This window comes from Armigeres subalbatus, chromosome 2 (assembly GCF_024139115.2).
Source record: "Armigeres subalbatus isolate Guangzhou_Male chromosome 2, GZ_Asu_2, whole genome shotgun sequence".
Taxonomy (NCBI): domain Eukaryota; kingdom Metazoa; phylum Arthropoda; class Insecta; order Diptera; family Culicidae; genus Armigeres; species Armigeres subalbatus.
The window spans coordinates 417426363-417498451 of record NC_085140.1 but is presented as its reverse complement, the minus strand read 5'-3'; the positions used below and the strand labels follow the sequence as shown (position 1 = coordinate 417498451).

Here is a 72089-nt window from a genome sequence, read left to right as displayed (position 1 = left end):
TTTCCGGCGAAACTGATACGGCTGATTCGTATAACGTTGGACGGATCGAAATCAAGTGTAAGGGTTGTGGATGAAATATCGACGTCATTTGTTACCTTAGATGGATTAAAGCAGGATGATGCACTCTCGAACCTACTGTTCAATATAGCGCTCGAGGGAGCGATTAGGAGAGCTGGTGTGCAAAGAAGCGGTACCATTATCACAAAATCGCATATGCTCCTGGGATTTGCGGACGATATCGATATTATCGGAATTGATCGCCGTGCCGTGGAAGAGGCTTTTGCGCCTTTTAAGAGGGAGACAGCGAGGATTGGACTCACGATCAATACCAGCAAAACGAAGTACATGGTCGCTGGCAATCAACGTGGGTTCATTAGTGGTGGTGGTAGCGAAATAGTGCTGGATGGTGAAAAATTTGAAGTGGTAGAAGAATTTGAGTATCTTGGAACATTAGTGACGTGTGATAATGATGTTACCCGCGAGGTGAAAAGGCGTATTGCAGCTGCAAATAGGGCTTATTACGGACTTCGTAACCAGCTTAAGTCCCGTAGTCTGCAAACGAAAACAAAACTCGCGCTGTATACTACTCTGATTCTTCCGGTGGCTTTATACGGCCATGAGACATGGACGTTAAAGGAGGCTGATCGGAGAGCTCTCGGAGTGTTTGAGCGTAAGGTGCTGCGGACAATACTCGGCGGTAAACAGGAGAACGGTATCTGGCGGCGTCGCATGAATCACGAATTGCACCAGGTGTATAAAGGGCTGGATATTATTAAGCTTATACAACACGGCAGACTACGGTGGGCTGGTCACGTTGTTCGTATGCCGGAAGAACGACAAGCAAAGATAATATTTAGTAGAGAACCCGGAAGAGGCCGCAGGCTTCGTGGAAGGCCGCGTACACGATGGCTCTTTGCAGTTGAAGAGGACCTGAGGGCGCTCAATATTCAGGGCGACTGGAAGCGATTGGCCAAGGATCGAGTCCAGCGGAGAAGGATACTCCATTCGGCGTAGGTTCATCGAAGAGCTGTAGCCCATCAAGTATCAAGTAAGTATATCATCTCGATCTGACTGTATCCGGCTTCAGCTTGATTGAGTGTGCCAGAAGCGTGAGCGATTGCTTTAAAATTACCGTCGGGAAATCGATGCATAGCAACTGCACCAATACCAGATTTTGAGGCATCCGCAGCGATAATGATTTCCAAATGAGGGTCATAATGAGTAAGTAGTAGATCGATGGGATTGCAGGATTTCTTTAATCTTGTTGAAAGAGTGTTGACACGTCGAATACCAATTGAACTGGATCCTTTTTCAGAAGCACATCGAAAGGTTTTCGTAGTTGATGCATTTGTTTCACAAACTTTGAATAGAAATTAACAGCACCCAAGAAAGACCGTAGACTTGTGACATCGGTTGGTGCTGGCATCTTGACAATAGCTTCAATCTTCGATGGGTCTGGACTTAGACCTTTTTCATCAACGATATGGCTCAGATACTTTATTTCACGCTGTAATATGCTGCATTTGTCTTCTCGAAGATGGAAGCCGTATTCTTCCAAACGCTTGAAAAGAGCTTCAAGTCGCTTATGATGCTCGATCTCAGTTCCACTAAAAACTATGATGTCGTCCAGGAACGATTCAACTCCTTCGAGGTCCGCTATCATGCTATTCATCAACTGTTGGAAAGCTCCTGGAGCTGACTTCACTCCTGGTGCCAATCTATTGAAACGATAAAGTCCTCGATGCGTATTGATTGTGAGGAGTTCCTTTGATTCGTCATCAACATCAACTTGAAGATAGGCATCAGATAAATCGATGATGCTGAAAAATTGGCATCCGTTCAACTTTGTAAATATATCGTCCGGAACAGGCAAAGGGTAATTATTTGTTTCTAGTGCAGCGTTTAAACCTGTCGAATAATCGGCACAAATGCCAACTTTGCCATTGGGTTTCGTTACTGTAACGATAGGCGCCGCCCACTGCGAAAACTCGACGGGTGTAATAATTCCTGACTGCTCCAAACGATCCAACTCGGTATTGACTTTTGCTATCGACGTGAATGGAACTGGACGCTTCGGCTTAAAAACAGGACGTAATTCTTGCTTGAGGTACAACTTAACTTTTGTCTTGCAATGACCGAGTGTGTCCTTAAATACGTTCGGAAAAGCTGTTTTATTGGGGTGGATTGCGGACAATGTGGAACGAACTTGATTGCAGATCACAGAGAGGGGCTTTGAGCAAAGGTTGAATAGTTCAATCCAATCGAGACCAAACAAATTGAGATTAGGATGAACGGTCACGAAACAGGTGCCATCTTTAACAACACCTCCAAAATCGATTGGACAGGAAAGTTCTCCAATTATATTCAAACGCTTTCCGGATGCCGTTTTAGCTTCACTGCTTGTAGGCTTCAGTTCCGGGGATCCTAGTTTCTTCCATGTCTGCTTTGAAAGGATTGTAATATCGGACGCTATGTCAAATTGGAGACTCATTTTCACACCGTAAATGACGACATTCAAAACCTCTTTCTTGCTTCACTCTTTACTAGATTGACCGTAAAAACACCATTGATGATCAACTTCTTCTTTCTGAATTTCTTACCTTCTTGATTGGATTTTACAGGTATGCAGCTGCAATATCCCTCTTTGTGTCCAATTTTATTGCAAGTCTTGCAAGTGTGATTGGTGTAAGAGCATTTACGAACATAGTGCATGCTACCGCACTGCCAGCTCGGTGTCTTCGGACCGCTTGGAAGCTTGGTTTCCTTGAATGAATAGCGAGATAAATTTGATTGTTGCTTGATGCCGTTTTTCTTGACCGCACAGACCGAGGCTGCTAGCAATGGCTTTTGTTCGATCAGAGCGGTGTCGTGCTTCAAATTTTGCAATCGCTTGCATTCGGTGATGAGAGTTCCCAATTTACATTCGCCATCTCCATCCGATTATAGACTTGAATTGATCGGCTGTGATACGGTTCAACTTGAAATCTTCGCAAGGTTTGTTGATTGTAGCTGCATAAGTTACGTAATCTTCCTCGGATCGCTTTGAACTTTGGAATAGAGATGAGCAAAACGGATCACTTCGTTGAGCGGATCAGATCTGGATCATTCAGTCTAATGATCCGAATCTTTCATAGGGAACGGATCTTTGGATCAAAACTTAGGGAGAATGCAAAATGGTGAAACGGTTGTCATTCAGGACCACAGTCTGACCCGTACAGACAATCATTTCACCCCTCTCTCACGCACGAGCATATATAACTTGTCTAGAGATCCTACAATAAACTTTTTATTCCGCCATTTTCTTACAAAAGGTTAGATAATTTGTTGATCTGGTGAACCGGATCTTTCAAAAAGTGAACTTCGAATCATTCACTCACTTCAAAGATCCGGATCATTTTGACGGTTCCGGATCTGAACGCCCATTTCTGCTTTGGAAACATTGGTAGCGTTTACTGAATAAGGTTGTAGTCACTCCGAAAAGCTGCTTCAACTTTAACACGGTATCCGTGAACGAAAACTCACGGAAATGTTTCGGCAATAGGAAATTTACGTACTTATCGTGTACACTAACGCTGAGGCTTCTGAGAAGTAGACGGACCTTCGTTGAATCGTCCAGATTAACACCATCCTTCAGGAAAAGATCTTCATACTTCTGGTACCACCGGTCAAATACTAGACCATTCTCCGGATCGTAACTCTTTTCGTCTTCTCTTTTCGCCTTACTCACTTCCGCCAAATGTTCCTTGAACCTTATATAATAATGATCTTTTTGTTTGGCCTACATAGATTTTTTTCACATTGGGAACAACTTATTTTGTACACGCCTGCCTTATTTAACAATTCTACTTTATCCTTCGTTGAACCCAATAGAGACTTGAGTTGGTTGCGAAAGTCCTATGAGAAGCTGAACCGTTCACGTAACGGCCTCGTGCCACAGCCTGATATGTGTAAGGACATAAACGGGAACCTTCTTACGAACGAGCTTTAGGTGATCCAAAGGTGGCGGCAGCAGCGCTACGAAGAACACCTAAATGGCGATGCGGCAGACGAAGATGGCAGTATGGTGATGAACTTTTTACCGGCACCGGATCGTCAGGAAACCTAGGAGGAGATTGGCCGGCTGAAGAACAATAAAGCCCTTGGGGTTGACCAACTACCAGGAGAGCTATTTAAACATGGTGATGAGCCTCTGACTAGAGCGCTGGACTGGGTCATTACCAAGATTTGAGAGGAGGAAGTTTTGCCGCAGGAGCGGATGGAAGGTGTCGTGTGTCCCATCTACAAAAAGTTCGATAAGCTGGATTGTAGCAACTACCGCCCAATCATATTGCTGAACGCCGCCTACAAGGTACTCTCCCAAATTTTATGCCGCCGACTAGCGCCAATTGCAAAAGAGTTCGTGGGGGAGTACCAGGCGGCTTTTATGGGCGAACGCTCCACCACGGACCAGGTGTTCGCCAATCGCCAAGTATTGCAAAAATGTCGCGAATACAACTTGCCCACACATGATCTATTCATCGACTTCAAAGCCGCATATGATACAATCGAAAGGGACCAGCTATGGCACGTATTTCCGGATAAAATGATACGGTTGATCAAAGCGACGATGGATCGGGTGATGTGCGTAGTTCGAGTTTCAGGGGCATTCTCGAGTCGCTTTGAAATGCGCAAAGTGTTACGGCAAGGTGATGGTCTTTCGTGTCTGCTATTCAACATCGCTTTAGAAGAGGTAATACGAAGAGCAAAGATTAACACGAGTGGGAAAATTTTCAATAGGTCAGTCCAGCTATTTGCTTTGCCGATGACATAGATAGTATGGTACGTAACTTTTAGAAGATCCTCCATCTAGCCTACATCAGATTGAAGAGGGAAGCCAAGCGGATCGGATAAGTCATCAACACGTTGAAGACGAAGTACATGATTGGAAGAGGTTTGAGAAAAGACAATGTGAGCCACCCACCGCGAGTTTGCATCGGTGGTGACGAAATCGAGGTGGTAGAAGAATTTGTGTACTTGGGTTCACTAATGACTGCCAAAAATGATACCAGCAGAGAAATTCGGAGACGCATTAGTGGCTGGAAATCGTACATACTTTGCACTCCGCAAGACGCTCCGATCGAAAAGATTTCGCCGCCAATCTACAAAACGCTCATTAGACCGGTAGTCATCTGCGGACACGACCCTCCGTAGTCTGTGTGGTTGGCGACGTGTAGCCATGGACCGAGCCGAATGGATAAGACTATTATATACCGCACAGGCCCTTAGTCTGAATGAATAATAATACATAGTAGTACTGCTTATGATTGCATATCAGTCCTATCTTTGCTAGATGTCCTATCTATATGAAACAAATATGTACGATTGTGGGCAGTATAGGTTTAAAATTACCTGAAAAACAATATGGTGCCCAAAGCAGTGTTTGATGCATGATACAGTATATTCCGTCTCGCTTTCCGTAAGCTGTACCGGGGCCGATGATTTGTGTAGAGCTCCAAGTCGGTGGATGCCGGGTATTTGGAGCAATTTCTCGGTGTTGGCTTCTTCGCGCGTAATACGAGGAATCTTCGGTAGTGCTAAAAATGAGAAAAATGTGATTACATATTGCCGAATTACCAACAAAAAATATCCCATTACCATTGTTCATGATCATCACTTCGTCGGTAACCTCGGGTTGAACGGTTTGCGATTTTGGTACAATCGAAATGTCGAACTTTTCGGTCAGTGGGCCATTCAAGTGTTCCTTCAGGGATTTCTCCAGCAACGGCAGTGAAACCATTCCGTTGTCGGTTATGTACGATTTGTTTAACTCGGGGTTATTTTTGTTCAGGATCGTGTAATAGTAGGTGGCGCGATCGCGAACCTCGTCGTCTGAATCCATTTGGCACCGATTCAGTAGCACCAACACATTCGGCAGCAAATCCGGACAAGAAGCACCGAACTGGGCGATGGCAGCTACTGCTGCGGCTCTGACCGTTGCGTTCTCCAAAATGACTCGATTATAGATGAATCGAATGTATCGTGAAGGTAGCTTTGAGTATGGGCCTTCTTTGCCCAGAAGATGAAGAATCCGGACAGCCAGCGAAGTGTGCTCGCAATCTTCTATGAACTCACAAAGGTGCGATAGGCCTGATTCTTTAGCTTCTGGATTTTCTTCAATGATAAGGATGATCGTATCGACAATCGATGTCTTGTACTCGAGACCTCCTTCTTCCCGGAGCATTCCACTGAGGAAGTTCATCATGACACCATGTTTGCGAGGGAATTTCGAGCAGAGCGCCCGAATAGCTTGGACGACAACCACTTTGAACTCGTCGGAAATTTCTGCTACAAAGGTGGCGATTTGCTTCATAAGCCGTTCAACAGAGCTTTCTGCACCAGTTTTAAGTAAAGTTGTTATGGCCAATGTAGCTACTGAACGATTTGAATCAGCAATCAGGCCTTCCAAGTCAAGGTTGCAGACGTTTACAGCTGGTGGGTGAAGCATGGCAACCTTATTCATCGTTCTTACTGCAGCAAATCTCAGAGTTGCCTTTGAAGATCCGCAGAATAGCTGTAAAATGCTGACAGCCGTTGACAGTTCTCGCGGATTGGTTCTCTTCAAGTTGACGAAAGCATGAGCTGCCTCGTAAACAACCATTTCACTTTTATTTCTCAAACAGGATTCAACGAACTCAAATAATGGAGATTCGGCATTGGTGTTACCCGCAGCATCTTCTTCCTCGATGATTTTGCACGCAATCCTAATCAAAAAACAAACGGCGTACGGGCTTTTAAGATTCTGCTTTGTCAACTTGTTCACCAACTTAGTCACGGCCAAACGATCCGCCTTACGTATGTGGTAGAGCAAACCCAATCCATGATATTGCACCATAATATTGTCGCTGTTCAGAGCTTCTTGCGCTTCATTAGCCCATCGTTTAACAACTTCCCCGGCCGTGCTGGCCAAATGAAGTGCACTGACCAATGCTCCACTGGAAACCGGAGCGTTCCTATCGACGATACACTGTTTCATGTACCGCTCCACAGCCTGCAGCATCGTGTTATCCGTAATGCTGCACAACGCACGAATGGCCGGAGCTCGGTACAAATCTTCCTTGCCCGTCATGTCCTTGGTCAGTGAGCTGGTCACGATGATCACGTCATCGGCAATAGGACTCAGCTCTTTGATGAACAGATAAACCATCCGACGCATTATGACGTCCTTTGATTGGAACAGCTTGGTCATGGCAAAGAAACATTCGGTGGCTTCGTGCGATCCCAGCTGTTCTCCCTGTTGAGACAAAATGAAGGTTTGATAAGTTCAGTAAACAATGTTGAAGTTTAAAGATATAAAATAGAACTCATATGTAAATTGCGCAAATCCAATGAAGGGTAAATGCGAGTAGCAAAGCAATCAGTATTACTCTAAATATTGAAATTCGTGTATTTTAATGCCGAAGAGCTTACAAGGAAGTAGGACGTGAATGTTTTTGTACAATTTGAAAAAAAAAACTAAGGTGGGGTTTTATAGATATAAATGCTACTCTGCAACTTCAGTTTCCATGACCAATAAAAATAACATTTAGAAGATCATTCCCAGTTTTAGTCCATCCAGGAGTTTTCAAATTGTTTGTCATATTAGTTTTCTTGACTCGAAGTGATGTGAAGCCCTATCTAAATAGGTCAATCTTAAAAAAATGTCAAGCTTTTCTTAATTTTGTATTCTGAAATACTTTTTTAGACTGCTACTTGAGTAATTCTGTATGTCAAGGACATTATTTCCTAATTATTTAGCAATAATTATAATTTTGACATATCTCACCTGATTGATCAAATACAGAATCTTTGTCAAAATGTGGGTGCATCTTCGTGCATTAACCGGGGTTTCATTGAACATTCGCGTCTCCTGCAGCACCGAGGTTTTCTCCAAATTTGAAAAGGGGTTGCTGCCGCCTGAAAGTGAACATTTTAAAATTATTAAGAAGCAAATATTTCCCCCAAGAAGACGAAAACATCATTCTTTCTCACCGACATCGATACCCCGATTCGAGAGGTGTTATCATTGGCAGCTCGCAAGTCGCACTTACCTTCCTCCTCTTCCTTTTTGTCTCTCTTAAAAGAGCTCATTTTCACCGATTTTCGTGCGAAATTTTTCCGTCCAGCGTCCGCGGCGATCGTTGGGAACCGAGTTTGACCAAATTTGCGACAAACAGAAACTCCAAAGTTGTCCTAAACTCCACTTGAATTGACTAAAATCAGATCCGGCCAAAAATTTTCACCACGTCACACGGATTGATGTATCTGCGTTCGCGAGCGAAGAAAGATGAAGGCGTTTTTGACAGTGTTTTTGTTGCGAACTGACAGCAGGGTGGCCAGAACGTTTTCCGAGTAGCGTTAATCAATCTGAAAAGGCCTTTTTACGAGTCGTTTTTACAAAAAAGCCTTTATGTTACACCCAAAAAAAACTGCGCGGTTTCCACCTGAAAAAAACACGTAGATTTTTTCTACCTGAAATTCACGTAACTTTTACCTGAATTTCCGGTAGAAATCTAATTCTACGTGATAATCAGGTAAGTTCTGTAGTCGGAGATCCGGAAAAACAAACTATTTTTATTCATTTTCACTTTTCCTAAACGCACAGCTGAAAGTATACTCTTTTGGGCAGAAATACACTCTTTTGCGGGAGAATGGGACTACCCACAAAAGGAGTAAAATTTGATGCATAAAAAGGATAAGTTTTACACACTTTTTCTGTTATTATGCATAAATGTTAATCACTTGTGAATAAAAGATAGTCATAATTGTGCATATTGCAAATTTCTTCCAAAACGCGAAATGCAAAGATCTTGCAAGAAGTTTCCAACCAAAATGCAAGCAGCGTGACAGCTTTTTATGTCAAAACCTATCCTTCCTATGGGCTTGAAAGAGAAGGACGATTAGACGTCAGCTGAAAGCTATCCGTTTATTTTCGTCGAGCTTTTTTTTTTGAAGCGCGCCAAAAACAGTGAACCCGGATAAAAAATCTCGGGTTCGATACGGGCGGAAATGACACCATTTCAAAAATGAAAGTCTTATTTATGAGATAGAAATTAGAAACGGGATTCAGTTATTGATAAACCAGTGATATTGCCATTTTCTGAAATAAAAATATTCTTCGTTTTGGACAGTGCAACATGTTTTGGACCCCTAAATGTACACATTTTGGACAACCTCAATTTAGTCCCTTCAAAGTGGAATTTCTAATTTACCCTGGTCAATTGAGCCGAAGCAAAGTCTTATCTTTCGATTGGCATGCATCAATGGGAAGATTCCTGCGTTTTAAATCCACAATTTCGACAAAAACTTATTGTGTACATTCTGAGATTTTCAGTGATGAATACTTTTAAGCGTAACGCATTGTAACGCTCGCCTTCTTGAACAATCTAGTTTCTTCGAAATTTCATCTAAATATAGCTAATTTCGCACAGGAAACCAGTGGGACAGATGCTGACCAATATTATTTTTCTGGAGCCAATGAGGGAATTGATTTTAGTTCAGAAATCAAGAAAATGTAACCAGGTGGGTCCAAATCAAGTTGGTTAACCTACTCCTATTTAGACTCACCCTAAATCGACATTGTTGTTTCAAAAGGGCGAATGTCGCAAACGTAAACATTGACTTCTTCTGCTGATTTCAGGAAGATTAGAGACTTCTGGCGGTATTTTCCACTTCCGTTTGATAGAAGGCGCGGAGCGCCACCAGTTCCAAGTGGTTGTTAGCTGGAAGCGGTCCTAGTTGTTGAGGAATTTTCAGGAAAAGGCATTGTTTACGTTTGCGACATTGGCCCTTATGAAACAACCGTGTCGAAATAAATGATTATCAGATTATGAAAACTCATATGTGAATATGTACGTTATGTGGAAGATATTGATTTGGAAAATGTATTGGAGGTGACCACTTTCCCTTTGATGGGACTCGAACCCATGATCCTACAGTACGCTAGACTGGTACTTTAACCAACTAAGCTACGAACACACTTAAAATATTTCACAGATTTCGGTGAAATTTCACCGAAACAGCAGAAGTTTCGGTAAAAAGTTCGGTGATTTTTCAAATCACCGAACAATCTGTAAAATTCAAGAAAAGTCACCTGTCAAATGTACCGAAATGTTCTGTATTTTTTTTACAGATTTTCTGTGATTTTGTTCTTGTTTTGTGACAGATATCACCGAACGTTTCGGTACTTTTTCGCAAATTTTCTGTAAATTTCTCGTTGTTCCGCCGTATGGTTCGGTGATTTTACAGAACAACTTGACGTTGTTTCATTATGACAAAAGTAATAAACTTTTCAGCTGATTTCAAAAAGATTGGGACCTGTTTTCTATTTCTATTCGATAGAAGGCGCGGTGCTTTATCAGGTATAAGTAAGAATTAGCTCAGAGCGGTCCTAATTAAGGAGAAACTTAAAAAAAGTCAATGTTGCGACTTTCGCCCCTATAAAACACTAATATTGAATTGTTTTCTGCTTTGGTGCTATCCAGCTTTCCACGCTCGGTAATGGCGGCTTGTTGGTGTGTGAAAATCAATCGGTCACTGTACTTTTTGACACTAGCTGGAGGAAAGCTCACCGGTGTTTCTGGGTGAGGGGAAGGGGAAAAGGCCTTTTCATCAGTGAGTTTTCCTCCAGCTAGTGTCAAAAAGTACAGTGACCGATTGATTTTTACACACCGACAAGCCGCCATTACCGAGCGTGGAAAGCTGGATAAAAATCAGATATGAAAAAATATGTATGTTATTCGGATGATTTTAAATGAAAATGCAGTATTGAAGCAGATGAGAATTAATTTAAATTTTCTGCAGGCACTTGTTCTTCGGGCACTTTAATTGCATGCGGGTCGATACATGGTGATTAATTGTTGATGATATAACCTGACCCGGCATAAAAAGAATTAGAAAAACGATTGAAAAGAAAAAAGTTTTTGATTGGTTTTCGTCGTACTTACGGAAAATGCCTATCATCGATATCTTGGATTTTTACGTCCATTTTTCGACTGATTGAATTTTTCGTTATCTACACCGTGTGATGTTTCTTGATGGTTTCAATATGAATGACAAGTGTTTGACAGCAACGGTTTTACAGAAGTACCGGTAAAATCATAGAAATCCATAACAATATTCATTTTCACCGAACTTTCTGTGATAATTTCGCAGATTTTCGTAAACCTGCCTATGTTACCGAACATTCGGTGTATTTTGATCTGTCACTTTTGAATTCTTCAAATATTACAGAGATATCTGTAAAATTTCCGTTCACAGATAGCTTTCGGTAAAAAAAATCACAGAAATCTGCGATCTATTTTAAGTGTGAATAAGGACCTCCATCGGCCTTCGCAACCTAGCGGCTACTGAACAAGCTCGAGATTCCCAAATTGAACGCATAGTCAAATCACTCGCAATCCATTTCTCAAGCCAATACTTCCACATGTGTATAGTACACGTCCACATTAGAGGAGTGTGAGTATTTAGAATGTCTGGCGGCTATACACATTCTTCATTAGCAACTGTACTGATCAAGTGAGATTGTGTAAGCTACTTGCTAGTCGGTCGTCAAGCACAGACCCGACCGCATTGCGTAGGCAAGAGCACGCAACTCAAGTTCAGTTCAATCAAAGTTAATTGCCTATTTCCGGAGATTAAACCACCCGACTTGGACTCATATGTGAATATGTACGTTATGTGGAAGATATTGATTTGGAAAATGTATTGGAGGTAACCATTTTCCCTTCGATGGGACTCGAACCCATGACCCTACAGTACGCTAGACTGGTGCTTTACCCAACTAATGTCGTTTTCGTTTTTGCGGTGTAGCTACACTCGTGCTACACTTTTGCACCGAAAATGTTCGTTTTTGATTTTCGTGCTACACCAGTGTGGCATTTTTCTTGCACTGAAACAAGCAGTGTTGCACCAGAAAAAATCAGAGTGTGCCGTGTAGTGTAGTTTGTTGTCAAGTTTCTCACGTTGTTATTGTTTTCTTTTTATGGTATCCATAACAAACAAACCGAACTGCACTCAAAACGTTCGTTTTTGCCGTGCAAAATGCTGCACTAAACGGTGTCGCTACACCTCAAAAACGAAAACGACATAAGCTACAACAACTCTTGAATTTCGTCGAGCGAATCTAATCATTCGTGAAAAATACAATAAATTAAATGAAATAAATTTTTTTCAATCCCAACTTTTTGCCGTTGTGTGTACCTTTTGTTTTTCTTACTGTGCATTATAGGCTTTTTCGACAGCTTGCATCAAAAGCTTTTGGTGAGCTTTTTGCTGCCCTGAAAGTTTGGCCGACCACTCCTGCTTTCACTCGATGATGGCGGCCGAACGATCCCTCGTACAGTTAATCCGAAACACACGAACACTAACGAGAATTCCCGTTTCTCTTTCTATCCATACACGGCCCGACACCAAGGTGTTCGTGTCATGCTAGCAGGCGCTTGTACGGTTCGCCATTTTTGTTAAACTCGCACACACAGCATTCGTCTATCGTCTTCGTCGTCGTCGCGATTTTGAAACTCTCTCGCTAGCGGACGGAGTGAAATTCGGAAAATTTGTGAATTTCCCGCTGGGAAAGTGATTGAACCGTGCGAAACAGGAAGCGTCAAACGTGTGGCTACCGCGAGAAAGTGAATTCGCGTTCGTTTGCCATGTTTCCGCCGTGAAATCCGGTCGAAAACGGTGACGAAAGAGTTGGGTGATTTTCCTCCGTCGTCGGATTGGATCGCAGCAACCTCTTTTTTCGTTCGTTTCTTTTCTTTTCTGCTCTTCGTCGCGTCGCGCTCTGTACCCTACTTTTCAGCTAGTCGGTCGTGGAATGAGCCTACAAACGACTGGCCTGCTGGGATCTGCAGAAACACGACGAAAAACAGCAGCAAAGGAGGCTGTGCGAATGAAGAAAACCATCGGAAATCGAGAGAAAAATGTTTGAAAATTTACTATTGGTGTTTATGTGTCAAATCGGTTTCCCTTCCAGCGATATTCTGGACGCAGTGAAAAGCCTAAACTTCCGACGAAGATCTAGCGTCACAGAAGTCAACTAAAAATTTTGTTCGAAACGAGTGTAAAAAAAACTGAAAGGTTGGTATAATATTTTTTCCGTAATTTGAGTACGCGATTAGTAATTTGACCACCGAAAATTGAGAATAATTAATAGGAATCGATCAAGTGCTTGTGCAAGTGCTGCTTTTTTCGAACAAAGAGAAGAGCTTTAAATTCCTACCTGATGTCAAAAGTGGTGGAAGTGTCAAAATTAAATCGCTGCAGCGCAGCACCAACAATGGAAAACCAGTAGAGAACCAGCAGCAGCAGTGCCAGTGGTACCATTTCAAAACATTGACCCAGCGGCAGCAGCAGAGAAAAGCATTAATGATTTTCACACAACGGGAATGTCGGCTGCAGTGGTGCCAGGTTTTGGAAGCATTGTGCACCAAGGTAGGGGGAGGATGTTGATTATCAGGAAAGAACCCGTTCACTTGTTGAATTTGTTTTTTTTTTAAGTTGCTACTTATGCGGAATGTAGTTTTGATTAATGTTGAAATTGACTATCATGTCGTAATAATTCATTCACCAGCTAAATTCTCCCTACAACAAAAATCTTGGATGATGGAAATAGGAAAATCCAAACAGCCTACATTTGAACCGATAACTAAATCAACAATTTGACCTAACAATACACAGTTTGAGGCCATCCTTCCATCTCGTTTGGACAACACTCATCTCAATCCATTTTCTTCCACTTTGCTCGCTGCGTTCATCATACGCCGCCACACTCCGTTCTCTCGTAAACCGCCAAAGATGGTCTGGAGCACGCGTCTTTCGAATACCCCTTGCCTTATTGTATCTGCCGTGTTTGCAAGTTCTCCCCAAGCATGATCCAAGTCTCATGCCTATAGATATGTCCATTTCCAGGTCTTATGAGCATTCTGTACATGCTACAATTTGTGTGGCTGTGAAGTGAACCTTTCTTATCAGTTAGTAACGATCCATGATATATATACCATTTAATCTATCATCTCGAAGGTATCTCATCAATCGTAACACTGCTATCCAGGCAAGCCCTATCGCACTCTTCTTCTTCTTCGTTGGCATTACATCCCCCACTGGGACATTGCCGCCTCGCAGCTTAGTGTTCATTAAGCATTTCCACAGTTATTAACCGCGAGGTTTCTAAGCCAAGTTACCATTTCTGCATACGTATATCATGAGGCTAGCACGATGATACTTTTATGCCCAGGGAAGTCGAGACAATTTCCAAGCCGAAAATTATCTAGACCGGCACCGGGAATCGAACCCAGCCACCCTCAGCATGGTCTTGCTTTGTAGCTGCGCATCTTACCGCACGGCTAAGGAGGGCCCCCCTATCGCACTCAGTTTCGTCCACTAGCATCTACTTTGTTTTGGGAGCGATCTTTTGTTGCCTCACGTTTTAGCCGTATTTGCAGATCTGTCACCTTTACAAATGTTCGATCGACAATGTTCATATCATCCGTGAAACAAGCATATTAACTGGATGGGATGTATTGAAAATCGTGTCCTGTCTTGCTGGAAGCCGTGCTTTCCGTATGACACATTATAGCGCAATATTGAATGACAGGAATAAAAGTCCATCGCACTGTTGTAGACCTGGAGAGATACGAACGAGCTGGAGTTTTCGCTTCGTCTTCGACCAGAGGTCGTACAGACTGAACACTTAAAACCTAGCATGAGACAACTCGAAAGGCTGCACAGAGTTTTGCAACCTTCCCCCCACACGAAGAGTGCCTTTCTTATCTAGAAACGGAAACAAAGATTTTATCCGGCTTTTAGACGATAATTCAAGCATAATTTTTCATAACGACGTATGTAACAATTATGAGGATTCGAGAAATCCTTTGCAGAAAGTTGGCAAAACTTTTTCTAAAACTGTTTTTAAACTAAATCTTTTTTCAATACTTTTTTCCGCTGGCATGCATCATTACATGACACGTAATAAGCGTGCTTCACAGCAAAGCTCAGTTCATTCAAATTCACTGTGAAAAACGATAAAATTATACATACACCGGTATGCTACACGTACGTCGGTGTACATTGGTCGGTTTTCCATAGTGCACGATTGACGCAACTGCAGTTTTGTTTTGTTTTGCTTTTTTGTTACATAGGTCGCTCTTAGTTCCCATATGTTAAAGCGACGTATGTAACAGTGAGACTTCAAAATAGAAATTTTTACATACGTCGATTCGCAAAAAGATTGAATTAAAAAATTTTAAGATCTGAAATCAGTAAAATCGATGCGTATTATATAAAGCCGCGTGTGATTGTCACGTTGTATTAAAAACCCCGTTTTGTTTACTTTTTTTACATACGTCGTTATGAAAAATTATGCTTGAATTGTCTCTATGTCTTTCTGAAAAGCATCATGCTGTGCAAATCGAACAATTTGCAAGTTTGCTTCCTGTATTTCCGCTGGATTCAATTCGCCACCAACGCGTTGACCATCTCGTCTGTTCGCCATCAAGTTGTTTTTGAATCGATTGATCCAAGCCAAAGTGCGTTGCATAAATTGCAGAGATGCAAATCCTCCCAAGAGATATTTCTCAACTTCGTACGAAGTTTTCAATACTGAGTGTGTAGATACCAAGCATTGCATCGTATACACATTTTCCACCATGGCCGGTCCAGGAACTACAGACGAAGATGGATAGTCTTTCCAGGTTTCTTCAAGCTGATATAACCAGGGAGGGCCGTTCCACCATAAAATGTACTCTACCAACTCTTCAGAGTACAAGCCTCTTGATGAACAGTCAGCCGGGTTTTCTGTCGATGAAATATGACTCCACTTGTTTCGAGGTAGAAACTCCAAGATCGATGAAGTACGATTGGCCACATACGTCTTCCATTTTTGTGGGTGAGAGGACAACCACCCAAGAACAATTTTCGAGTCTGTCCATGCAAGTAACTTCCAGATGCGCGAATGACTGTAGAAGCTGCTTCATTAAATCAGTAAGGAGCAACGCTGCGTTGAGCTCCAACCGTGGAAGTGAAACTTGTTGGAGCGGAGCCACTTTTGTTTTGCTTGCTACTATTGACACGGATACATTACCTTGTTGATCAGTTGCTCAAGCGTACACTACCGCAGCGTAGGCTGCTTCGGATGCATCTGCAAATCCAAACAGTTGCAGTTTATCCTCACAATTGGGAATCCATTGGGAAACACGGATCTTCTCAACTGCTTGCAGCTCAGTCTTTATCTTGTTCCACTCGTTATTAACCAGTGCTGGCAATGGAGGGGCCCTCCTTAGCCGTGCGGTAAGACGCGCGGCTACAAAGCAAGACCATGCTGAGGGTGGCTGGGTTCGATTCCCGGTGCCGGTCTAGACAATTTTCGGCTTGGAAATTGTCTCGACTTCCTTGGGCATAAAAGTATCATCGTGTTAGCCTCATGGTATACGAATGCAAAAATGGTAACTTGGCTTAGAAACCTCGCAGTTAATAACTGTGGAAGTGCATAAGTGAACACTAAGCTGCGAGGCGGCTCTGTCCCAGTGTGGGGATGTAATGCCAATAAGAAGAAGAAGAAGAAGAAGAAGGCAATGGATCATCCCACTGCAAGTCCTGTAACCACAGCGACTGGTAAAGAATCTTGATGCGGACGATGATGGGAGCAATCCACCCCAAAAGATCAAAGAGTCTAGCTGTATCTGATAACATTTGACGTTTTGTATACTGGTTTTTGAAATCCATTTTCAACTGAAACCCAAACGTATCAGTATCAGGATACCAATGAGCTAGACTTTACTAAGGTGGCGCAGATCAGCACCGCGTGCCACTAGTTGTCTCTTTCTATCTCCCGTTGTTCTTCTTCTTCTTCTTCTTGGCATTACATCCCCACACTGAGACAGAGCCGCCTCGCAGCTTAGTGTTCATTAAGCACTTCCACAGTTATTAACTGCGGGGTTTCTAAGCCAGGTTACCATTTTTGCATTCGTATATCATGAGGCTAACACGATGATACTTTTATGCCCAGGGAAGTCGAGACAATTTCCCATCCGAAAAATGCCTAGACCGGTACCGGGACGTCACTATTTGCGTTGCATAAGAACAACGGGAGAGAGAAAGAGACGACTAGTGACACGCTGCGCTGATCTGCGCCACCTTAGTAAAGTCTAGCTCCTTGTCATGATACCAGTGTACGCATAATGCCTTAACTGAGTCTGTTTTCGTTGACAAATATAGTGGAACGCCCGTGCTTTGTTCATTGCTACTCTCAAACAAACGAGGCTCGTTCGATGCTGATGTTATCTGGATTATATCATTCCGCAATATGACTGCATCTTCCAACGTATTGGCACCAGAAAGGAGGTCGTCCACATAAAAATTATTCAAAATACAATCTGCTGCTTCGGGATACTTTGAATGGATCTTTCTTGCTGCCTGACGAAGGGATTCAATTGCCAAGTACGGAGCACATGAGCTACCATATGTAACTGTGAGTAGTCTGTAATGCACTGGAGTTTGTTCGGACTCGGCTGCCCATACAATGCGTTGATAATCGGTATCTTCTTTGCGTATTTTTACTTGCCGATACATTTTTTTTGCATCAGCTGTGAATGCAACGGCGTAGGTTCTGAAGCGAGTGAATACAATCGGAACATCTTCAGTAGTTTTCGGTCCAATGAATAATCGATCATTCAACGATACACCTGATGTTGTTTTACTTGAGCCATCAAAAACAACTCGTAGTTTTGAGGTTAGGCTTTCACTTCGTAGAACTGCGTGGTGTGGAAAGTAATACCTGCGATTTGCTGGTATATCGATCTCTTCGTCGGGAATCCGTTCCAAATAGCCCAACTCCAAGTACTCGGTCATGAAATCAAAATACATTCGCTTTAAAACGGAATCGCTGGCAAACTTCCGTTGCATTTCTCTCAACCGATGAAGCGCCGCTGGGAGTGACTCACCTAATTGATGTATGGCTTCGTTGAATGGGAGGTTTACAATAAATCGATCTAAATCATCGCGCTGGAAAGTAGCTTGAAATAAATCGATAGCTTGTTGTTCTTTCACAGTTATTAGCTTCGTTTTTTTCATCTCTTCGACCTCCCAGATCTGCCGGAGAACTTTGTCAATATTCAATTCGACACACATGCTGACAATAGCTGAATCCCATTGTATATCGTTTGTAACACCGATGTAACCAGCAACAATCCAAGAATTCAAAGCCACTGGACATCCCGCGTTGTCTTTCACTTTTCCATCTTCAATAACAAATAAAAAACATCCACACCAAGAATCAAATCGATCTTGGAAGGCTTGTCAAACTTTGGATCAGCCGGCATCAAGGACGGAAATCTTCGTTTTACTATCAGTTGCATCGATGCTCAGTAGGCAGCTTCGTCATTGATTCGTGTTTGTTTTGATCAGACGCTCGGCAATGCAGGCACGAACATCTCGCAGCATGCTGTCAAACTTCCATACCAAATCTACCGCCCGATCCTCAATAGCCGATTGATAATTGAGCGTAAAAAATCAATATCTACCGGGGCTGAAATGAATATTTTGAATTGCGGTTGATTTGCACCGATTAATGATGACTATTTTACTTTATATACTAAACAGATACATATATTTTAGGAATCTGACTTCAAAATGTTGAATCCATGCACCGCAGTATGAAATGATATTCATATTTTGAGATTTCAAATTGAATATCAATGTGCCAAGCTGAAGATTCATTTTGACACCGCACAAAACAACGCTGACACCGAGAGTCGTCGCTTGCTGCTGTTCGTGCACATGCCGTCCTATTCATTCGCACATTCAAATTCGGGAAGGACTAGCAACTTAATTGTGTGTTGTATGTCGGCTGTTTGAGTGTAGTTGAAATGACTTTTTCTGTCCCTGGCCAGCATTAACGATTCCAGACACTGTAGTCGGGTTGAATCAATCCTTCGGCTAGGTAAGTTGGTTGTCAGCTTGCTCAGCACATATGCTTTCGTTCGAATTAAAGCTTCGTCGTTGAACCGAGAAAACAGGTCCAAGTCAACCATCCCTCTAGTGGTCTCCGATGCCCCACTAGCAATGCCCGATACGACAAGTTTTGCATTCTCTCTTCTCAACCCTAGCACTTAGACACAATGTTCCGAAATTAGCGACGATTGAGATCCACTGTCGATCATGGCTCTCACTGCGTGTAGCTGGCCATCTTTTCCCTTTAGACGAACGATAGCAGTCGGTAGTGTTCCAACGACAAGAGACGCAACTGTTTTAACATTTGCTGAATAGGATGCTACTTGCTTGGTACCTTCATCACTTTTTACGTTCATGATGAATGGTAGCTCTTCGACGGTTGAGATGTTGCTAGAAGACTGGATTACTGGTCAGGCATAGCATAGTGTGGTGCCTTTGCTGGCAATTCGGCGTACGACATGAAAACTTTAAAGCACAGCATTGCGTGTTGTACCAATTCCCACATGTCCTTCACTGAAGCTTCTTTGATAGTGACACACTGATAAATGGCATGATCAACTGAAGAGAAGAAAGGACACAATTGTTGGGCAATACCAAAACTACTCATCTCCTTTTTAAACGCAGGACTTTTCCTTTCTTCCTTGTAGATCTCCTTCTTGACGTGTTCCATTTGTTTTCCTCCGAACGCAGCACAGGTTTTAAATGCATCACATTTTCGTTTGAGGAATTTGAGCAGTTCCTGGACTGGACGGTTGGGTTGTCTATATCAACGATATGTGTAGCCCATTGTGATCGCAGACTGTCATCAAGTTTCTTGACAATTAGATGAATGAGCCATGGGTCTCTGGTCCCATTGGACCCAAGGCTTTGAGCTGGCGGATCACCTCGTCGGAGGTTGATACAAGCTTCCGTAAGTTGACAAGAGTGGCTGCTTTGATCACTGGCTGGTTACAAAACTCCTGCACAAGTGATGACACAGCGAATTTCGGTTTGTCATACTGTTCGACCAAAGTGTTCCAAACTTCTTTGTAATTGACATCGGTGATTGCATAACTACTCACTAAGCTTTTTGCTTCTCCCTCCAAGTGTGACATAAGAAGCTGTAGTTTGAGCGCATTCATAAGGTTTTTCTTATCCACACTACTGATAAAGATGTCCTTGAACGAAGCCAATTGCTTTCTATCTCCTTTAAATGTTGGAAGACTAAACGACGGTAGTTGTGTATCAATGGGATCTGCACGTATTCCGCGAAACTGGACAGCTAACTCCTCCATGCTAGTTGAAGCTGCAGCTTGCCTGGATAGCAAAGCTCTTTGCGTTTCCAAAAGCACACGAACGGCTTCCTTTAGTCCATTGTCGGGTTCAATGTATGTCCCGTCGCTACTACCGCACAACGACTGTACCGGTTGCTTTTCTTTCTGCCAACGAGTAAACAGTCCTTTGGTTGTGTAGAACAATTTTTCGTAATCATCACGCACATTTAGTACCGACGGCAATTCTTCCTCAGTTGTCGCGTCTTCTATTTCGCACTGAAGTTTATCGAATTTATCTTGCATTTCCGACGACGACGAAAACCGACCAAGCAATTTGGATAATCCCTCGGAAATTGACTAAAATAAAAGACTATCGAAATAAACGTTAAGGTTAAAAGACTATTATTCTTCCATTTACTTCCACTATTAACTTTTTTATGTATCAACAAGCAGATACGCATTTCGTTTCCTACTTGGAAACTTCTTCAGTGTTTGTTATCGACTGTTGATACATAAAAAAGTTAATAGTGGAAGTAAATGGAAGAATAATAGTCTTTTAACCTTGTAGCATTTCCCCTAAGACGCTCTAAAATAATTAATCGAAATAAACGTGTTTGTCGTAACTTGTATTTCACATGAATGAATGACATTAGCTTTCATAACCGGAAACGAGCGATCCTTTTCTTCTCTTCGTCTTGATTGTTTTCCTGTAGGAGTAATTTTCTTGCGCTGTCAGATCAGGGGTCGTTTGAACATTCAGTAACAGTAGTACTTACTTAATGAGATGCCCCGACTCAGCGACACCTTCGTAAGTACCACGGAGTTGGGTATTGGGGAAGGTATTCGTTGGGTCGGAATTCACCTGCAGCTGACAATGTGACCGTTATAGATCTTACTCCTTAACACACCACTCAGCGTCACTAAACTCATTAGGTATAAAGTCTGGCGAAGTAACTGGCAGTTCACCAAATAAACCGTCATTCACGGGATCCAATCAAACATGACGCTTCGAATGCGCATGAATTAATGGAGAGTGTTGAGATATTATAATGCTGACATTTTTTTCCTATAAATATATTAAAAAAAACAAAAGGCTGAGCAAGTCGGTCCGGGATTTGCTAGTTGGGGAACATTTTTGTAAAGGAATTGCCGTTTTAGTTTCGTTGGCTTCAGTGATAAGTCACCCCCTCCCTCTCTAGCTACACTATTGTACAGAGCACGGAAAGTATTTACCAATCGGATAAAAATTCGCGAGATTGCGTGATAATCATACATTTAATTTCGCACGGCACCGAATACGCCTGCCTCGCCGCCGCAATGGTCGGTGGTACGTTGCTCTCATGTTAAACACCCCTGGGGGACACGCTCGACACCCTCGACTTTGGATGCTTATTACTTGGCCAATTTCAAAGGGATTTACATCCGGTCTTCACCAGTCGCTTCCTTATATAAACAAGGTTCTACATTTTGTACACAACAGGAATCAGTCGACTACAGCGCCACCTAGAAGCAAAAAACTGAAACGGTTGCGTTTCCCCATACATTTGGATCACTTTTCCCATACAAACTTTGAGCCATTTGCGCACGCCAACCACTGGACCGAATGAGCTGAAATTTTCAGGGGAGCTTTTGGGACCCCCAAACTGTCATTTAAGGGTGCAAGGTTTGAAATTCCAGACCTTCCACTTTTTTTTTTGTCTTTATTTAAGAGACTTGCAGCCCGAGGCTGGCTCGTCTCCGTGACTTTTCACTTTTTCCATATAAGCTTGGGCCACTCTAATACCCCAGTATGGTTATCACATTTAATAAAATTTATGGTCAGTGTAAACAACTGGATAAAAGCTAACGTATTTAAACAAATTTTTCAAAATTTTCAGATAAATGCCTGGATATCTTGTTCCTAGTTTCTTTAAAAGCAAATCGCTAATCATTTTGAGCGGTAACTTTTTTTTAGCGTGTGCTTGATATGTTTTCAAATACATTCTCATGTTCTATTACGAAGTGTGTTGCGATAGTTATTTTTACTACGCGAATCCATTTTCTAAAATATTCAGCAAATATTGAATATATTCGCTCTTTCTGGTGATAATTAAGTGGTGATCAAGTGCATTGAGTGTTTTACTTTAGAAATCTGTCGTGTCATACACAACAAGCAGTGAAAAAACAGTCGATCCAAAACAGTAAGCAAAAGTTTGCTATTCGTGTCCCGTTTTCATTGGCATTGCAATAATGGAAAGGGTTTCGTAGGTGCGCATTTGTTTCCGTTAATATTGCAAATTTCATTTATTGATAGACTTACCGACAAATGTTCAGAAACGTCAAAATATTTTCTCGTTCATATGATATAGTCGAAATATTGATAACATCCTATATACAAAATTTGACTATAGATTGTTATTATGTGTATCACCATAAAAAATACAATTACGGAATCTTTACATAAAGGTATTTGATAAAGCTCAGCAAATAGCATAATATGTCTGGTTATTTTTGCATAATAAATCAATTCAATTGCACTTACAATTAAATTTCCCATACAACAGGTTGTTTCTACATGGTATCCTAGAAAAATTGAAGCCTCTATTCATACGGAAGATAAACAAAAACATTCAAAGAAATATCTAGTATTTACGTCTGGAAAGGAATTCTTAAATTCATTTCATTCAAAAAACTTCCCGCATTTTATCAACCAGCATTATACCAGGTAATACCAATAATCTTTTGAAATAATTTCCAGCAGCACGCAGCTATCGTGAAGAAGTTCAGTTATGGGCTCCGTCAGTGGCTAGATGACTTGTACAAACGACGTCCCTTGTTATTTTGAGATGAAGCTAGAGTGGCTTTCACGAAAACTTTCAAAATGACTATTTCAGCTTCAAGTATATGCAGAATTCTCCACAGCGAAGGTTTTACTTGGAAGAGCCTTGAACGAAGAGCTATTCAAATACGGCATGAGGACATTTAAAGATTTTGCTTCGAATTGAATAATCTGATTTGGGATTTGTTCAACCTGGTGTTTTTAGATGAGATATCGTTTGATAACCGGGGTATGCTTCGTTCTCGAGGATATGCAGCAAAAGGTAAAATACTTTTTTGTATGGGAGAATTCGTTCGAAAGGCCTTTGCATTTGCATGATAAGACAACACGGTATGCTGGAATGTTCCTACACAGAAGGCACTTTCACCAGACTAACTTTTTTCCAACATTGCAAACAGTTTGCATTGCGAAGTAAGCTCGTCAAAACATACCCAGGTTATCACTATATGGGTTATGGACGGCGCGCGTATCCATTGGGACATGAAAATTGTGTCGTATTTCCGATCGATAGGAATATTCATAATTTTCTTGCCGGCATATGCAACTTTTTATAATCCAATCGAAATTGTTTTTGGTCTCGCGAAACGAAGAATGGAGCACTTTTACCAAGAAAACAGTAACAAGGATACTAAAATGTTTATTGCAGAAATAATGAACTCATTTTGTAAATTCAACATGACCAATTTATTCAGAAAATGTGGTTATATACTCGGGGGAAAGTTCGATCTTCTTGTACGTTCACAGAAGTTTCCATGGCACTGATAAGAGATTCATACAGTTTATCGCGGATTTCTAATGCCTCTATACGCTGCTTTAACATCTCCATAGTGGTGCCAACGCTTTGAAATCCGGCTTCCAGGACATTATACACTTGACGTATACCAGCAATTTCCTCATGAAAACTATTATTGATGATGTGCGCTACGTGCCATTCCCGATGCATTGCTTCCATACGCGTTCCTTCTTTGGCACGAAACAAATGAGCCAAGTGTTGCGGCGGATAATTCTTCATGGTCTCCCTCAAATGGGCGGCATTCAAAACAGTATTGGCCCAAAATGACCATGCCATTCCGTGTCCATCCATATTGCTGCAGTGAAAAGCTCTCAATTCGTCTGCAAGTTCAAATACTGCATGAGTCATAGCAGCACCAGGTCGATCCTTTTCTGCTGGATCAATCAAGACGTCCTTGACAGAGTTCCACACTGATCGACTGCTAATTGGAAGTGAATAAATATGAAGAAACAGGGAAATATCCTTGCCCCTCCAGCTCTGTAGTATGTTGCTCTTTTCTTCGTTCAATTTATTTATCCAAAGTGTAATTTCGACGACCGGATTGGAAAAGTGCGAATTTGTGAAACTCATCCTCGACAGGTTTTTCGCTTGAACTCCACGACGGGCAAGAGGTTCCATCAGCACTTGTCACGAACACCACCTCACGAGCCTTTTGCTTCCTGCCGAAATTTTTCAACGGGCGACGTATGTTCCTGACGACTGTTCTTTTAATTGTCGTTTGTACACAAGAAATGTACAGAAAAACAAATCGTGGTGTTTATCAGTTGCCCTGTTAGCTTCCACTCGAAGTGTTTGCTGCTGCCAATCGTGCTCTCCTGAATCCTCCAACTCTTCCAACTCCTCCAAATCGTAGTCGATTAGGCATTCTTCTACTGCTTCTTCAGTTGATTGGTGAAAATCTTTAAATGGAGAGTTGCTTGCTATGTTCTTTTCTAAAATATTTATTAGTTCTATTTTAAGAAAATTAAACATTCAGAGCTTTCGAAAATATTACATACCAATTCAGAGAAATGCGAAACAAGAAGCTAACCGAACTGGAGAACTTCAGATGCACAGGGTGTCCATCCAGTCGGGAAAAGCGAAAAAAAGACCGGGAATTGGACCCGACCGGGAAAAATACGGGAAATCATAAAATCAATTGGGAAATTGAACTATCGATCAAATCATAAACATTTATTACCAAAGTTATGGATTTTTTTTCTTGTAATGTCTTAAAAAAACTAACATTGGAAAATAAAATGTCTGGCAATAGTGTGAGCCACTCAAAAAATTTCACCTACAATAAATACAAATTGTATAAAACAAAGTTTCCCACAGTGGTGGCCGCGACCACCCAGCCTGTGTAAATCATGGTTTCTGAAGTTGTTACTGACTTATCACGATTCACTACTATGTTAATTATATTTGAAATCTATTCTTTTTAATCGATTTCCGCATTGCATTTCTTTTTTTTTTTCACAAATTAAGCTTAAAACAATAGTGATAGCTAAAAATTAAGTATGAATAGTCCTCCTGGCCTGTAACTTGTAATGTTGAGTACTTGGGATTTTATTTTTTCCTTTATTTACGTGAATTGATATTTGAATCAGTTCTTCACTTATTAAACATTTTTGAATGTCTAACCCCTAATCTCGAATCAGTCGAAAAAAAAATACAAAATCTGTAAAACGAATTGTAAAAACCTTAATGTACCGCCATCGGAGGTGACAATGGGTCTGGGGGGTGAGAATGGGTCATCGCTCTCGCCAGCAGTCTGGAGGTCAGATAGCAAAATCGTTCAAAAAGGTCTCTTATATTTTAGTCTTCTTACCCTCAGATATATTCAATCTATTCTACAAGCATTATTCTCGTACATTATAAAAAAATAACTGTTGAGCCCATAGTCTGATCTAACCCATTTTCAAAAGAAAATGATGGAACAGGCAAATTGATTCAACATTTTCCGGCATTTTTCGCGAGTAATATAAGTATTTTATCCATAACTTCTAGGCCCATAGTTCGACCTCGTACATTATCAATAGGAAACAGTGTAGTGTACAAAGGCAATCAAATGTGTGAATTCATGCAGTTAATTTTCTATCGAAATCCACTCATATGATGATTTTAGTTTCAGTTGCATTAACCGATAAAAATCGGTAATATGAAAATTGAATATATTTGAATAAATTATTTTGGTTTAAATTTAATACCAAAAAAGACCGAATTCTATAGAATGTTTGCGCACACATAACATTGTGGATAACATATTCGATCAACGGTCCCATCTTTTATGCTTATTCACGACTTAACACTGCAGTTACACGTCGTTTATCACGGAGTGATAATACTCATGGCCATATTAGACAAATCCTGACCCAAAGCATACCTTCCTCAATTTGCAACTCTGCCTGCCTCTCGTCAAGTACATAGCATATCAACAGTTCCTACCTCTTCTTTGTTGGTGGAATCAAGGATTCCTTTCTTATGATGGCATGCTAGAGAGTGGCTTCAAAAGAAAAACATAATTACTCCGTAATAATGATGATGCTACTTGAGACTTTACGGTGCAGCTGGTTGTAACTGTAATTATCATATTAGAAAGTAATTGTTATCTGTAACTACCATAATAGAAAGGGTAACAAGGCACAAAAACATGCTGAGATTACCTGTCGATTCCCAATACATTGTTTTCGGGTTCTTAATCATATTTTGTGTAGCATTTCGTGATAACATTTTATGCTGGAATGCAAACATAGTTCTGTGTATAGTGAATGGCATCACTGATCGCATAATATCTGCGCCTATTACATAGGTTGAGAAGCTCTCACAAAGTAACGGAATATGAATGTTTCATTCATACCGAGCCCAAATAGACAGCAGCACATCGACGGTGAACGGTGAACGAACGCACGAACGACGAAACAAAATCAAAAGGAAAGGAAACACTTGCCAGAGTGAATTTTTACGAGCACCGGAGCAACATTGATGACGCGTATTGTTTTCCTTCGTTTTTTCGTGGGATTGTTTAACTGTTCCTCTAGTATTGGAAGCTACGAATGGCTACTTACTTGTGTTAATCACGCCCAGAACAGAACGCGTCAAGTCTGGAAATTTGTTTAGAAATCAGTGGTGAAAACAGAAACCGAAAGTATGTAGCAAGTACTCTGCTGCTTGGGATGCAATTGTGTTACACTTCTAAATGTGATTGAATTTTTGGATAAATAAAGCGTAAAAATTGAAAATGTGATTGGGGCAGTGAAATAATGAAAAAAGTGATCATATCTATCCGAAAAAAGATGTTATTTTTTAACGAGCTTTCCCGTTGATTAATTACAATTATTTGACGACGTTGCTGATTCAGTGATGGTGAGATGTTAATATACAGGGATGACCCTCTATACCGATGGAAGCTGGATACAATTAGTTTGGAAGACGAATTAGAAGCAGTGTATAGTGAGTGACATGTTTTCTAGTGCTCCAGTCAGGTTGAATCTTGAACGAATTGTGTCTTGGTAGTTGACTTTTGCTGCAGCTGATAGTATTGATGTAGCCGTTGCTGTCATGTTGAATGAAAAAGGCCTATTTACCTTTTTCATGAACGAATTATTCACTATGAAACCCTGACAGTCATCGATGCACCCACGCAGTCCAACACCAATTATATGTACGTGCTCTTCGTTGAGTGGCCAATGAAGTAAATTTTGTTTACCGGAGACCTATATGATGTTTTCCAATGGCACGAAGTGATTCCTACATTCGTCAACAGATGTTAGTGAGGTACACTACTACTACGGCAAGTATGATTTACAACGAATACAGTTGACCATTAATTTATATTTCGTTCATGTGGTAGTGGATACGCATACATTGGCTTGGGTATGGTTGATGCTTGAACGGTTCCAATAATATTAATTCTGAATCGTTCACTCGCTTCATTGGGAATAAGCAGGGGCGGAATAAGCAGAGTGATTTCAAATGAAAGTTGGGTTTTGAATATAGTATTACAAGCTTTTCTTGTACCACTCTTCCTAATCTTCTACTTCTTCTTCTTCTATGGCTCTACATTGGAATTGGAAATTGGCCGGCTTTTCAACTTAGTATTCTATTAGAATTTCCTCAGTTATTAATTGAAAGCTTTTCATTGCCCGCCATTGCATGAGTAGGGGAGAAGGTTCGGTTGTGGGCACCCCTACGTTTCTTTTGACAGATAACAGATGCTGTCATTCTGACAACCGTTATTTGTTTGTTATTGTAACCAGGTCGGTGGCACGACGCCATGTTTTTGTAGCCAACATCTGTGTAAAATTCATGATAGTATTTGTTTTGTTTACAACCATCACATTTGATTCTCATTAGGATACAGAACTGTCAGTGGGATACGGTCGCGCAATGTTGGCTGCAAAACAAACCTATTGTTTGAGATAGGGATGCCACCTGGCTGATTGTAACATGATGTTTTGTGCTCAATATCAAACCGGATGGGGATCTCTACTTTGAACTAGGAACAAATCATTTTTTTGCCTTTCTCGTACAACAAAGTTGTACCAGAAGGCTATAATTTCACTTAAAAAGTGTGTATGTGTGTAGCCCATAAATATTTTTTTTGTTAAACGCGTTTCATATAGAAGGGCTTGACAGATTCGAGTGCAACTGGTTTCATTCGACGGAGAAAATTTCCTAGTTGGACACTATTGTTTTTGTTTTTTAATAAATCAAGTAGTTTGGATTATATTTTTATTTTTTAATCAACAAAAACACAAATGCACATTGAATCATTAATCATTTTAGCCGTGGCGCAACCCACGGTAACCCACGGTAAGTAATTTTTAAGCAACGTACTAGAATTGTACCAAATCTTTTTACCGCCGAAATGTAGGCAATAAGCACTGTATTTACAACATTAATTCGAATTCAACATATTGAATCGAGAAAGGCATCATCACCACCGGTGGATAAAATTGGGTTTTTTTACAAAAAAAAACACGGAAGTTTTTTTTTTGCCTTTTTCAAAGTGTAATAAATTGAAGTGATTTAATTCAAAAAGTGAGTTCCAATGCATATTTATACAGTAAATTTAATCTATTTTGAGGCTCAATGACAATTGCCATTAAAATTTTAGCGCGATATTTGATTTCTTAATTTTCTTGAAAGGCTGCGAAATTCGGTTGTGGGCACCCTTATTTTATTGACAAATCATTCAATACTTTTTTAGTTGTCCCCTAACTTATTTCAAATTACGTTTTTATGCAGTTTTTATAATTACTTAGACATAATTGATTGAAATAATGAGTTCATATTCATAATGAGTTCAGAATTCATATTTTTTGTTCTTTGGGTATGTTCAGTTAACAAATCCACACTTTTTGGAACAAATTGTTGACTGATTTGCTTGCAACAAGTTGCATTCGAATGGAAATCCTGTCCCATTGTTTCATATTGAAAATTGGTCAGATTGAACTATGGGATCAAAATTTTGTACCCGTGAAAACATTTGATGAGAACAGGAATTCCGCGAAAATAGCTTCCCGAGTAGCAACGAATGAACACAAATCTTTATAATTACCTCTGTTTTTAGACGATTGTTTCTCGTCATGTCCACGAAAACTCAATCCATGAGATTCCAAATAGCAAACAAGTTCTATAAGTGTTCTTAATCCTTTTCTGTTGTTACTTACGAGATGATTGTGACTTGTTTTAGCTATTTCGCGGGCGTGATCAAGTCTCTCATCTATCCGTACTTTACCGAATGTTGTATGGACAACTGAATTATCGATATGGTCTTTTGATGACGAATGGACCTTCAACGCAGCGGACAAATGATTCAAATCCGTGGAACCCGTTCTTGACCATACGCCGCGGTCATGCTCGCTATGAAATAGTATACATGGCCAGCAGAATAGTTTGTTTAGTTTGTTAGATCCACAAAGCCACTTTGCGCTATTATACGAAGACATATTGAAACTTCTCGTAACTGTTTTTCCGGCTTTGGTATAATACGATTTCAAATTTTTCATCGATGGATGAACAATATCCATTTTCACGAGGCGAAGTTTTTCCTCTAAAGGTAACGTAGAAAATGGCCGCAGCAACACATTTTCAACGGAACATTCGCAGCGTGTAGCGGGTTCCATCTGTCAATAAAATATTCTATATTTATTCATCACAATTTACAATTTATTATAGGCAACTCACGTTATGAAGAATGAAAAGAGATAACAAAATGCGCACTATCCAAATCCACACAGCAACTTCTTCTTTAAAAAAAAAACAATGTTTACGCGCGATGTGCTTCAGTAAAGGTGTGGGCCAAATTCCTCTATGTCTGTAGTAGTCGAAAAAAAAGTAATGGGTAATGTTTTAAACATAATCGCGAGTAGACGTAGGACTTGTATAAACGTAACGTATTTACATTAAACTTTTAAATTTATGGGGTTTGGTATTGTTATTGGGGCCCTCCTTAGCCGTGCGGTAAGACGCGTGGCTACAAAGCAAGACCATGCTGAGGGTGGCTGGGTTCGATTCCCGGTGCCGGTCTAGGCAATTTTCGGATTGAAAATTGTCTCGACTTCCCTGGGCATAAAAGTATTATCGTGCTAGCCTCATGATATACGAATGCAAAAATGGTAACCTGGCTTAGAAACCTCGCAGTTAATAACTGTGGAAGTGCTTAATGAACACTAAGCTGCGAGGCGGCTCTTTCCCAGTGTGGGGATGTAATGCCAATAAGAAGAAGAAGAAGAAGGTATTGGTATTGATATTGGAAACGACAACATTCATACTGTGTAGAATTATTAACGATTTGTTGTTTTCAAAACTTTTGGAAATCTGGGATAATTTTATTATTCTTCATTCACCATCGCTGTCCTCGCAGCCTCAGCCATCATCGGCCTCTAGCCGTGAACTCCGAGCGATGCGATGGGCGATCGCATTGATCGCAACCGACACCACTGCATCCGACCATCATCAAGCAGAGTGACAACAAAATACAGGGGATGGACAAAATAATTAGGATAGGCAAATTTTGGGTAAAATTAGATGTGTTGTAACTATCTTAGTTATCATCCGATTTTGACAATTCAGGCATGCCCGAACTAGAAAATTAATCCAGTTTGACGGTATGTCTATGGAACCGACTATGGCCACCGGATTCCGGAGATATTCCGGGTTTTTCGGAGGTAGGTTCAAAATCGTAAATTTGAGGTGGATATTAGGAGAAGTTGTGGTTAAAAATTGAATAATATTAGTAACCACAAATGAAGTAGGGCTCTTGCTGATTGGAACCATATATTGAGATTTGGAATCGGACCAGAATCAAGTGAGATATGGCCATCTCTTTATAATCGGTTCCAATCGATACTTATCAAAGGAATCAGGCCACAAATTCTTTTGAATCTCGCTTTTTCATAGGTCGTCCACTATAATTTTATTCTAGAATGCCTCTAATGTAACAAGAATGAAAAACCAATTGAATAAACGGATCCTGGAGTCGCTGGGATGTCCCCGGGGAACCTGTGAATGGGGACATTTAAATTTTAGCACCAAAATCAGTCATTCGACGGCTCTTTTTTCATGGTTTTCGATCAGGAAGCGAAGTATGAATATAAAATGGTCAATTGACGATTCTGAACGCTTCCAGGACCTACGGATTGGCCCGGGGGAACCTGTTGAAGGGGACATTTAAGTTTTAGCACCAAAACCAGTCATTCGAAGGCTCTTTTTTCATGGTTTCCGATCAGGAAGCGAAGTATGAATATAAAATGGTCCAATGACGGCTCTGGCCACTTCCAGGATCTACGGATTGGCCCCGGGGAACCTGTGGAAGGGGACATTTTAGTTTTACCACCAAAACCAGTCGTTCGACGGCTCTATTTTCATGGTTTTCGATCAGGAAGCGATGTATAAATATAAAATGGTCAATTGACGGTTCTGACCGCTTCCAAGACCTACGGATTGGCCCGGGGAAACCTGTGAAAAGGGACATTTAAGTTGAGCACCAGAACCAATCATTCGAAAACTCTTTTTTCATGGTTTTCGATCAGGAAGCGAAGCATGAATATAAAATAATCCATTGACGGCTCTGACTGCTTTCAAGACCTACGGATCGGCCCCGGGGAACCTGTGGAAGGGGACATTTAGTTTTACCACCAGAACCAGTCATTCCACGGCTTTTTTTCATGGTTTTCGATCAGGAAGCGAAGTATGAATATAAAATGGTCCATTGACGGCTCTGACCGTTTCCAGGACCTACGGATTGGCCCCGGGGATTCTGTGGAGGGGGACATCTTAGTTTTAGCACCAACACCAGTCATTTGAAGGCTCTTTTCTCATGGTTTTCGATCAGGAAGCGAAGCATGAATATAAAATAATCCATTGACGGCTCTGACCGCTTTCTGGACCTTTCTGGATGAATCGTCACACTGCTCGTTGTATGAATCATCACACACCAATAGAAAAGAGCCGTCGAATGACTGGTTATGATGCTTAAAATAAAATGTCCCGGTCAGAGCCGTCAATGGACCATTTTATATTCATACTTCGCTTCCTGATCGAAAACCATGAAAAAAGAGCCGTCGAACGACTGGTTTTGGTGGTAAAACCAAAATATCCCTTTCCACAGTTCCCCGGGGCCAATCCGTAGGCCCTGGAAGCGGTCAGAACTGTCAATTGACCATTTTATATTCATACTTCGCTTCCTGATCGAAAACCATAAAAAAGAGCCGTCGAATGACTGATTTTGGTGCTAAAATTTAAATGTCCCCATTCACAGGTTCCCCGGGGACATCCCAGCGACTCCAGGATCCGTTTATTCAATTGATTTTTCATTCTTGACACATAAGAGGCTTTCTAGAATAAAATCATAGTGAACGATCTATCAAAAAGCGAGATTCAAATGAAGTTGTGGCCTGATTCCTTTGATAAGTATCGATCGGAACCGATTATAAATAAATGGCCATATCTCACTTGATTCTGGTCCGATTCCAAATCTCAATATATGGTTCCAATCAGCAAGAGCCCTACTTCATTTGTGGTTACTAATATTATTCAATTTTTAACCACAACTTCTCCTAATATTCACCTCAAATTTACGGTTTTGAACCTACCTCCGAAAAACCCGGAATATCTCCGGAATCCGGTGGCCATAGTCGGTTGCATGGACATACCGTCAAACTGGATTAATTTTCTAGTTTGGGCATGCCTGAATTGTCAAAATCGGATGATAACTAACATAGTTACAACACATCTAATTTAACCCAAAATTTGCCTATCCTAATTATTTTGTCCATCCCCTGTATTTCCTCTTCTTTTATGCAACGTACACACCAGTCAAGCAGTTTGACGAACATTGACTCCGCCCCCAGGAAAACGCTTCGGTTGCTGCTTTGTTTGAACGTGCGTGAAGTCGTTCGAACAACCATTTGACAGTTGGCGGCTCGGTTGGAAAAAATTAAAACGGTTTGATTTTGGTTTGAGTTGTCGGGGGTGGAGTCAAGGTACGCCGAACATGTTTGAGCATTTGTAGTGAAGTTGCACAAACCCCCATATATTTTTTGATGGTTGGTGCTCAAGTTGGCGCTTCGGTCGTTCGTGTGTGATATTGTTGGTCGAATAAATTGATTGTTCGTGCCGCTGTTGGTAAAACTTGAGAGATGTTTGAATAAACGAGAGGTGGAGTCAATGTTGGACAAACTGCTTGACCGTGTGTACGTTCCATTATGCATATTCGCAGACCCACCGACAGCTCTCCCGCTGGCGACTGCATGCTGTGTAGGTAAACACTGCGAACGAGTGAGAAAAAAAAATGCGCGAGCGAAAAACACGTCAGTACGCGCTGCTGTCACAAACTGTAATGATTCGTACACGTAGTAGTAGTAAAATTCTTCTTTATTTAAACATTTTTTGTTCTACAATTATTTTTAACATGTACAGTGATCGGCCGGCTTGGCCCTCCAACTTCGATTTTAATTATTATTATTATTATGTTGTTACTTAATTTTTAAAATATAATGTATCATGACGGCCTTCAGGAGGCGCTAGTGTTTTTTAAAATTTGATAACCTAACTACTATGTACACTAATATTTACAATAAAAATTTGATAACCTAGATTGGAACTAGCGCCCTAAGCGCTTGTTGGTCCGAGTGTAAGCAACGGACCCTAAACTTTTCTTTACACTCACCAAAGCGTTCATGTAAGGTTTTTATTCCGGCCAGACGGTGGACCTCGGATGTTCTTGTCCTGGGAGGGGTGTTGAGGATCATCCTCAGGAATTTGTGTTGGACCCGTTGAAGTTTGAGGTGGTGGGTTTTAGCGCAGCTCTCCCAGACCGGCATGCCATATTCGATCACAGGGAGGATGATTCGCTTGTAGACAGCAAGCTTATTTTTCAGGGACCGGCGGTTGATCAAAGAGTACAGTAGCAGTACAGTACAGTAGTTTCAACAAAACGTTACACTTTGTCACCGTTTTGTCAACCTGTTCCCTGAAAATAAGCTTGCTGTCGAGGGTCAAGCCAAGGTAGTCGGCCTCATTGACCCATTCCACAGTCGGACGATTTTACAGATTTGGAGTGGGGGAAAATGATGACCTGTGTCTTCGCCGCGTTGATACAGATCTTCCAGCTGGTGAGCTACTCTGTTAGGGCATCCAGGCCTCATTGGAGTTTTGCCACTAGCGCTCTGATCACTCTACCGTTGTAGACGATGGATGTGTCATCTGCGAACAGAGACAGAATGCAGCCTTCTGAAGGTTCTGGCATGTCGGAGGTGAACAGATTGAAAAGCAGGGGCCCGAGGATACTGCCCTGGGGGACGCCTGCGACGATGTTGTGCGCATTGGAACTCGCTCCGCTGATTGAGACCCGGAATGTCCTTGACGACAGGTAATTGTTGATGATTTTCACCAGGTAGCTGGGAAGATTGTAGCGTTGTAGTTTGTACACCAGGCCATCATGCCATACATTGTCAAATGCCTTCTCGACATCGAGTAAGGCCATGGCGGATGTTTTTGAGACAAACTTGTTCCGTCTGAGGACGTTGGTAACTCGGGTCAGTTGGTATACAGTTGACCGACCGCGTCGGAAACCAAACTGTTCCATGAGCAAAATGTTGAGATTTTCGGCAGACTCAAGTAACCGATGATGAATAGCTTTTTCGAATAGCTTGGATAACCCTGAGAGAAGGCTGATGGGTCGATAACTTTTGGGGGAAGAAGAATGTTTCCCAGGCTTCCGGATGGGGATGACTTTCGCTGACTTCCAGGACGATGGGAAGTAGCTGAGCCGAAGACACTGATTAAAGATCAGCGAGAGGTGCTCAAAGAACGGAGCACTCATGTGTTTGAGCTCGAGATTCAGGATGCTGTCGAAGCCTGGGGACTTCATGTTCTTCGACGATTTGATATAGGCCATCAATTCGCCAGCTGAGATCTCCAACTCCTCCGAGAAGTCGTTGGGAATCAAATGGATGTTGTTAGCATGCTCGTTGACGGCTGCTTCGTTGGGACTGACGATGTTCTGCCCAAGATTGTGTGAGCTGACGAAGTGACGACCTATTTCAGCGACCTTCTCTGCAGGAGTTATCAAGCGATCCTTAGAGCCATTATTGTCTAGTGGGAACAAAGGTGGAATGGGCCGAGGCTTGGATTTTAGAATTTTGGTCATTTTCCAGAACGGCTTAGCATAATCTGGGAGAGTGCGGATCTTATTCGAGAAGTCGTTATTTTTGAGGTCCACCATTCTGGCCTTGATAATTTTTGTGATTCGATTGCAGCGTGCCTTAAGCTCATGCAGTCCAGTACGCTGAAACTGCCTGCGAGTGACGTTCCGCAATTGAATCAAATCTTTGGTGAGTGTATCGATGTTTTGAGTTGCTTACATGCCGAGCCGTCGGGACATGCTGCTCTCTGGCCACCGAGATTGCCTCTTCGATGGCGCACAGCTGGCGGTCGATACTTTCCGGCGTCTCCGGACGCACCTCGTAATCGACGGTGTTATCGACGCACTGCTGGAACCGCTGCCAGTTCACTCGGTGGTAGTTCCGTCGTAACTGCTGGTGGCCGAGGAGCCCAGTTCCGCCACCACCGGATAGTGATCCGAACTGAGCTCCTGGTAGACAACCGGCTGCGAGACGTGGTCACTCAGGTTTGTTATGTAGAGGTCGAGGGTTGCGTGGACACCGGACCGACTCAGCCGAGTGGGGGAATCCGGGCTCAAGATTGTGTAGTGGCCTTCCTCCATGTCGTTTCTCCAGATGGTGCCGTTTCGATTGCCGCGACTGTTGCCCCAGGCTTGATGTTTGGCATTCAAGTCACCGGCAATGATATACTGGCCTTGCCTCCGCGTCAGCTTGACGATGTCCCTTCCGAAGGGCCGGCTTTGGCTTGCGTTGGACAGTACGCCGCGATGAGCGCGATTGTGCTGGAGCTGAAGCTTGGAAGCAGACGACAGTTGATGTTGTAGCGAAGAGCGATGGCCACACCGCCTCCCCTGGTCGGCCGGTCGAGTCGCACGATGCGGAAGTCCGGGATGTTGACGTTCACCTCCGGTTTTAGGTGCGTTTCGGTGATGAACGCCACGTCTATTTCCTTCTCCTCAAGGAAATCCTTCAGCTCAATTATTTTGCTCTTGAGCGAGCAAGCGTTCCAGTTGAACAGGCCCACCCTAGCAGCCATTTTCAATGATGAACATGCCAAGAGTGAAGACCTGATCGAAGCGGGTTTTGCAGCCGCGCAGCCGAGTGGCGAGCTGCGCGAAGATCGGCATCAGTTGATCCGGAGTGTACAGCGGAGCAGATTCTTCCGGTGGGACGGCTTCGTTCTCCGACTGCTGACGAAACCCAAGAGGAGGGAGCGGGGGCCATTCGCTGGTGGATGGTGCCGACGATGTTGGAGCTTGGACCAATGCAGCTGCCGCTGCCAGTCGCTTGTGCGGCTGTAGCGGTGGGAGTATTGGAATCACACGACGGGGAGCCGGGATGGCTGGAAAGTTCACCTCGTTGATTACAGGAACACGGTTCTTCTTCGGAATGGTCCTGGTGGAAGCCTTCTTACGGATTTCCAGGAACTCGGCTCGCTTTAGGCAACCCTTTGTGGTGGCTCGATGTTTGTCGCCACAGTTGGCGCACTTGGGATCGGCCACCTCCATTTTGTCGCACTCATCAGTCAGATGGGGTTCTCCACACTTGTTGCAGCGCAGGCTTCATGCGGCAGTTCCTGGTGCCGTGTCCGAAATTGAAGCAGTTGGTGCACTGCGTGACGGTTCACTGGCCGATATCGCTCCCAGTCAACGACGGTATAATTTATAACGCTGACCAGCTTCAGGTCCTTCCACGTGGTGGAGCTGTGCTCCAGCTGGACCAGGTACAGCTGGTCGCGATATCTCCTCGTCTTGTCGTGACGAGCGATCTTGTGCACGGCCACCGGTTTCAATCCGCAACTTTCGAGCTCAGCTTTTAGCTCCTCTTCCTTCATGTCGTGGAGTCCTCGCAGCAAAGCTTTTAGCGGCTTCGTGCCGGGGTGGTCATGAGTGTAGTACTCATACTTGTGGACCTCGAGGAACTCCACGATGGATTGATGATGGTCCTTGTTTTCGTACACGGCCGGCACTGCTTCTTTTATACACAAAGAAAATCTTGCGGTGGACCTGAAGGCCCGTGACTCAGCGCATTCTGATGTCCGTGTTACGAATGCACGAGATTGGTTACATATGAAACTTTTACTGGCTTTGACAAGAATTGATAATTTCAATAGCATATCGTTTATAACCTTAAGTTTTAACGAAGTTGGCAAATTGCTGGAGAGTGTCCACGTCGATTGATATATAAATCTTCAAAATCCATCCAAAGATAAAGGCGCTAGTACTGTTCGAAATCTTCCCTTCCAGCGTAACGCTTTTGATTTCCAAAAATCTAAATGACACCCAGTATAGTAAAGAAAGACGTAAATCCTACGTCAAAATATCGTAAACATTGCCACCCACAGTGGGTGGGCGGAATGAAACATCACGTCTGTTATAAAAATTGTACTGAGTATGCCAGACGTGACGTCACATTCGGCCACCTTCGGCCATCTTCGGCAACCCAGCTGAGAGTTTTTCTCTCAAAAGAGCGAATTTTCGTTAAACAAATACTACTTTGGGGTTTGGCCCACACCTGTAGTAAAGCACATCGTGATCAACTGCAACATTGAACGAGGGATACTGATACACACCATGTTTCGCTAGCGTATAACAGCACAGATTTCACGTTAGAGTTGAAAATTCGTATTTTGGTGCGTTCACTTATCTGCCTGTTTTCCAGATATTTCTTAAACTCGCAAAGGCAGCCCTTGCTTTCTTGATCCATGCGCCTATGTCGATCTTGGTACCGCCGTCTGACGCCATTTGGCTACCAAGATATTGGAAGCTTTCAACATTCTCCACTGGTTGCCCGGCTACTGTGAAACTGGAAGGAGTCACCGTGCTTACATCCAACGATTTGGTTTTGTTGACGTTGATGACTAAACCTGCCGAGGAGGAGCGCTCGGCAAGGTCATTGAGCTCACTCTGCATATCAGAGCGCCGTTGCGTCATCAGCCAATTCGAAGTCGTTTAAGTGCTCCATGGTTATAGGCTGCCATAACAGCCCGCGGTTTGGTTCACGGTCAATCGCACACACCAGAATCTCATCGATTACGATAAGGAACAGTAACGGTGATATAATACATTCTTGCCTTACACCAGCTACGACCCGGATAGGGTCGGACAGGACCCCATTGCGCAGCACTCTACACGAAAAGGTCTCGTACTGTGCTTCGATGAGTCCGATGATTTTCTCAGGAACCCCCTTGCGTCTCAGGGCGCCCCACATATTCTCGTGATTGAGACTGCATGGAGCTTCAAAATATGATGCGTACCATCACAGATTGGTGTTCGCGTAGTTTAATGTGCTCAAGTGTAGCAAAATGCAACATTATTTCGAACCACCGTAAGAGTATGCTTATCATCTTCGACAATATCCTTTCCGGACGTAGCCTTATCCTAGTGCATCACCTGAAAGGTCTCGGCGATATCTTGGACAGTGGACGTAAATCATCCCCAGAGCCAATCGAAAATTGGGCTTACTAAGCACACATTATGCTCTGCATGAGCCCATTCGTTCAACTAGCCACCAACTAAACAAGTTTTCAACCTATTTTATTTTGATATTTCTACGTACGTGTTGCGTGAACGGATGCCCTATTTTTTCGTACCGCTGATCGTTTCTGTTAGGTTAAGTTTTATTCATAGAGACATCAATTGTCAGTTGGATTATAAGTGCGGTCTGCGGCAAGTTCTCCTTTCTCCAATTCCATACATTCTCCAAGCTCCACAGATTCATCATGGCATGCGGGGCGTTTTCCGAGAAACCTGACAATGCGGGACAAGTAAGCTGGATCCGAGACTGTCCCGCATAATCCGGGACGTCTGGTCATTTTAAAATAGTTGTAAGCTGCAAAAAATATGTTGAAAGACAAAAAAGTTACAACCAAAAGGATTTTTATTTTCGTTTTTGGAAAATATGCATGAGAATAGACCGCTCTGTGATAAAAAGATGAAATCTCATCTGCAAAAACAAACATGGGACAATTATGCGTAGAAGGGCAGTTCAAAGCATCAATAACAACAAATCCCTTAAATTGTCCACGTGGTATCTACATGTCCAGCTCTTCAATATATAAAAGAAAGGACGCATCACCACAGATTGGTTTTGGCAAATGCTGTGCTTTTATTTTTATGAACCATCTCCATTTAATCTTTTGTTATGAAGTCAGCATAGCTACTAAAATCAAAAACCTGTATACTTGTATGAGTACAAAAATAATACTGTAAACTGTGTAGAAAAACAAAGAGAGAAGAGAAAGCGCGTCATGTTAAAACTCGCGTAACATTAGGAATGGTTTTGTTTGTATTCACTCGTCAAATCAGACTCACAGCTTGATACTGGCTGGGCTATCAGTGACTACCGAATTCACATAAATGTTTCACCCCTACCGGTCAATTGCAGAGTACTACATGAAAGGAGAATTAATGAAAATACTTTAAACCACAGTTTTCGGTAGCAACAAATATCACCAAGTTGTCTCATTAAGTGGGCCCTCCTGAAAGTTTCGCTAGAAATCATAGGGAATAACACCAGCAGCAGGTACCTGTCTCCGATACTGACAATAACTTTATTTTTCGGTGGTCAAAGCTTCCTCTCAGAAGGCAAAGCACACACATCAAAAGAGTTGTGTGTTAATAAATTTGCTTACATAGGCAAGCACGCAAGCAGACAAACATTAAACAGTAGGTGTAGATCTTTTGCATCTGCCTGTGGTTTGTCACGATTTTCTCTAAGGAGGTACTTCACAGCAATGTTTCCTAATTGTTTCCGTTTTATCTCATTTCAGAAGCATGAATTTTGCATTGATACAACATTAGCACGTAAGCAGTCTACTAGACAACAACAATCGTCTGTCAACGCTGGAGAGAAGAAGCTTTTGCGTTCTTCGCTCACTCCCACAACAATCACGGTCTTTGGTCCACTGTAGAAGCGACAGATAGTAGGCAACCATGGGCGATCGAGATATACCAAGTGTCCCTATTACCACCCTGGCTGGTCTGACCAGTCTGTCGGACAGTAAGTTACAGAATGCACACAAGTATTGAAATGATGTGCTTATTTTTATTGTGTACCTTTCTTTTATAGTGCTCAGTGAGTTGCCGATATCGGACTCCTTCTCAACGGTGTCGACCGCCTTGAATCGATCGTTGCTGTTCCATCCGCGCGTCGCCGAGGAAGCCAATAACTTATTGGCGACGCGAGATGATAGCCTGATTGGACAGCTGGTGAACGCCATCGAGCAAACCAACTCGGATCACATCGAGCTGAAGGATCAGTATGGTCAGCAATCGACTAGCAAATCGCTACAGGAAGGCCCGCTGCTGTTGCAGGCCATCCATTCTTGCCAAGCGGATGTGTTTAACAGGCCTCAAACCCTACATCATCAACAGCAGCAGATGCTTGTACAACAGCAGCAGCAACAAAAAATAAGTAAGTTTTTGAGAGATTAGGATTTGTGCTATTTTTTTTTCTAATGCATTCAATTTAGCAACTAACTTCATAAAACATTACCTGTTGATGATTCTGCTCGGTTATTCATGTCAATTATCAATAACCTGTCCTGAGTTTTAATTAACAGTGATAATTTTGCATTACTATTTTGTTACATGCGTATTCATTTACAAAACTGATGACTCCAGACTCCAGAGTTCAAATTAGACTCCAGAAGTTTAAATAAGTCGGATGTGCGACACAGTTTCCAGTTCCCTCTATTTATTGCAATTCACAAAGCAAATAATCCAATTTAAAAAAAGATCTGATTTTATATTGACTATTTGTATTTAAATATTATATAACTATATTTATTTATGTTTAAATTCGTTTAGCCTCGTTGGCCAGTAAAGTTCTACTATGCGGAATATTGAAAAACTAGGAAGAATATACATCTTAAAATTACTTGAAGCCAGATTATCTAACTAAACAATATGAAATGGCCCGTTCATTATATTACGCGAGAAATAATTTCAAAGGAATTAATTTTTGTATTACTTTTACTGACAAAGTATCAGAATAGTCAGAAGGCGTTTGATGTGGTTTACAGAACACTGGCTAAATATGCGATTATACATAGTCAGTAAATGTCTGAGCAAAAACATTACGCTTAACTCAGCAATTCATCCGATCATCAATACTGACTCTTGCTATCGCTTTCATATCTTTTGCTTTACGGTTTCGTTGGATCTTCTTAGTTGTTTGGCCAGAAATATTCTTATTGGGTCGTTTGTTTTTTCATTTCTTTTTTATTTCTAGTATTTACATCACAAACCCAAGCTTCAAACTATCCTAGCGAACACTCTTCGCTACAAACACATCATCAAGTGCATCAGGATTATTTGACTCCAATAACGCAACAACAGCAGCAGCCACAACAAATTGTTTTTAGTCAGTCCCCAGTTACAAAACAACATTCTAATCATCCATCTGTAGAAATCCAGCCCCATCAGCAGTCGCAATTTCAATCAAACCCTACGGTTCTAATTGCAGCTCCGCTGAATCAGGCTAAAATTTCCTATTCTCAACAACAGCAGCAACAGCAGCCAACACAAACAACAACATCGCCAAATCAGAAAATCATCATCCGCCAGCAAGTTATTAACCTTCCAAATATTGCTTATTCATCCAATCCTGCAGAAAACAACCAGCAACAACAACAACAAATCTTCCATCAACAACAACAGCAGCAACATATATTACATCAGCAACAACAGCAGCATAATCAAAACGTTATCGTCGCACACCAATCGGTTATTCAGAGTCAACAGCCGCCCCATTTCAATCAGCAGCAACAACAACTTCATCCCAACCAGCAGATGTTGCAACAGCAGCATCAGCAACAACACAAACCGGTTGACCCCCATCGGACGGTAATTCATCAGCCGGTTACAACAGCAGCATCTTCCTCGACTGAGCTTCCGGATCTGATGGTTTCACAACAGCAGCTGCAACAACAACAATATCATCAGCAACTGCCCAATCATGTTGACACCCAACAACAGCCTCAGCTGCAACAGCAACAGGTTAGTCAATAAGGGACATACGCATTACTAAAACAGACTATTTGTTTCCTGGAATGCACCTTGTTCTGCCTCTAGAACTGCACGATCTAGTTTATACCAGATCAATTAAGTTTATTTACTTTTTTGAGGTTGAAGAAAGCAAATTGAAGCACGGATGTCCAACAAGCAAATACTGTTATAATGTTATAGCTAATGAATGATGCATTCGAACAGCACTAGGACAAAGTCGTTAAGTCCTGGCAAGGTGTTTAGTTTTATAAGTTGGACTTTAAAAAGACCACCTTCGTTTCCCTTTTGTTGCATATTACATTCGATTATTATTGAACTCCAAACTTCTAATTCTTTATCAATTTTAGGCACTACATCATCAACAGCAGACTATCGTACAACAATCGCACCAAAATGTGATAAACAAAAACAACAATATAAACAGTGCCTCCACGATAGTCCAACATCACCAGCAAATAACAGCAAACCACGTTCAGCCATTACAACAGCCACAACAACGTTCACCACTGGCAGCACCAAAGCAACAATCTCATCCGGCTATAAACGAACAATCTCAGTTGAAGAACGGAAGTACGCCTGCTGTGCAGAACCATCAGCCTTACCCTCGGCCGCATGCTCCCACGCAACAAACACCACAACAGCAGCAACAACAACCCAATGTCAATCATCTCATAAAAACACCGGAGGCTGCACCACGCAACAGCGAATACCTTCAACAACAACAGAGCAAAAACCTGGACGCCCGTGGCCGTCCCTCACCGGCTCAAGGTACGACGGCACCGGAAACAGATCCAACTCAAACCAGCCTACGTAAGCAACATGAGCATCAACAAGCTCAGGCAGCTTCTCCTCCTGTTCAGCGAATAAACCAGCCGACACCGATGGCAACTCCTCCCAACAAACCACGCCCACCTGGTGGTGTTCCACCTGGAGGCACGTCAACTAGTACCACCCCTTCAACGAAGCCAATATCTGTTGCGGGCGCATTGCAACGGGCGGGGGCCATTGCAATACCAAAACCAGCCATAACAACACCAGTAACATCTATCGCAGTGGCGGGAGCACTGATGAAGGCACCAGCAATTACCACGTCCGCTCCAACAACGCCGAACAGTTCAGCAGCCGCCAATCAGCAGCAAACACCCCAAACTGGCCAAACCCCGCAGCAGCAACAGCAACCCAATAAAACTCCTATGAAAAAGCCCCAACGAGTTAACCTTAAGAAACTGTGTCGCATGATCGCCATGACTGAAGTGGATACTTTGAATTTGAAAAAGTGTTCAGTCAAATTAGAGAAACTAAACGAGGATCATATGAAAATGATGCAGGAGGATTTAAAGAAGTTTGCTCAGGTTGAACCGAAGCTGGCGATGAGCTTAGGGTTGGTTAAGAAGAGCGCTGAAATGATATTCAGCAAGATGAAAGAAGACGAAAGGAGGTACAGTGGTTTGCTAGCGAAACGGAAGGCTCAGGACGATGCGATGAACCCTGAAGACATGTTCAGTAAGCCAAAGCTTAGAAAGGTGGAAAAAATGGTGGTACCTGTGGTGAAGAAGTTATCCAAGGAAGAACTTATGAATACAAACACTTACCAGAGGTTTATGTCGATTATGGGAAAGATATTCGATCAACTGGATGAGACTGAGGCCCCTAATTTGGACGACGGTGACGAACAGTTCGAATGTATTCCAACCAGCATGCTCAGTAATATTAGTTCGGAAACTGCAAAACTGAAGGCTCGCAATGCAATTGACGCCATCCCGGAAAATAAGCTCACATTGCTAATTACTTACGCGATGCGTTCAATACATTCGGCAAAGAATCTTAGCGGGACGGAACTTCAAGACGACTTGGTCGGGGACGAATGCATTGAGAAAATTTTGAACGCTATGGAAGCGGCTTTGCTCATTTGTTCCATTTACACTTGCAAGAGTACAAAATTCTTGCAGGAGGACAATATCGATGCAATCATCAAGTTCGTGCAGTTTCAACTGCGAGAAACAGTATTTCCTTCGTATGATCCCGTGTACTCGGTTGAAACGAAGAAAAAGGTAGACGGCAAAAAATCGAAAAAGATACCAACCTATCAGCAGAAGGGTCTTTCGGTTCTGTATACAAAAATCGTAGAACTGGGCAAGCAGTTGGTAACGATGTTTGAAAAGTTCCACTTTGTGGACACCATTGTGATACACGCTTCGGCGTTGGGCGTGGAGCCATTCTTTGTCGATAACATCGAAACACTGCAGTTTGTTTGTCTCGATCTGGTGACGTCGATTTTCCAGAACGAGAAGTATTCCCACCATCGACGAAATATTGTCGCGGACATTCTTTCGTCGATCGATCGTCTTCCGCACTCGAAACGCAATCTCCGCCCATACAAGCTGGTCAACAATGCTGGAAACATCCAAATGATGACGGCTCTCGTACTTCAGTTAATCCAGTGTGCTGTAGTGCTACCAGAATCCCTAGGAGATAGTAACACTAAGAAAGCAAACAACGAAGCCATTGTCAATAGCAGTAACCCCAAATCGGCTGACCTCTACATCATTGGAAAGTATGACACTGCTTTGAGCATTGGCGGAAACTTTCTGGCAACTTTTTTGGATAAATGTAAAAGTCGTTCAAGCGAAACGGATTTCCGTCCTTTATTTGAGAACTTTATACATGATCTATTGACAACCGTCAACAAACCGGAATGGCCGGCGTCGGAACTGTTGTTGAGTCTTCTGGGGACAATGCTTGTCAAAAAGATGTCTGACAAGGGCGTGGAACAATCGATACGTGTAGTTTCACTCGAATATCTTGGCATCGTGGCCGCTCGATTACGGAAGGATACCGTAGAGTCCCGGTGTCGAGTTCGTACTATGGATTCGCTCATCAAGTATATTAAGATAGAACAGGAGAAGGAAGGCGACGAGTATAAGAGAAACTCTAAGTTTCAGCTCGACGAAGAGGAGGAACGAACGGAATTCTTGGAAAAGATTTTACTGGACTTTCTAGCGGCCAACGCTCAAGAGGGAAATATCGTGTGGAACCATGCGAGACATTTTTACATCACACAGTGGTACCGTGATATTATCCAGCGGAAGAAGAATATCGCTGCTGGTGAAAAAGGCTATGCGTCTCGAAAAAAGCAAGCGAAAAGGCGGAAAAAGTATACCAGCGAATCTGACTCCGACGGTGGAGGAGGGATTGATTCGGACATCGAAGAAGTGAAACCAGGTGTGGATCAAGAACTGAACAGTGAGATTTTCCGGCTGCTGGACACCCGGAAGGGAACTTACCTGACTCAGATCTGTCCCTTTGGAGGTAAAAACGCCGGAATCAGTGAAATCAAAACCTACATCGATTATGGAAATGCCAACTTGATCGCGCAATATTTAGCAAGCAAGCGATCGTTTTCGCAAAGCTTCGACAAGTATCTGCAGAAGATCATTCTGGTCGTGCGGGAACCGGTCGTGGCGATACGAACACGAGCGATGAAATGTTTAGGCAACATCGTCGAGGTGGACCAGATGGTGCTTGCACGAAAAGACATGCAAATGGGCGTCCACCAGAAACTGTTGGATACGGCCATTTCGGTGCGAGAGGCAGCAGTGGATTTGGTGGGGAAGTACATCCTCTCCGATCCTGACCTAATCGATCAGTATTACGACATGATTTCGACGCGGATATTGGTGAGTCATGGTAAACATTCTCTCGGTCAAATTGCGGTTACCAAGTTTGTTTCTTTTTTCAGGACACGGGTGTTTCAGTTAGGAAACGGGTAATCAAAATTCTAAGGGACATCTGTATGGAGTATCCGGAGCAGGATAAAATTCCAGATATTTGCGTCAAAATGATTCGAAGGGTCAACGACGAAGAGGGTATTCAGAAGCTAGTCATGGACGTCTTCATGACAATGTGGTTCAATCCGTGCAATTCTAATGATAAGGTAAAAGTTTTGGGGAATTTAGAAACGCTATTGGAACTACGAAACTAACATGATTCTTATTGTAGGCGGCAATGGATAGGAAAATAACTCAAATCATCGATGTTGTTTGCTCATCCCATGAGACTGGCACTCAGGGCTTCGATGCATTACTCAAATCGGTATGTATACAAACGAATAGATGAAACAGTCAAAGATTCGCGCAATGTTTTTTTGTCAATCAGGCTTGATTGTAAGGCGATCTGCGTTTTGTTGCCATGTACCACAAAATCGTCTGTATTCCAAAGGGCTCAGGTCACTTCAAAAGCAAACTTGTAGAAGACTCGGAGATAGTATTACAAATATACCAAACAATTCAGCTTGACAAACTGAGTGAATGTTTATTCGCTCGTAGGTGTGTTAAGCCAAGAAAGACATTTGCCAACCTTGCTTAAAGCAATCTCTTACCGGTTTTCTTACAACAAGTTGGATTCTACAGGAAGCAAAGCCGAGCTAATCGGTACTGAATTTGATTACGATTTATGTCGTTACGCTATAAAGTCATGATAAAAAAGTGAACAGATGAATCAAAAAAGCAGTTGTTATTTACTGCAAATTACCAACTTTGAATGCCGCTTATAAACCATTGGAAATTGAACTCATCAATAAATCAAGCTTCTTACTGAACACACATCGTTATCTAATGGATGTGGAGCCAGTTACGTTCGGCCACTGAAGTTAATCATATTAAAAGACCGTTCGGTAGTGACCAAGACGAAAGACAAGTGTTACCCTTAAGAGATTCCGGGTAAACACGCAATAGGCTCACGGAAAAAGATGAAAGAGTAAGCTTGAATTCAATGATGCAGCGCAACGGGAGGCTTTTCATGCGAAGGATGAAAAAGCTAAGGCTTTTGAGATGGACTGCATCGCTAATTCTCATTTATAGTACGTGCGCGACAAGAATATTGCTAAAGAAATGTTGAACTCTTTGGCTAGTACGTAGACGTAGAAGGATTTTGCAACGCAAACAAACTTATATTTGAAGATCCGTGACAACACTAAAAATAGAAGAAGGTACATCGGTAATGAACTATTTGCTTCGACGAACTAATTCGACAGTTCAAGAGTGCTGTTGTAACTGTTTCAGAGATGGACGCTGTAAACCAAATGTTTATCAGCCATACGGCAATCGTCCTATGATGCTGTTACAACGGCTATTATAGAGAATCTTAAAGATTGCACATGGACACTTCTAGATTTGCCACTCGACATTAAATTTCTCCTGAATGCCATCCTGTTTCTCGTTGCTTCGAAATAGTTTAATTTCGTATTTAAATACAGTCCATTGGTTCTAAAACATTGGACCTTCTCAATGGGAATACTAACTATAGTAAGCGGACGGCGAAGTAATTGCTCGTGTGAAAGCAGAACTTTCAGTTGTTAAACATCTCTTCGAGTGGAAACCTTCGAGAAGTGAGGTAATGGATAGGTTGGATTAGCTGGAAGAAGCAGCGTCCATTTTCGAGTAATGCGAACTTAGAAGATCCGGCAGCGGTTGCATAAAAAACATAAAAAATGTTCGAGAAGTGGCTATGCTGGCTGGTCTGAAGAAGTAGTCGACATGCTCATGTTCAAGGATTTAATGGAGTTTATCAAGAAGAAAAGCGAAATTCTTGAGACGCGTTCATAGAACGCTTTTATTCGACTACTCAACGTGATGGCAGCGGGGATCTAAAGATGTCTGTGATGACCCTCTGCAACATCGTTGTAATTATTTCAACTTTATTAACGTGTTTTAAATTCTAGATTAAGTTCAACACTTTACATCGTTGTAGAGGCGAGCCCAGAATGGAAGTCCCTGCTGGAGGCCAGTAAGAAGGCGGAACGAAAGATCCGCCTACTTACTGATAATAAAGAGTTGGCAGTGAGCTAGGCTATGGAGGCCAGGAAGGTGGCCGAATTGAAGATTCGGCTCCATAATGAAGACAAACAACTGGCAGAGCGCTAGATTGCAGAACTCCCAAGATGCATGGCCGTTTATCGGTGCAACTCCTAAGCTCAGTAAGGTCGGGTTGGATCAGAAAGGAGCTAGTGTTACGCCAGTATCACCAGAGAGGAAGGATTCGGCCAAAAGTCGTGAAAAGGCCAGGAAAACGACTGACCCTAAAGAAACGGCGGCACAAGTGTCCCCACAAAATAAGGGTGCCGAGGTTTGCATGAAGGAAGACGGCTGAGAGAATGAAAAAAACGGTCGCCAAGAAGGATAACTCCCGTATGCAAGAGAGAGCATTTTCCAATGGCCATAGGGACAGAGGCGAGGCAATTATTGTCAAAGCCAAGGGCAAAAGCTATGCTGCCGATGTACTGAGAGCCATGAGAAGCGATGAAACTCTCGCTGGTATGGGTGAGGATGTCAATTCCATCCGCAGAATGCAAAAGGGTGAGATGATTCTCGTCCTAAAGCGGGATGCTGCTCAGAAGAGTGCTGCGTATAAAAAGTTGATAGAAGAGGTGCTGGGTAATGGGATGCATGTTGAATGTCCTTAGATAGTTTATTGGATAGATTGAATAGACTTCAATAGATTCACAATCCACATCGCCTCACAACTTTCCTGGAGAGTGCCATCAGCTCAGCCTCGGTGGACGACAGGGTTACGGACGATTGTTTCTACAGTTTGCCCATGCATTTTTTTTCTCTTTATTAAAGTGAGTTTGCCCATGCAGCTTGATAACCAATCCGAATACCGAACGTCTGTCGTTAGTATCGTTGCCCTAATCCGCATCGGCGAACACCGCAAGTGGCTTCGCATCCGATCGACGATACACCAACTGATAATCAGCTGTGTCTCGAAGCTATCGGAGCTTTTTTTTAGATACACCCAGTGCTTTTCTGTTGCGTAGCACTGGAACCCGGCGAAGTAATTGATCGCCGCCCAGATGTGTGGTCTAGAACTCACGGTGAGGTATGTGAGACACAGTTCGCGGTACGGCTGCTCTGTGAAACTCTTCGGAACGTCTCCTTTTTCGAGTTGGAAATGTGGGTCCATTGGCACCGGTGGAGGCTTGCAGGCTACCATGCCAAATCGCTCTAAGACTGCATCGATGTACCCCTTTCGATCAATTCTCATCAGTTCCGCCTCACGATCACGCTGGATGTTCTATCTCAGGAAGTTCTGCACCTCCAACTGCAATCCAACTCAGTAGAAAATGTCTTTTTCAAGCTCTGGATCGCCTTCAGTGTATTGCGTGCTATAAGTACGTCGTCTGCTTTAGGCCATATATTGCTTTATGTAGCCTACAAACTCGATCATTCGCCGCCTCAAACCCAGATGGGGGCGCATATAGAGTTCCTCTTTCATAACACCGTTCAAGAAAGCGCTCCTGACGCCCATTTGGTGGACATACCAGCGTTCCTGGTTCACTAGCGCTGGCAGGATTCATACCGTGGATATCTTGGCAACAGGTTTCGACGCGTTTCGACGCGCTGCGTAAAACCACGAGCCACAACCTGGCTTTTACGTATCGATCGTACCATCACCGCGTCGCTTGATCCTGAAGATCCACCGGCTGTCAACTATTTTCTTGCCGCTAGGCAGCTCGACCATGGTCCAGGTATTTTTCCGTTGCAATGCTCCAAGTTCTTCTTGGATCGCTTGCTTCCACATTGGCCAATCTTGTCGCTTCTTTAACTCGTTGATGTCCGAAGGAATCCGTTTTCGGGGCGCACAATTCAAAAACTGACACGTTAATTTCAAAATCACCGTGTCACTTCGGCGGCACTACGGTTCTACCGCTTCGCCAAACATTTCGAAATCACTGTTCTACTTCGGCGGCAATATGGTTCTACCGCTTCGCCGAAGACGTTCACTGATGCCGTTTTGCTGTGGTACCACAGTCCCAGTTCACGTTTGACTTTGCCAGTTACTGACGCTTTCGCTCCAGCATCTCGTCACACGCACTGAAAATCCATCACATAGAGCCTTCCGGATTGCCTACCTGTCGCTACTATTTCGCCGTCCGCTTCTACTGTAACACATCCTTCGAAGAAAACGACCTTCTTCCCCGTTGCTTCCAGCCGTCTGAGCGAAAGCAGATTAAGCGACAATTCCGGTATGAACAAAACGTCCTCCATGTTGACCTGGATCGTTTTTTCGCTAATTAGCGTCTGAACGACGAATCGACTTTTGTGTTGCGCTACCATGTTGCTTCCACTTTTGGCGGTTGGAATTTCCACAGGTCGGTCCAGCTTCTGAAGGTCCTCAAAGAGCGACCCGTCGTTTGACATGTGCTCGAAAGGACCGCTGTTCAACTATTGGGATTTCATTCTGGAACCGACTACCGCCAGCTCGATAGCATCGGCCGTAACCAAACGAAACAGTATTTGCACTGACATTTGCCTTCTGGGAAAACTTTTTCGGTGGAGCCGACTCATCGCGCAACTCTTTCTCACTTTGCTAGGGGCATTGAAACTTTTCGTGCCCGACTCTACCACAATTGAAGTATTTCAGCTCACTTTGCTTGCTGGACTTTCCTGAGAACGCCGCTTTGTTGGAATCGCTTCTACGTCAAGGTAATTCCGCCGAACGAGATCCATCGTTAACTACTCGGATACCGCTTCCATTGCCGTCGTGGCCGCGTCATGACTGTGGCATCGTGATCATTAGCTGGCAGATCACATCCTCTTCAACCAAGCGAGCGCCGGCCCCTTTAATTTCCCGCACCAAGTGGTCAAATTGCAAAGATGGTCTTGCAGGGACTCGCTTTCGTTGTGGCGCATCATTTGCAACTGCTTCTTCAGGAGGAATAGACTTGTGATGCTTTTCCTCTCAAAAACGTTGTGAAGGGCATCCCAAATCTGATTTGTAGTATCCTTATCCTTCACATATTCCAAGTGGCTGTCGGCGATCATCTGGATCAACACAGAGCGCAACTGAATCGGAAAAATAAAACTTACAAACCGTCAAACGTAGTAAGAGCGCCTCAGAGCACTACATCACTAATGACACCATATGGGGGGATGCATAGAGGATAGTGACCAATAGCACACCTTCTGATATGATAGCCAGGATCGTCGAAAGGTTGTTTCCGTAGCATGACTCATTGGACTGGCCCGTTACACCATACGAGTCAGTTGACGTGGTACCGTCGAACAAAGCACCGAGGAATCCCAAAACTGGTCCTTAAACATGCGATTCTTGCTAATCCTAATATGTTCATGAGTTGCTTCCAACGATGCCTAGATGATGGAAACTTACCAGATTGTTGGAGACATCAGAAATTGGTGCTGTTGCTCAAGTCCGGGAAGCCTCCGGGAGGCTCTTCGGCATACAGATCTGCCTGCTCGACACAACTGGTGAGTTGTGATCCTGAATAGATTGTAGGTTTATAAGGAATTTACTGGCGACTTATCAAGCAACCAGTCTCGGTTCCGTAAAGATTGTTCTACAGTTGAAGCAATTCAATCGGTATCGGTAATACACTACACCGCTTGCAAGTTCCGGATTATCTGTGTAGGATTCTGAAAAGCTATTTTCAGAATAGGATCTTGTTGTATGATACCGATGCTGGTCAGCAGTCGATTGAGATGTTATCACTAACGATACAATCATTATCACGAATGATGTCCAACGGATCGGCGGTACATTGTCATGTGCGTAGGCTTATATCGGGAGTAGCGTTGTCTATTATCCGATACGGCGCACCAGCATGGTCCAAGGCACTTGATGGTAGGCTCAATGTCAAGAAATTGATCAAAGTACACCGGCTGATGTGTCTACGGGTCGCATGCGCATACCGCATCACATCGTATGAGGCATCGTTGCTGGGATGATGTCGATAGACATAGTTCTGGAGGAAGATGTGGAGTGCTTTAACGAAAGGGACTCGGTGCAAGTACGACGTGTCAAGAGAACAGTCTCGCCCATTGCAAAGCGCATGGGATACCGCAGTCAAAGACTCACAGACTGATTCCACATGTATCGTGTTGGGTCAATAGAAAGCATGGTCAGATCAACTTCCACCTTACACAGGTGTTGTCTGAACATGGCTGTTTCAAGAAGTTTTTGCATAGGTTCGGGTTCGCAGAATCTACGGATTGTTGGTGTTTGCATGCCCGCGATTCGATATTGAGCTAAACGACATGCTGCTTGTCAGTAGCATGGATTTGACCCCGGACAACCTCATCGAGAGGATGGGCCGGGCCGAGACTATTTGGAATACGGTGAACACAGCAGCTCAACAGATTATGTCGAAGTTGCAGCGATGGTGGCGTTTTGAACAAAATCAGCAGCTGCAGTAGAGACCTGTGAACACCTAGTTCACCTCGGCAACTAACATGGCGATTGTTGTTTCCGCGGTGCTCGTCTCCCACACTACCGTGAGTTACTGATAGAAACCGTTAGGTTATCGATTTTTTTTCAAGAATGGTGGTAATCCATATTAAATAATGCAAAAACATGCAAAATGATAGGAAAAATGCGTTCTAGACCCCTAAAGTGCTTTTTTTTTCCTTTCTAATGAGATTTTTTCAATACATTTTATGATGCACTACTTTGAACGTGCGGTAACTGGTAATCATTCCATTTTTTTTCTCCTACTAGATATTTGAACCAAAAGAAAACAAAGAGGACTCGAAAGCCAAGAAGGAGATCCCAAAAACGCTGATCAAAGCTTGCCAGCAGATCGTCGACGGATTGGTGGACGCAACGATGAAGCTGGAAAGCTCCGAAAACAAGAAACTGGTCGGCTGCATCACCGCGTTGCATCTTTTTGCAAAAATCCAACCCCAGCTGCTAGTAAACCACGCGATGACACTGGAACCGTATCTGAACATACGTTGCCAGAATGCCATCAACTACAAGTTCATCAGTAGCGTAGCGGAAATTTTGGAGCAGGTATGAGAAGATTTATTTTTGGTACAACTGTTCGGATGGATAGATAAGCGAAATTTGTTTCCCTTTAGGTGGTGCCCTTGATGGATCATCCCAGCGAAATCTTCCTTGCTGATCTTGAATCGCATCTGATGATGCTTATTGTGACGCAAAGCCAAGCAGTGGTGCTGAGTTGTGTTTCCTGTCTGTCAGCAGTTGTAAATAAAATTACCAAGAACTACACACTGATACGAGACTGTTTTTCTAAGTAAGTTTGATTGGCGATTAGATTAAGAATCTTTACAAAATGCGACGCTGACATTCTGATCTAATTTCAGATTTTACTATAAGGGATTGGTATCTAGTAAAGAAAAGTTAATCTCCGATCCTTCGATCCCAATAGAGCAACTGTATAGGCCTCAATTTAGGCGAAGTATATACACGGTAGGATTAATCATGAGGTACTTTGACTTTAGGTTGCCTGATGTCTACGGTGGAGAAGAAGATGCACAAGGTAATCTTACTATGTTTGCAATGTTTTGTTCAGCTACGCTAACTAAGCATACTTCTGATCGTTAGGAGCGTTACCAGCCAATATCTGTGAGGACGTGTATAGTACGCTAGCATTTTTTCTCTCGTGTAGTCATAGTGAGATTTGTAAGGAAACACTGCTGTCGATGGGTAATTTCTGCGTGAAAAACTACGAATATCTGACGAAGCAAGAACTTCGGGATTATTATAATTATCTGCTAACGCAGGACACCGTACTGACAGAGATGAAAATTGTCGTCCTGAAGAACATTTTAATGTATCTTACCGAAGAAGAAAACAAAATGGTGCGAAATGACAAAGAATGTAAGTTGAATTATCTTTTCGAAAGGTTCGGTTGATAATCTTCCACATTCCTCATTACAGGGGCTAAGCAATCACAAACCGAAGACTTGAAAGAGATGGGTGACGTGTCATCTGGTATGGCCAGTAGAGTTATTCAGATCTACCTGAAGGAAATCCTGCGAAGTTTTCTGCATCGAGACACCGGTGTGCGAATGTGGGCAATGCGTGTGGTGGAGATTGTGCTGCGGCAGGGTCTGGTACATCCAGTACAAATAGTTCCTTTCTTAATATGCTTAAGTACGGACCCAGAAAAAGAGGTGAATAGAGCATTATTTATTTCGGTAGATAGACTAAAAACAGTAACGATTTGCTCTACAGGTTGCACATAGTGCAGATCGTCATCTCCAGGAGATTGACAAGCAGTATCCGGGTTTTGTAAATATGAAATCTCATGCCGGTTTGCAGTACTCATACGATTTACAAGTCTTGTTACAAAAACATGACGACAGTAGTATAGTTAGAGGATATAGGTAACGCCATTTTAAATAATACTATATTATGTCATTAATTCCGTTACTATTTTTCCACAACAGAATCAAAGATCCGCAGGAGCCTCCGAGTGCATTGAACGGTTTCTTGTACACTTTATTGCGCAACACGAAACCGCAGCGGCGAGCGCTTGTCCAATCGATCACGAAGCAATTCGACGACGGGAAAATCGCACTGCAGCAGATGCTCTACCTTGCGGACAATCTGGCCTACTTTCCGTACATGGTGCAGGACGAACCTCTGTACATAATTCATCATATTGATGTGTTGATATCCGTCACTGGCACCAACCTATTGGCCACGTTTCGCGAGGGGTTGAAACCACCGCCTGGAGCGGAAAATAACCCAGAGCAGGGTGAGTGATTTGCCGAAATTGAATGTAAAAATATATCTACCAATTGATTGGCATTGAATACTAAACCTTTTTGCAGCACCCAATCCACTAGAAGATGATGATGACGATGATCAAGAAGTGATTCTCAGTCGATTACCGGATGACACAACCGAACTGCAGAACTGCATTACCTCGGCGCAGGGTTGCATGCTTTTATTAATACTCAAGCAGCATTTGAAAGATATCTACGGTATCACAGATTGGTGAGTATATGCTTACTGAATAAAAAGCAAATGAGATTGCTGCTTACTTTGCCAATTACTTACTCCAATATGGAACGATACTCATATTTTGAGATTTCAAACTGAGCATCAATGTGCCAAACTGAAATTAAATTTTGACACTATACACCACAATGCTGATACCGACAGTCAACGTACTATTCGTAGACTAGCCGTTCTATTCATTCACACAGTCAAGTTTGTGAAGGTGACTTGATTGCGTTCTGGATGTCATCTGTTGTGTGTAGCAGAAGTGACTTTTTCTGTCTCTGATTTGGAATCCTGTTTGTTGGTGTTTGTGACTGACCTCGCCTCGTTGATTGAATAATCGACTTCTTCTTAGGCTGACCAGATCATTTCGGTGAAAAAACGGGACAAACGCGCTTGCCAGACGGGACATGTCAAAAAGTCAATTTAAGAGCTATGGAAATTTCAAAATTTATGGCCATAATTTTCATTTTCCGTGTAAGAAATTAAACATCTTTTAGAGTGAATCATTCAATTCTATTGTATTAGGTTAGTTGTGGAAAAATACTAAACTACAAATATTTCACTCTTCAATGGGACGCGGAAAAAACACGAAGGAATAGAAAATTACGTTCTTTCAATATAAAAAAATGGGGAATTTGAAATTTTATTTTAATCTAATCCTAGATGCATTAAAGAGTTTTCTTTTGACAAATATCAAGAACTTTTCCAATTCTTAATATTTCACAGTACCAATCTAATCAATTCACAGTCCTTTTTAAACGAAATTGATTAAAATGACACACCTCGGGACAGCTTGTCAATTGATTTCGTTCCCATGTGCTCCCAAAAAGCAGGACTCATGCAATTTCGTCGCGGAAAGGTAAAAAATCCTGGCCAATTTATAGCCTGGTTTATAGCTCGAACTTTCAGAGATTTCCGCCGGACTGTATTTTAAATCGAGCCGAATTTCTTATTTTTCATAACGGAATCCCATAAATCTCGTCCACACACATGAGAGCAAAATTTGCAGACAAGTTCTTGATTAGTGAACTAGCCTCAAAGTACGTGAAGACCTTAAATCTAGCCTTTAATCCGACCAAATTTTGCCTCGGTTTGAAACTGCCTCAATCCCGATTTTGTTCAGCTGATTTATAAGTTATTTTTTTCATGCCGTCGTTTTTTTTACAGTGGATGATTTCGAAATATTCAGAAATATTTTGAATGATTCGAAAAGAATCAAATGATTGAACAACATATGGTAAAGCATTTGAAAAAAATTGAAGTACCTACTTCGGAAGATTCAAAAAGAATAATTGAAAAAAACTCTTAATCTGAAATTAAGAATATCTGTTCCTGCGCTTCATTTTATTGACATTGAGGCGAGACCTGATTTTAAGGAAATACTTGTCTACCAAGTTACTGTTTCGGTTCAATCCACTTATGAAATTGGCCAAATTTTAATGCCCCAGGTAATAAGCAGAAAAATCATTGATTGTATGAAAAACCTGGCTTGCGACGTATCAAACTTATTAATTTTAAAAATCAAGGAATATGTTCTAAGAAAATTTAGTCCATTTAGTCACATTACGGATCACCCAGGAATGCTGGTTTCTTGGGGGAAGAGGCCACTTTTTGATCAATTCTGAAACCTGGCTTGCGACATATCAAACTTTATGATTTTGCAAGGCAAGTTCATAGGAATATGTTCTGAGAATGATTGGTCCCTCTGGTTACATTCAGGAATGCTTTGTAATGCTGGTTCCTTGGGAAATCTGGTCACATTCTGGCGAACGGATGTGCAAAAACGCGCTTGATTCTTGTTTCGACCACTTGGTGACGATCCACATTGACAGTGCACCACAGTTGGGCCGAGTAAACAAACCAAGTATACGCGGTCCAACTTGGGGCAAAACGTCATTCGATTTGGACACAATTCGGTCGAGACCTCTCGACAATAACAAGAAGAGAAGAACTTTTTTTCTTTGTGGGTGATCTGAATGCACGCCACCGTCACTGGAACTGCTTGAAAGCCAACAGAGCAGGAACAAGACCATGACAGGAAGCAGAAATTCGTATTTTTTTCATACATTTCCCAGACTCCTTTACTTTTGAACCGATTGGCCATGGTCGTCCATCCACCCTTGACCTAGCCCTCTCCAACAACCTGTTAAACATGACCAAACCGATCACCTTAAACGAACTGTCTTCGGATCACCTCCCAGTTATGTTCAATATTAGTGCACTAGCACTAACTAGTGCACTAGCAACGGAAAAATTCCGATGCTATGCACGAGCCAACTGGCCACGTTTCCAACGTGAGGTGAACTCTAAGCTGTACCTGTTGGACCCAGCAGTTGCGGCTCTAAAATGAAAAAAAATTCTAGATCCATAGGTAGAACATTTTAGTTTTCCCACTATATGAGGAGGAGAGCATATACTTTCGCGTGGTGGGTGTTTCAGAGACACCGTAATTGTAGTAACGAAACTACAAGAGGCCTCAAATGCCATCGAAAGCTACCAGAAAAAGTGGAAGATAAAAACGAATGCCGGCAAATCGCAGGCTATTTTCTTCACTCGCAAGCGAAGCCCCCAAAACCAAAGCGAAATATCCGTTTAAGGTCTCCTAGTTTCATGGTCGGATGAGGTTCGATACCTATGACTATCAATGGACCAGAAGCTAACCTTCGCTACCCACATAGAGCACAGCTTGAGTAAATGCGACAAACTCAGCAGTGTGCTCTATCCGCTCATAAACCGACGTTCACATTTGGACGTCAACTCCAAGATCCTGCTATATAAGACTGTCTTCAAGTCATCTCTAACCTACGGCTTCTCAACATGGTATAGCTAGCCATGGGAATAAAATTCCAGTGAAGCAGAACCGGATATTGAAGATGATCCTGAATTTGGATGCATGCAATCCCACCAATGACGTCAACAGAATCGCCAAGCTAGAACGAACCGACGATTGGATCCAGCGTATACTCCCGAATATTTGGACGGGATGTGCTCCTTCGCAAACCCGTTGGTACGACTTCTGTTATAGTCTGTGATATTAGGGTACAGAATATTAGAATTCAAAATTTTCCTTTAGCTATCCCAACACTTTATGCTATTTCATAATACATTTTCAAACTGAATCTTCCACATGTTGTGCATATGCATGAATCGGTTTTTCATACATAGTAAGGCGGGAACGAATATTATTCTTTTCTTTTGTCTCCGCCCCCTCCCTTCCCTCAAAATTTTATACCCAAATTTAATTATTTGAGGGGGATTTTGGAATTTTTCCGAGGCTGGATAACGTCTACCCGCAGAGTCTACCTATGCACTATGGGGAAAAGGGTGGCCATTAATCGAAAAATTTACTATCTTCAATTTGTCTAATTTATATATCATATGAAAGTATATACACTAGATAAAAGAATCTGTAAATATTGAATCGCTATGTTTATTCAGTCAAAAGATATGAGCTGGCTTCTCCAAATATAAGGTTTTATATACCATTTGAAAGCCTAGCCTTAGCTTTTTGATAGTATGGTTTATTTTGCACGCAAAGTCTAAAAAAGTTGTAGAAAAACTTTAATTATCATTATTCTTTGCTATAAAATGGTCCCGCAAATTTATTGTCCCCGAATGTCCACTTATCTGCAAATGGGGGATTGAAATATAACCCTAGGCTAGTACCACCTTTTAGTGAGTGATTTGCTTGCGCATATTTACGCTTTTACGAGAACGCTGTAATCAAAGTTTTCTTTTAAATTGTGATTTTTGTTCTCTATACCTCGTAATGATTAGTAAATGATCAACATTATCACTAGAAATATAATTGTTTTCTATTTTATGCATGCTGCATAAAAAACAAACAAACAAAAATGCCCAAAAAAAATTTAAAAAAAAAGTTTTTTTTTCAATGGGTGACATTTTTTGAAGGGTTAACGATGGCCCTTAAAGGGTTAAAAAGGTTCTTAAATATTCTTGCACATAATATATGTTGCATAGAAACAGTTTTCATTGAAAAAATATTTTTGGCCGCCCATTTGTATGAGAATTCCCCATAGTGCTATGGTGTGATCATTGTGGAAAATTAACATTGTGGAAAATTGTTAATATTTGATAAAGACTGCTATTTTCTCATATCCGTTCGATTCTGAAATTAGTAGAGTAGAGTAGTAGCTCGAGTTTGAAATATTTTTTCAATGGTAACATGGGAAAATGTTAGAAGGACAGTTTAGCTAGTCCCACTATTTGTCATCAGAGTTTAATAAAAATCTATATTCATTGTTATCAGAAAAAAGGAGGTCCTAATTGTTGAGCTTTGTTGAATTTTTATTCTTCTAGCAAAATTTCTCGATACTCACCATCTGAAGCGGGTAAAATATACGACAAAACAATGCAGAGGCGATCGAATTCATTGTTCGATCCGAAAGCAACTATTACGCTGTTGAAAGAGAACCGCCAAGTGATGGCAGACCAATCGGAAGATGACCGAGCAGAGCTCGTGCAACGATACCTGGATGTGAGTTTCATTGCTATCTTATAAATGGAATAATTGCAACTACTTTTAAACTTTTTTATTTATAGTTCAAACAACTCATGCTACGGCTGGATCCGGATGACCCCGACCTCCTGGATGAGGATGATCGTGCCCCGCCAAAGAATTCCGAAACTAACTCAACTGTTACCACTCCGGTGAAGCAAGGTGAAGCCGGTGAGAGTACGGCGGCTACTCCCGTAAGCAATAATGTCGGTGGTAGCGCAACGCACTTGAACAATGTGAACAGTACTGCCACTTCCGCAAGTAGCAATACGACGTCCGCTGTTAGCACACGGACACCAAAATCTTCACGGCCACCGCCAACGACAAATGCAGCGTCCAGTCGGAAAAACCTTCCGTCGCGAAGTGCTCGAAAAAAGCGACGGAAATTGTCCAGCACGGAGGAAGAGGAAAGCGATGCTAGTGATATGGATTATGATTAGAGAGAGCCATTGTTACTCATTCAATCAGAGATGTAGGAAAACAGATGAAACAAGATACACATTTAATATATCTATTTGTGGTGTAAGAAACAAACCAGGAAAAGATGATCCACGATCACTATACAAAACAAACAAGAAGAATACAAAATAAAAGCGCCTGTGAAAGCACATTTTAGATGATTGTTCGAAAGTGCGCCAATTGTAGAAACAATAGCAGTAGTGATAAAGTCCCATAAACCCGTAGTATTTTGCTTTCTTCCAACCAGTTATTGTTGTACCATTACCACCCCTAGCAAACGCCCACTAATAAGAAGAGAAACTTGTGTTGCTCTACCGAACTTCTCATTTGATGCGTCGAGCGACGCTTCTATAAATTGAAAATTATGCGCATTTGAACGAAAGACGTACTGTGTTTGAATTATTCCGTATCGGATTGAATGTTTGCAGTACTAGCTCTGTAAAAGGTTTCGAGCAAATTTCCCAAGGACACAAAGCAGGGTTGAACATCGTGGTTAATTATACACAAAAAAAGTTTCCGGTGTCCCTCGAAATCTACGAAAAGTATAATTAGCGAGTGAGTTTTGTTTACGTCCTTTTTATGGTGTAGACAGATCAACTTTTTGGAACAAAATGCAAAACAAGCGTCTCTCCGATAACGATGTATTCTGTAGTAGGAAGATGTTTTAACTGAAAATATTTAAACATTACTGTGAATTAGACGGATGAATGGAACAACGTTGAAAAGAAGTAAATAATTTATTTAGAGAGAAAGAGGAGAAAAAAATATCCGGGTTTATTTCTGAGAGAATGATACATTTAAAAAGAAATATTTAATTTATTGAATACAATGCACCATCAACGAGGAAAGATGAGATGTTATAACAGTGAGTGTGCTTGAGGTGTAACTAAATTCTGGAAAATAATCTACAAAAGAGACTGGTGAAAATTTATTATTAATATAATCGTGACGGAGCATTTCTTTGCTTGGAGCGAACAGAGAATTAAAATTCTGTTACTTAGCGCATGTGCGAGCGTGCTAAACATTGTATGTAATTGTATGTATTCGTATGAACAATTGTAAATATTTTGTAAATATAGAGAGATAAAATATGTTCTTTTTCCCACTCCGAATGTGAAAAGATAAGACAAATTTAGTAGAAACGTAATTGTCTCGTGAGAATGAAAAACCACAACAAAATAACACGTGTTTCGGATCAGATAGAAAATGCATCTGAGAAAACCAGGAAGAGACTTTATTTAAAGTGTTTTTAGATAAATTATTTATACGAAAAAAAACAAGGGAGGGCCGAAAACGATGCAGAGAAAATACACATACATACACAAAAGTCGTGGAAACTGTAATCCAGATGAATTTTTGTAATTTAATTTAGCACCGTAAGCAACAAAACAACACAAAAAGATGTGCGAAAAAAGTGTATAATCGAAAGATCTTCATTGTTTTTTTTTATTATTTAAATCAAAAAGTCAAAAATAAAGAAAATACTAAATGAAACTTGTAGATAATTCATATTTTGTTTTATTTGTTTGTGAACTCGAATCTCATCGATTGTAAAAATGTAGAAAAGGGCAGGGAATTCGGAAACCAACTTTTCCGACGATCCTGGAGACCGCTAACACATGGAGTCTATGGCTCTTAATTGGCTAACGAAAAAAAGGAGGCGATTCAGTCTAGAAGATTTTTATATTAGTGTCCTAATTACTTTGATTGAATGTCATACCCCAGAAACCTATTGCCCAGAAAGAGATTCCCAAAAATGTCCTAATCTAATCCCCAGTGGGAGGGTTTGGTGTAAGCCGACTCTTTCAGCAGCCGACATCTTCCAAACTTAGACGTACCGTATATGCATCAATCGGGGTAGAGCTGATTCCAGGTTCTGGTGCATCGACCCAAGATCGACTATAGCCGGAAATCGTCGTGCATAACGCACCGAAAGTCATCTCACAGCAACCAAAAGCGTCTACCGAAGATACTTTTGAACAAGTTTTTCGGTATCAGTTCCATCAACCAAATCGGTGAAGAAATATCGCACACGTGCACCTGCCGTGGCCACTAGTGAAGCATTTCGGAAGTACTTCCATGAGTTGGAGCAAGATAAGTGGAGCAAGAAAAGTTGAAGAGAAAAGCTGACCGCGAACAGAAGAATGCCGTTCGCGAAAAGAATAAAAAGATGAAACAGAAAGAACCCCTAAAAAGAAAATCAAAACTACAGAAATAAACTGACATTCACTTTCGTCGTTGATTAAATGAAATAAACAATATATTTTGGTATTTTGTATGTCAATTGGTATTTGTGCGCACAATTAGGCACCAAACATCGGTTCAAAAAATGCGATTTTTGTATTTGATTTTGATTAATTTTTCAATTGCAACATTTTCTTTTATTTTAATAAACATGAATTAAACATTCTACTGAATAACATGTGTAAATCACAGTTTAATTTATCTGATATGACGATTTAATTTTGAAAATGGCTTAACTGCGCACAATATGGTACACTCACGGTACATGTTCATGATAGAATTAGAGGCGAAAGTATAGAATTGATAGTTCCGTTAGGATACGGCAGGAATGAAGAATGTTTTCATCGAAGTCGATTTGAAAGCGAGCGGAGGGCAATATTTGTGATGATGGCACATATCGCACGACCTTCCTTCTGCCAAACTCCCGTATGAAGGGGGAGGGAAGAATATCAGTGTGGAAGCTGATATATCTCCACTGGCAAAAGGAAGGTGGTTTGATTTGCTTATATGCCATCGCGTGCGGAAGGATTTTCTGTCGACGAGTACTGTCTCCAAATTTCTAATATGACCTCAGCATCTAGTCGAATAGGATTTTTATTGCACAGTTCTGTTTTCTGCGTCCGTCTCGTCGCAACCAACTTAGCTGCCTCGGAGAGAACAAAGCAGAGAAAGGCACTGCTGCTGTACCGTCCACCAATAACAGCTGAATTGATGGATGCCCTCAGAACGTCGGCTCTCCAGGGGCACGTTCACCTCAATTTGGGAGATTTGTGCCATCGCCTTCACAGCACTTTTCATCACACACCTGACGGAAAAGGAAGTGAACAAAAAGGAAAGGAATATGGATGGGAGAACAAAGGGAATGTTTGGAAAAGGGCCCTTGAAGAGGGCATACAACGCATAAGCGTACAAGAGCCTATAGCTCCTTAGCACATCGGGTTTTGAACACCAAAATACTCTGAAGGTTCAGGTTTCTGAAGTCAATTTCACTAAGTAAGTGTTTACCAAATATTTGGAAGCGCAATTGTGCATAGACTGGGCAGTTACATATTAGATGATAAGAAGTTCCATAATCGGATTCACAACTATCACAAACAGATGATTCAACGCGTTGAATATTTGCCATGTGATAATTCAGTCGGCAGTGACCTGTCAAGGCCTTGACTAAGACACTCCAATTCTGTTTAGACAGATTAGCTAAATAGCTTGCTACTACCGGAGATGGCTCCCGGATGTACAATTTTGTTTGATGACATTAATCCAGACTACTGCAATGTAATTTGTGCTGAGTGACAGCCCAAGAGTTGATCAAAAGCTTCACCCACCACTTGGATATTGGAATAGCTGGCTTAGAACCAATAAAGTCATGTGATGCTTCATTACGAGCTAACTCATCAGCCAACTCGTTTCCAACTATGGAAGAATGGCTAGGTACCCATATAAGGTGTAAAGTATTAACTGAATTCAGTTCCTCAATTTGAGTTCGACATGCGATTACTAACTTCGACCTTGAGTTGGCCGAGGCGAGAGCTTTAATAGCTGCTTGGCTATCTGAACAGAAGTATATAACAGAAGTAATGCGTTGCATGATGGCAAATATTTCCGCTTAAAAGACAGTGCAGTGTGAACCCAGTGAGTGTGACTGTTCTAATCTCAGCTCACGCGAATAGACGCCTGGACTTGCTCTACCTTCGAGGAGGGAGCCGTCAGTGTAACAAACAATGCTGTCTAACACACTTCTCTCCAAATAGCCAGATGTCCACTCATCCCGCGAGGGGAATTGTGTTGAAAATGTCCTATGAGAAAAACTACTAACGTGTGTGAGATCACTTGGAGCAAAGAAAATTTTGTCCCAATTAACCATAAGCGGTAACAACGAAGTGTGTGTAGAACTGAGGTTTACAGGATTCTCTTCCATAAAACCGAGTACCCATAGTCGGTAAGTACAAGAAAATGCTTCTTGTTTGTGATGCATGTGTAGTGGGGCCACGTCGAAGAGAACTTCGAGAGCAGCCGTGGGAGTTGAAGAGAACGCATCAGTCATTGCCATTAGGCACATCCTTTGAAGATGGCCTAATTAAGACTGAATTGTCCTCACTTCCCCCTTTTGCCACCACACAAGCCATCCATAAGCCAAAATTGGTCGTACAACTGTTATGTAAATCCATTTGATATATTTGGGTTTAAGACCCCAAGTTTTACCAAAGGTTCGTCGGCATTGGCCGAAAGCCATACACGCCTTTTTGATTCTGAACTCAATGTTAGGAGTCCAGGAAAGCTTTGAATCCCAAATTAGACCCACATACTTTACCTGATCAGTTACATTGATTTCAGAACCAAAAAGATGTAATGGACGAATACCATTACGGTTTCGTTTTTCCGTGAAAAGAACAATAGATGTTTTTATTCGGATTGACCGAAAGGCCATATTGGCGACACCAACTTTCAACTACCTGAAGAGCATTTTGCATCAGGTCGAATAAGGTAGTAATGCACAAACCCACTATCAATGTTAGATAGTCGTCGGCAAATCCATAGGTAGGAAAACCGCCATTATTGAGTAACCTCAATGCTCAATAGCGTATCTGCAACGAGATTCCACAAAAGTGGAGATAATACTCCCCCTTGAGGGCATCCGCAGACACTTAATTTCCTAATCGCTGCTTGACGTAATGTCGAGTAGAGATGTCGGTTTTTAAGCATCTGGTGAATCCATTTGGTAATAATATTAGGTAGCCCATGACAACGTGCGGCTTCCAATATTGCATCGAAAGACACGTTGTCGAAAGCACCTTCAATATCTAAGAAAGCACCCAAGCACGATTGCTTTTGAGCGAATGCTTTCTCGATATCGTACACAACCTTGTGTAGAAGAGTCACGGTGGACTTTTCAGATTGGTAAGCATGTTGATTAACATGCAGAGGCATGTTTGCCAAACAGTCATCACGAATGTGATGATCGATGATCGATAATACGTTCTAAGCATTTCAGAAGAAATGAGGTCAGACTGATGGGTCTAAAACTCTTTGCTTCTTCATACGAAGCACGTCCTCCTTTTGGGATAAACTTTACAGTGACATCCCGCCAGGATATGGGAATATACCCAGTAGCAAAACTGCATACTAAAAGCTTTTTCAAAACATGTATGATATGCTCAAAACCTCTCTGAAGTAGAACGGGATATATCCCATCCTCCCCTGGAGATTTGTAGGGAGCAAAACTGTTAAGTAGTGCGTACAGAGTAGTGCGTATCAAATAAGTGCTCTAACGATTCTTCATCAGAAGAAGTGTAGTCGCCATGTGGCTTGCCAACTTGGAAATCCTTGGATCTCGCAAGAATTTTATGCAATCGACCGGCTTCACTCAAATTGGGAACATTTGCACAAAGGTTTTTCCTGCCGGATCGTTCAGCAGATCGTAGAGCCTTCTTGTAAGCTTTGCGAGCCAACTTGAAAGAATCCGTCCCTGCTGAATGGCGTTTGTTCGAACTCCTTCTACACTGCTTCCTTAGCTTAGCCAAATCGGAATTCCACCAAGGGGTTCCTCTTGAGGTTTTTTACAGAACGTAAAGGGCAAGCTTCTTCGAAAGCTTCCACGATGTGCAACGTTGTAGTATCGACTGCATCATCCAAGTCGGTAGGAGTTTCTATAGAAGGTAGATATCCATGAAATTTGGTAGAGAGCAACTCTGTGTAAAGATCTCAGTTTGCTGAACGAGGATTTCTAAAACGCAAGGTCTGCGAAATAACATTCAAATGATCAAAGTAGATGTAGCGATGGTCGGATATCGATTCCTCATCTGATATACGCCAATTCGTCAAATCGTGATTGATTCTATTGGAGCAAAGGGTTATGTCTAACACCTAACACCTAACACACCTAACACTAACACGCTCGATTAGATACCATAAAGGTTGGGCGATTGCCTATGTTAAGTTAACTAAGTTCGGTACTACTTAAGTATTCCATCAAGCTGGAGCCTCTCAGATTGATATCCGAGCTACCCCAGATGATGTGATGAGCATTAACATCACTGCCGACAATTAGCGGAAGGCCTTTTGTAGTGCAACATACGACAACACGTTTGAAAGCATCCGTAGCGGATGATTCATCATGTGGTAAATAAACCGAACAATAGACGTATTTCCTGACGGGGGTTCCGCTAGTTGCATCAATTGTGACAGCACATACATCTCTGGTTGTTAGTTCAGAGAAAAGTGTAGCAACAATAGCATTGTTAACAAGCACACATGCATGCGGCATTGATCGAGAGTTTGCCATTTCTTTACTGAAAGCAGCAAAAACCGGGTTCACTAGGTTTCCTAGGTAGAAGCTGCCCTTGCGAAAATAGGGTTCCTGCACCAAAGCCACTTGGGATTTGCCATTTTGCATACGTCTACAAAGATTAATCGTCTAAGGGCCAATTTCTTCACCTTCGCTTAACTCTTAAGCGGTGCTTACCCATACGTTTAAACCTGGTTTAAGGCCTAAGCGGAGGTGAAGAAATCGGCCCTAAGACGAATTAATTCGTCTTAGACGGTTGAATACATTCCACTAAAAGAGCTTTATATATTTTTCCGAAAGATTAATCGTTGCTGTTCTTTTATGCTGAAGTTTGATTTGAGCTATCTTAACTGAAGCCATTGCACTTCACAACTTCAGCATTAATATGAACAGCAACGATGAAACCTAATTGGTATCAACCGTCTAAGACGAGTTAAGTAACTCCATTTAATTCCACCAATTATTTCGATATCTTTGCAGATATGTATTTCGACCACAACTGTGTGGTCGTCTTCAGTGTCTCGTACTTGACTCGACTTATGAGACGAGTACGAGACACTGAAGACGACCACACAGTTGTGGTCGAAATACGTATCTGCAAAGATATCGAAATAATTGGTGGAATTAAATGGAGTTACTTAACTCATCTTAGACGGTTGAATATATTCCACTAAAAAGAGCTTAAAATATTTTTTCTCAAATTGGTATCTTATCAAGAAATTCAAAGACGAAACACAGAGTACAATGTGTATAACGCATAAAGCGAATCCATATAGGTGACAATTTGTTGAAAAACTAATTAAAAACATGTTCATAATCCCACCCTTATTTAACCTCAAGTTGAGATTGATTAAAAGTAGCCGATTATTTCGGAGAAGCAAAAAGTCAACTACGTCATAGCTTCGGTTAGCGCAGTAAGGGTTAGATACTGTGAAGGGAGCCCTGGTGCTTCACAGGCTCCGTTTAGAGATATCGCAAATTAATCGATTACTTCGATTAATCGATTCATCGTTGTGATAATCGATTAATTTTGAATCGATTATTACCCAACGATTAATCGATTCAATACTCGAGATGAATCGTGAGTAATCGATTAGTTACTAATCGATTAATCAGAATTTTACGACATCATAAGGATGTCGAAAATTAATTGATTATTTCGATTAATCGATTCATCGTTGTGATAATCGATAATTTTGAATCGATTACTATACAATGATTAATCGATTCAATAATCGACAAGAATCAAGAGTAATCGATTAGTAACTAATCGATTAATCGGGATTTTACGACATCTCTAGCTCCGTTAGCGGTTAAGTTCTTTTTAGACCCCACCCTAACCATTCATTCGTAGGCACTGTAAGCATAAAGCCGCATCACACCAAGAATTTGGGGTCACCTGTATGGTGGACTTCTACCACCGGAACAGGCAATCCATATAGCGTTATTCTTAGCCAGATAACTGGCTGTCGACACCACACAGCTATCTTGGCTGTTCGGGGAGAGAAGTTGACATTGACTTTACGTCAACTCTCAATGTGGCCGAACAGCCATCGATTGGTATATTTATTCAAATGTTTTAAAGGATTTTTCCATCTTTTGAGAGAATTTCACTCATTATCACCAGGTACTGAAATTTCCCTGATTTTGTCAGAAATTCCCTGATAATTCCAGGTATTTTCCAGGTTGGAAGAAATTCCCTGATAATTCCAGGTATGTAGTAGACACCCTGACAGTAGAAGAACGACCAAAAAAAGATGACGAGTGGACCGATATCGAAAACAAGGCATCTGATTCATCGTCCAAATACAATGTAGTGATAAACAAACGTCGGCGGTCAAAGCGGTGCAAAGAGATGGATGCAAAAAAGGCTTGTACGGACCAGATGAAAATTGTTGAGGACGTTAAAAAGGACGAGGACGAATAAAAATGGGAAAGGTGGTACTAGTAGGTAGTATAAAATGAATATCGGCTCTGTGAAGCTGGATGCGGCGAGTGAGCCTTAAATAAACGGAATAGATAAAAAAAATCTAGCGTCATGTAACTAAAATATGTCTGATACACTTTTTTAAAGAAGCATTTATCAATCTCTCTCTACAAAACGATGTACAGTATTGACCCGATTTTGTCACTCCCCGATTTTGACACGATTTTATCACGTTTTCGACCTGATTTTATCACGTCTAGATTTTATCACGTTTTCGATCCGATTTTGTCACCTAAAATAAGAATTAAAAAAAAAAAATTTCGGAGGTGAACTAGCCTTGGGATAAAAACCTCTTTAATAAAGATTATAATAATAATAATAAGAATTTAAAATTGAAATGGTTCTTTTCATTTTTGTAAATGACAATGACAAACAACGCAAACAACAATGATTTTCATGAAATAACTTTCACTGCCTGTGGTTTATTATGAATCCTGACTGATTACATGCCAAGAACTCTACTTTTCGACAAGAAATTATGGGTTCCGTTTACGTATTTTGCCTTCCCAAGGCATAAACTGATTCATATTAGTGAAACAAATTTAAAAAAATAAGACACAAAATTGTCCGATTTTGTCACATTTTCCATTTTATCACTCCAAAATTCACCATGGGAGTGTTAATTTCGAGATATTATTGTATTACCGCTGAATTATTGATCAATTTGCGTGATGAGCTAGCATTACATCCCAGGCTAATATTACCTCCCGTTACCCTACCTTCCTATAAACATTTCAATTTATGAGCACCCGGGTACCTGTCGTCGTATACAGTAAATTCTGATTTCAATAGACGTGGGTAATAGTAGCGTTTAAAACCAGTCGATAAAAATGGGAATTTTGACCTGGTCAATGGGAATCGATTGGTCTTGCTTTGCGTCGCGCGTACTAACTAAATGTCATTTAATTTTTAAGTGGACATGGAAAGATCTGTAACATTAAGGGTCAATTTCTTCACCTCCGCTTAAGCCTTAAACCAGGTTTAAACGTATGGGTAAGCACAGCTTAAGAGTTAAGCGAAGGTGAAGAAATTGGCCCTAAGGGCAATACAAATAGAAACAAAATTTATTAGGTTTTAAAATATTGATTATTAACGACAAGCATATCCTAACATAAGAAAATCTAACGATTGAGATTTGGTATGGACACCCTGTATCAAATGTTTAGCTATTCAGCGTATTCATATTCCTAATGCGAATTGATATCGTTCAGAAAATCCAAAACCAGTTTGGCGAATTCCGCTGATTTCTCACTATGCACCCAGTGCCCAGCTCCTTCAACAAATCTTATTTCCGAATTGGGAAAAAGTTGTTTGATCACAGGAATATCTTTCTGCCTGAAATGAATTCAGCTGGCTATTAAAGACATTTGAAAATTGTGTAACGTAACCCACTGTATGTAATCCGATTTTTCCCCAGCAATGAACAACGTCGGTCCCTCAAAGCGTATCTTCCCTACATCGGGAAACCTGGCCACACCGGAGATAAAGTTCCGCTCTAATGCGTCCAGGTTGATTCTCCACCGGAAGGAACCATCATCCGGTGATTTTACCAGATTGGTAATGAGGAAATCACGCAACGGCTTTTCGTCAATAATCCGCGACAATTGTTCGTCGGCGATTTTTCTCGCCTGGTGAATCGTGTGATCCGACGAAACTTGGATCAACTTCATCGACTGCAGGAACAGCGGGATGTTGGTCTTGTTCGTTCCAATGCCCGGGGCAGGTGAGATATCGACAATGACGGCACGATCTACGAGATGGGGCTGAAAATCGTTACACGTGGACAAGTAATGTACAAAATTTATAATACTACTACTGTTCATACGTATTGCAGAGCTAGCAGCATCATGGCACGCCCGCCCATGCTGTGTCCGATTACGGAAGCCTTGCCAATGTTGAGCTTCTTATATAGCGCTACCAAATCAGCTACCATGTGCTCGTAGGAATGGACCTTTGAATGGGGGCTTTCTCCGTGATTCCGGGCATCAATTGAATAGATCTGCGAATTAGTTTACGATTGATTAATCAATTTTAATTAGAGAAGCTTATATGGTTCGCACCTTTCGCGTGGGTTTAGTTTTCTGGTGGAAAGCCTTTGATAAGCTGTTCCAATTGAGTTTTGATCCAAACAGACCATGTAGGATTAGTACTGGTGGAGTCAGTTCATCACTCGGATTGTTCTCGTACACATTATAGGATAGGTCTACGGGGTTTACACTTCCTAGCTGACTGGATGTAGATAATTGATTTTTAACTAGTATATTGCACAAGCTAGCATTTTTCAGCAATTTTCGATTCATTTTAAATAATTTTAGGTGAGTTTTTAATCTACTCAAAGTATCTGCACTGGAAGAAATGATCAAAATAAAACATTTACATAACGTTTGTAATGAAACGAATGAGACTCAAAAAGGTAAACAAAGGAAGCTGATAACACGACCAAGCCAAACTCATTCATGAATTCAGAGAGCTAGGACACAAACCAACGTTACAATATTAGCTTCATGTCTATGCTACGCACAACGCATGGTCAATGGTATGTGTGTGTCACAGAAGCACAGAGGACAGACGTTTATCTTAGTTTGAACTCTCAGGTTTGAATCGTTATTCGTGGTTATTCTATAGGCATTAAATATATGGATTCGTATCTATACCAGTCTCGATAACAGTGACCCCCATTCGCTGCCCGGGAAGATCCAATGCAATATACAGCAAAAGAGTACACTGCTATACTGCCGGTGGACGCATAGCTATCCCATGTGTAAAAGGAATCCCAGCAAACTTGTGACAAGGGGCCATCCAGAAACCACGTGGTCATATTTTTGAAGATTTTTAACCCCCCCTCCCCCCATGTGGCTTATCGTGGTCATTTGGCAGACCCCCCCCCTCCCCCCCCTATGACCACGTGGTTTTTTTTTCAAGTACAAAAATTAAAAAAAAACCTGATGTAAGTAAAACATATGGTTAAACCGATTGTCGGGGTCCTTCACTTTGCACAAATAAAAACACTTATATATTTCTATTAATTCAATACTGTTTATTTTGTCTTTTTCCATTTTCTTTTTTTTTACGCACTGCACACATCCAACTCCAATCACATCTGTCTTAAAACTGAAGCTTTTTTCAATACGACCTATGCAAGCTCCCTCAAGTCATTTTTTCTCTTTCTCTCAAACGTATCCATTGTTTACGCGTGAAGCTCTCAATTCTTTCCCGTTATATTACACTGTCACGGAAATTTGAGCAAATTGCAAGTAATATTAATTACTATTGAACAATCAATGCATCAATATTTTATTTTGTTATAATCTAATTCATCTCAATACTACACCGATCAATTTTGAAGATGGACAATTTCAACTGATTCAAAATCAA

At 41.8% G+C, this 72089-nt stretch overlaps 3 protein-coding genes across 5 annotated transcripts in view; 1 reads left to right on the top strand and 2 right to left on the bottom strand.

The window, feature by feature from the left end:
- The window catches only part of LOC134213416 (coatomer subunit gamma), a 21418-nt gene extending 13098 nt beyond the window's left edge, over positions 1-8320 (bottom strand). The window contains exons 1-4 of the mRNA XM_062692458.1: positions 8067-8320; positions 7802-7932; positions 5635-7270; positions 5389-5573 (exon numbers count right to left, since the gene is read on the bottom strand). Coding sequence (XP_062548442.1) covers positions 5389-5573; positions 5635-7270; positions 7802-7932; positions 8067-8106 — 1992 coding nt within the window. The 5' untranslated portion in view covers positions 8107-8320. The remainder of the gene's footprint in view (positions 1-5388; positions 5574-5634; positions 7271-7801; positions 7933-8066) is intronic.
- A 4163-nt stretch (positions 8321-12483) lies between these two features.
- On the top strand, positions 12484-61703 carry LOC134213415 (nipped-B protein). 3 transcript variants are annotated; one of them, XM_062692454.1, is made up of 17 exons: positions 12484-13095; positions 40211-40440; positions 40510-40854; positions 41674-42440; positions 42797-46126; positions 46189-46383; positions 46449-46541; positions 52962-53255; positions 53324-53499; positions 53570-53745; positions 53811-54086; positions 54147-54382; positions 54444-54595; positions 54659-54969; positions 55046-55211; positions 59541-59718; positions 59784-61703. In XM_062692454.1, exons 2-17 carry the CDS (start codon positions 40374-40376, stop codon positions 60177-60179), a joined length of 7158 nt encoding a protein of 2385 aa, XP_062548438.1. In that variant the 5' UTR covers positions 12484-13095; positions 40211-40373; the 3' UTR covers positions 60180-61703. The 3 variants fall into 3 exon arrangements, with proteins under 3 accessions (XP_062548438.1, XP_062548441.1, XP_062548440.1); XM_062692457.1 differs by having other exon boundaries at positions 12485-13095; positions 42055-42440; XM_062692456.1 differs by lacking the exon at positions 12484-13095 and adding an exon at positions 13215-13449.
- Positions 61704-69750: 8047 nt separating this feature from the next.
- On the bottom strand, positions 69751-71101 carry LOC134217707 (sn-1-specific diacylglycerol lipase ABHD11-like). The gene is made up of 4 exons (XM_062696520.1): positions 70775-71101; positions 70540-70713; positions 70107-70477; positions 69751-70049 (listed from the first exon to the last, which is right to left on the bottom strand). The coding sequence occupies exons 1-4, from the start codon at positions 71012-71014 to the stop codon at positions 69902-69904; spliced, it is 933 nt and encodes a 310-aa protein (XP_062552504.1). The 5' UTR covers positions 71015-71101; the 3' UTR covers positions 69751-69901.
- Between the last annotated feature and the right edge of the window lie 988 nt (positions 71102-72089).

Coding starts and splice junctions, on each gene's coding strand:
- LOC134213415 (XM_062692454.1), top strand. CDS start 40,374: ATGGGCGATCGAGATATACCAAGTGTCCCTATTACCACCCTGGCTGGT. Junction 53,746..53,810: donor TGGAGAAGAAGATGCACAAG/GTAATCTTACTA, acceptor TCTGATCGTTAG/GAGCGTTACCAGCCAATATC. Junction 54,596..54,658: donor AGTATAGTTAGAGGATATAG/GTAACGCCATTT, acceptor TTTCCACAACAG/AATCAAAGATCCGCAGGAGC.
- LOC134217707 (XM_062696520.1), bottom strand. CDS start 71,014: ATGAATCGAAAATTGCTGAAAAATGCTAGCTTGTGCAATATACTAGTT. Junction 70,714..70,774: donor AAACTAAACCCACGCGAAAG/GTGCGAACCATA, acceptor ACTAATTCGCAG/ATCTATTCAATTGATGCCCG. Junction 70,478..70,539: donor TGCTGCTAGCTCTGCAATAC/GTATGAACAGTA, acceptor AACGATTTTCAG/CCCCATCTCGTAGATCGTGC.